The sequence below is a fragment of the Odontesthes bonariensis genome, chromosome 2 (genome assembly GCF_027942865.1).
Source record: "Odontesthes bonariensis isolate fOdoBon6 chromosome 2, fOdoBon6.hap1, whole genome shotgun sequence".
Taxonomy (NCBI): Eukaryota; Metazoa; Chordata; class Actinopteri; order Atheriniformes; family Atherinopsidae; genus Odontesthes; species Odontesthes bonariensis.
In genome coordinates, this window is record NC_134507.1 from 30,942,614 (window position 1) to 31,014,702 (window position 72,089).

At 41.0% G+C, this 72,089-nt stretch overlaps 2 protein-coding genes and 1 pseudogene across 2 annotated transcripts; 1 reads left to right on the forward strand and 2 right to left on the reverse strand.

Annotated features, from left to right (window-relative positions):
• Positions 1-9,297: 9,297 nt before the first annotated feature.
• On the reverse strand, positions 9,298-23,031 carry fgfbp3 (fibroblast growth factor binding protein 3). The gene is made up of 3 exons (XM_075481311.1): positions 22,981-23,031; positions 14,234-14,504; positions 9,298-12,625 (listed from the first exon to the last, which is right to left on the reverse strand). Exons 2-3 carry the CDS (start codon positions 14,497-14,499, stop codon positions 12,181-12,183), a joined length of 711 nt encoding a protein of 236 aa, XP_075337426.1. The 5' UTR covers positions 14,500-14,504; positions 22,981-23,031; the 3' UTR covers positions 9,298-12,180.
• A 1,638-nt stretch (positions 23,032-24,669) lies between these two features.
• On the forward strand, positions 24,670-27,490 carry LOC142400528 (uncharacterized; annotated as a pseudogene).
• A 29,232-nt stretch (positions 27,491-56,722) lies between these two features.
• LOC142387514 (D(1C) dopamine receptor-like) lies at positions 56,723-58,075 on the reverse strand. Its single transcript, XM_075472644.1, has one exon. The coding sequence runs from the start codon at positions 57,911-57,913 to the stop codon at positions 56,723-56,725; it is 1,191 nt and encodes a 396-aa protein (XP_075328759.1). The 5' UTR covers positions 57,914-58,075.
• Positions 58,076-72,089: the final 14,014 nt, after the last annotated feature.

Below are 72,089 nucleotides of genomic sequence, written 5' to 3' on the forward strand. Positions count from 1 at the left end.
GCTGGTTTCTGTGAGGATTTTTTTCAAACTAAGTTGCATAAAAACAAAAAGGTAAAACTGTACTTTAAGAGGTTCATTTAGTTTCTATGCTGAAGATAGTCCGCTGTGGGTGTAAATCGCAGCCTTGCGGTGCGATTACGTAGTCCTACATACCTTTCTTGCTCGCTTTCCCAGACAGACATTTCCTCCACTGCATTTTAATCGCTGTTGTAACTCATAAAATTTGATGCTCTGTTAGTAAGGCGTGAAGCATTTTGACTGGTTGTGACATGAACTGTCACACCACAGCTGATCATGCGAGATGTGATCTCTTGTGACTCAGGAATTCTGTCTTGAGGGAAAGGATTGATCCACACCCAGCTCTCACGTACCTGAGGGCTTGCGGTACTAATTTATTTCCCTAGGAACGCAAACCTGTATGAAAAACACACAGAGTTGGCTGCTCTCAGCTGCTTCGGCTCGGCGGGATGAGAGCGTTTTGTGTGTTTTAAAGTACGAGGAGCCAGATTATTTCAACTCGTTTAGTTCACAGGAGGCAGTGAGAATGAGGCCAGGAAAGTCATCTGCTGCATGTCTCAACCTTTGGATGAAGAAAGCTGGTGGTGACGCAAGCAGCTGTGGGAAATGCCCACTTTGCAGCTTTTAACCAGCATGCAGCTGTCAGGTGGACGGTCAGTTTCAGGGTTTCATCAGTTTAACAGCTGATGAAACCAGAGGAGGAGCCAACTCAACTCACTCCTGAGGATTCGACTGAAATTTACTGAATAAATTAAGAGAAATCAGAATAAAGTCACACCTGAAGGTTTAAGTAAAATTAATTTTCATTCTAGATTAATCATATAAGAACTGACACAAAATCCGTTTTCATATCTCATTTTATTTCCTTTTTCTTATTCTCTTTCTCACTGTCACACATATTTAACAGTGACTGCTGAGTTCTTCTCAAATTGATTGATTTTTTTAAAATTTATTTAGTCATTTATTATTATTATTATTATTATTATTATTATTATTATTATTAGTTAGTAGTAGTATTTTTTATTAGAATTTGTATTATTATTGTTGTTGTTAATATACAATCATTGTAAATATTAATATTTTTTTTTTAGCTACTTGACTTATTTGAATTTTGAATAAGGTATTTTTCTATGTCTATTGTTAGTCACAGCTATCCAACAGCGGCCTCTAGTGGTCAAACATCTATATTGAAAAAGTATTTATTTATTTTGACATGGATCTGGATTCAAATATGCAAAGAAAACTCTGATATTTAGGTTTAAATGTTCTATTTATGCCTTGTTTCAAAGTTATTCAGTGAAAGAAAATGAGAAATGACACATGACTCGTCTCAGATGGACAGAAAGACAGTGGACACGTGTTCTGTGGGCAGACGAGTCCATGTTTCAGCTGCTTCTGGGACAAACTGCTGAGAAAGAGCATCCAGGCTGTTGTCAGAGAAAGGTTTAAAGCCAGCTTCTGTGATGGTGTGGGGCTGCATCAGGGTCCATGGCAGGGAGGGCTTCATCTGTGTGAAGGTGCCACTGATGCAGAGCTGGATGTTGGAGTTCTGGAGAGGCAGATGCTGCCATCCAGGTGACGTCTTTTCCCGGGAGCTCCGTGGTTATTTCAGCAGGACAACACCAGACCTCATTCTGCAGGACTTCCAGCAGCGTGGCTTCATAGAAAATGTGTGTTTTTAAGCTTGAGGTCAATATCCCGTCTCACTGCTGACACAACTTCAACTTAATTTTGTTCCGTTGAAAATAAAATAAGTCATTTTCCCCTGATTCCCCTGATTAATCACGATTAATCGCATTTGTACGCAGAATCCAAAAATGAATCCAAAAGTAGTGTATAGCCTTTAGCATTTAGTTTTATTTTAAATGTGCTGCCATATGAATGAAAGTGCCATAACATTTGTTGTGCAAACACACTTTTAACATCAGCATCTTTCTGTAGTTTTTATGTAGAAGCCTCGCTCCACTGTCTGTTTCCTTGAATGACTTGCTGCTATCAGTTGTGTGTTTTGCCTTTAAGTGATATTTTAGACTGGAACTACTACGCTGAGAAGACAATTCAACTTGGCAGTGTTTACAGATGACTTTGGTTCTGTCGACTCCGCCGTCTGGAAGAACTTTAAAATGAAAATGGCAGAGTAAAAGTTCCGTACCCTTCTCCATGTTTGGTGGATCCGCCGATTACTTTCTTTTCCGGTTCCGCAGCAGACAGCAACAGACTTTTACAAAATAAAATCCTGTGAGCAACAGACTTTTACAATAATAAAAGCCTGTGAGCAACAGACTTTTACAAAATAAAAGCCTGTGAGCAACAGACTTTTACAATAATAAAAAAAATATAATAAAACAGTGGTGGTTTGTGGCGTAGTGGGTTGAGCAGCCGCCCCATGTACAAGAGGCTATAGTCCTCGCTGCAGCTGTCCCCGGTTCCAATTCCGCATTGGACGGCCCTGTGCTGCGTGTCGTTCCCCCTCTCTCTGCCAAAAATTAGTTTTTAAACTTTTTTTTTAATTTAAACTATTTATTTTTTAATAAAAAATGTTTTTGTTAATTTTTAATAATTTTTTTTTCATTTTAAAATATATATATTTTTTAAATTAAAAAATGAATTTAAAATAAATATTAATAATAAAAAAAACGTGTTAATGCACGATAAAATATTTATCGACGTTAAATAATTAACGAGTTAATGAGTTAACACGAGTTAATGTTGTTCCCCCTCTCTCTGCCCCCTGCTTCCTGTCTCTCTGAACTTTTCTATCCATTAAAGGCACAAAAGCCCCAAGAAATTATAAAAAAAACTGCTTTAATGCGCGATAATATATTTATCGGTGTTAAATAACTAACGAGTTAACACGATAACAACGAGTTGACTCGCCCAGCCCTAAATTTAAGGTATTGTATTTTATATTGTACTATTTCATATCTTAATTAGAGTTTAAATATCTTCGATATCATTAAGGTCATAACATGTAAAAATCAAAATGAAGATGTTGTGAGTACTTGTCCTTGAGGCAGGGAGGGGATTTTTTAAAAATAAATTTTTACTCAAGAAAATGAGTAAAAATTATATGAATTAATTATCAATAAAGTGACCACGAGGACGTTTTAAAATGTCTCTATAGGCCTACCTGTGTCTGTTGCTGGTGTAGTCCTATTTGTGGCCTCATTTTCGTGCCTGGCTCTGTAATGCCTCAGCATTGAAGTGGTGCTTTTATTAATGTAGGACAGTTCTGTCCAACAAATGCGACATTTAACCTGCCGAAAATAGAATAATTTAAACTGAGTCACTTTGAAATGGATTTGCATGTTGTTCCCCCTCTTTCTGCCCCCTGCTTCCTGTCTCTCTGGACTTTCCTATGCATTAAAGGCACAAAAGCCCCCCTAAAAAAAATTTGATAAATAAAACCTGCGTTAATGTGCGATAAAATATTTATCAGCGTTAAATAATTAACGAGTTAACATCCCTAGTTATTTTATGATGAGCTCGGAGTCATTTTACGGACCTTGTGCAGTTACAAGTGTTTTCCAGATGAGGGCAGCAGAGACCTGCTGGGTGTAACGCTGCAGCTTCAACCAGGGAGCATCATTTGAACTAAACACAGCAGAATTACATTTAATTCATGAAAACACCTCTGAGACAGAAAGCAGAAAAAGATCAGTGAAGTCAACCGTTAAGATGAGAAAATCAGACTGAATTTACAATTTATTCATAAAATAGTGATAGAATGATAGAAAACACTTCTCTGAGTAGATAATGATCATCTATATATCTCAAAACAGATCAATAAGAAGACAACTACCCTATCTGATATAAAGCTACAGCTCATCAGAGGGGACATGAGTGAACTTTGAACTTGGTCCCACTTCAATGAAAAGACATCAGAGGGGATTTAAAAAGCCATCTTCTCTGTGATTGTTGCTCAGATTGTTTGTGAGTGCTCGGCTTTAACTGGCTGAGTTCACTGAGTCTCTGAGAAAAGGAAAAGTTTGAGCTGAGCTTTGATCAGCTTCACAGAAAGTAAACTTTCAACAGTCTGAATGTTTCAGTGTCACACAACTGTGTGCAAAATGTGTCAAAAACAACAAGCGTTAACATCATTTAATGCAAGTTTGGGAGAATCTGGATAAAGTTTATTACAATGGATCCGCACCAGCTGGAAGCAGAGAGATTAAGTGAAGCGAGCGATACATTTTAAGAAGAAAAATGGAGACTATGCAGGAAACCTTTGCTGAACAAATGCATTAGAAAGCATCATATACTCAACCTCAGCCTGCCTGAGATGCTGTGGTGGGACCTTCAGAGAGCTGTGCAGAAACCAAAGCTGCAAACCTCAATGAGCTGAAGCAGCGCTGGAGAGGAGAGTGGGAACAAGATTCCCCCTAAACCATGAGAGAGACTCAGAACGTCCCACAGGAAACCAATAAAACTGCTTGTTCAGTAGTGTATGTTTCAGTCAAACGCTTCAAACTGTCTTCAGTGCAATACAACAATAACTGGCCTATCCAGGCAGTAAGGCAAGGCATCTTTATTTATACAGCGCATTTCGTACCACAGGCAACTCAATGTGCTTTACATGAAGACATTTAAAAGAACAGCATAAGAACAGACAAAAGGAATACAAATTAAAACACAGAGTTAAAAGCAATCAAAGAAGAGGGGAAAAAAGAAAAATATAAAACAATTAAGAGGATTTCTAGCATTATGCTTTAAAATTATTTAAAGGAAGATAGATAGATAGATAGATAGATAGATAGATAGATAGATAGATAGATAGATAGATAGATAGATAGATAGATAGATAGATAGATAGATAGATAGATACTTTATTGATCCCGAAGGAAATTCAATATCATAATGAAGTTAGTTTATTTTTCTCATTTGAACTGTTTACGTATAATCTATGAGAATATCGTGGGTTGGGGTTGTAGTTTCCGTCATGTGTATATTTTATGTAAAATGTAAATGTACTTTATTTCTACAGCCCTTTACAGACAATCCTTATGGTGTACCAAAGTGCATTACAGCAGGTAATAAATAAAGAGAAGAATAAGTAAAAACAATAAAAGAACAGTGAAAGCAATAAAATACAACAAAATCGATTAAGATAAAATAAGATAAAAGTGCCATCATACTACTGGGTATTAAAAGCCATCCTAAATAAGTAGGTTTTTAGCCTAGATGTGAAGAGGCCCAGGTCAGAAATAAGACGCAGCTGGACGGGGGGCTTATTCCAGAGCCTGGGGGCAGCTTTGGGAAAAGGCTCGCTCACCCCAGGGTTTGTATTCTGACCTGGGCACTTCCAGCAGAAACTGATCTGCTGACCTCAGAGCTCTACCAGGACTGTTAAAAGCTCAGATAAATACGATGGGGCGAGGCCGTTAAGAGCTTTAAAAACAAGCATTAAAAGTTTAAAATCAGTTCTATAAAGGACAGGAAGCCAATGGAGGGAGTTAAGAACAGTTTTATATACAATATATACAATTTTAGGCACCCACTGTGGCTAAATGGGAGAGGAAAATTGAGGATGATCAGAGAAAAGCTGAGGGATAAAAGCTGGGCTGAGCTGAGCCGGAGGGCTGCCAGACCCTCGCTGTGCCTGAGTCCTCACAGGCAGACAGCCAGCGTCCGACATGGGGGGTCTTAGTTTTCCAATCTATGGAGGTTTTGACCCAAGCCGCTCCCTCCTGTGAATATAAGTGGATGTTTGTGTGTGTTGGACAAGGACAATTGGACCACTGCAGAGATGTGAAGTGGGAGAGGTGATTATGATGTGGGTATTCGTGTCCTGAATGTGAAGAGTCTGTAATAATAGGCAGTAACGCTATCCACCTGATTACCTTTCTTCTTCTTCTTCTTCGCACTTTGTTGGCCTTTTTGAATTTTCTCTTTTTAACCCCTTAACGCCTATTGTCGCATATATGCTACAAACAGTTTGACTCAATCAACCAGCTGAGATAGCATCTTTATTCCCCCAATGCCGGTTAGTCCATATTCACTACGGACCTAGGAACCTTTATATATATAAATATGTAAAAAAAAAAAGGGTGAATAAAAAAAAACATTGTTTTTTCACTGTTATATTTCTGTGTTGTTGTTATCTTATTATTGACCACTATGCCTGGTGTTGCAAATAAGCAACATACCAAACATACCAAATTGACTCCAAATTGACCAGGATGCCTGTTGTCGCAAATTTGCAACATAGAAAAATTTTAATTTATTTTTCGTGCAAAAGTGAAATTAATAATCTCAGCATTATTTACCATCTACTTAAAGGCTAAAACACACACAAAACAATTTTTTTTATATACAGCTATATAAATTCAGGCGTTAAGGGGTTAAATAAAAACAAAGTTCTGGAGCTTCCTCAGATGATCGACCGAGTCTGCTGTGATGCTCCAGTTCAAACTAGCTCCAAGAACATGTGTGACAAATGAATAAACAAGGAGAAACAGGAGCCCAGCGAATGCTTTGATTGGTATGCAGATGATGTAAAGTGCATGCTGGCCTTTGCAGCTCTCAGAACAATCGTAGAGAGCGCTGGGACAGCCTTGGACTGTTGGAATTAATGATGCTGCTCTTCACACAGCCTTTCACAACCTCCAGGAATGAAACCCACGCAGCCGCGCTCACGGTCAGTTCTACAGTTTTTTGCATTAAGCATCGTAAAAAAGTTCTCTGTTCACCATTAATTTCCAGTTTAATTTCCTTCATCGCACCAGACGGGGTGGGATGAAGGATATTAATGGTGTGGTTCTGATTTGGGTTCTCTGTGCACACTCACATGAAAGCATGTATGAACTAGAGATGGGACCAAGTCACACATGTGCAAGTCTCAAGTAAGTCCCAAGTAATTTTTTCTTGGTCAAGTCAAGTCACCTTATTATTGCAATTTTACCTGCAGAATCTGATCTTAATAAAGTAAAAAGACAAGATATAAGTAACTGTCAGTAAACATCATTGGCCAATGTGTCCAACCTGTCCACCCCGTATCATATCAAGCTAACGTTAGCTAACTACTGACTAGGCTAACAGGATAATATTAGCTAATTTGACAAACACTTACTGGTCAGAATGGATCTTCAAATGACGAACAAAGTTGGAAGTTGTCGTCTGGCTGTCTGAGATGTTGATGCCGCATGTCTTGCACTGTGCTGTTCGTCTTTTGCCGTCAAAATGGTAATTACGAAACCCTTCCGCTGACATGTTGATGCATATCTGATATGAGTTTATTCTCTCCAATAAACACGTAAGGTATGTATAGAGGGCATGACTGATTGGCAGGGCAGGGATCCAATCATGACGCCATTCTCAGCCTGCGCTCCTACCGGGTAATCCATATTATTTTTTTAATTAATTTATTAATTTTATATTCAAACAGAAAACATGAACTGAATAACACTCAAGTCATTCAAGTCACGTCGAGTCAAGTCAAGTGCCGAGTCTTTATCTTCCAAGTCCGAGTCGAGTCTCGAGTCTTTTATTTTTTGTCAAGTCAAGTCACAAGTCATCAAAACAGCGACTCGAGTTGACTTGAGTCCAAGTCACAGTGACTTGAGTCCCCATCTCTGCTATGAACAGACGGTAAAAAGCAAAAATGTTGCAGAAATTAACCCAAGAGAGCTGCAATAATAAGAAAACTGTGCAAAGCTGTAAGATATTAACTGCCTGTCGTTGTATCTGTATGCATGTATGTAGACTTCCAAGCTAACGCAGTCGCCTGAGTTTCTGGTTAATTTAATCACACCTGATTTCAACTTTCAAGCTTGAAGTGTTGACCATTAGCAGCTGTGTGTGGAAGGAAAACACTGGTTAGTCAGTACTGAGATGAGCTCTGAGTGGTTCTTGCTCTATGAAATGTGTGATGCTCATTGGTCCCTGTTGACCAATGACCAGAGCTGGGTAGTAACGAGTTACATTTACTTGAGTAAGTTTTTGAAAACATTATACTTCTAGGAGTAGTTTTGAATCCCAATACTTTTTACTTTTACTTGAGTAGATTTGTGCAGCAGAAACTGTCCTCTTACTCCGCTACATTAGGCTACAATGAGCTGGTTACTTTTCTTCTTACCTCTTTGGTATTCTACGCCTCATTATTTTTATCCCCCCGCGTACGCCTCATTTTAATGTTTTATTCTGACAGAGAGAGAGAGACTTCCGCCAAAGGCTCTACCACCTGACTGTGTTTCACCAATCAGACGTAGCCGTGCAGTCTGGTCACGTGACCATACTCAATCTCAGCGGCGGGACGGGTTAGCTTTACAGTTTACAGTCGTAGCAAACAAACAAAGAAACAGATGAAAAATGTCAGAATCAACGGTGGGAAATGAAGAAGCAGACGAGGCCTCATACTGAAAGCATGTTTACCTTACAAAGAGTGAGAAACAGCAGCTACATTATGTGTCTTCTGTGTCAACCAAAACAAACGCACATTTCAGCAGAAACTCAACATCTAACTTGAGGAAACATGTAGCGGTAAGTTTCCTAAACTCGTTTTTTCCCCCATGGATAGGTGAATGTTTGTTTTTTAGGTTACATATGGGTTACATATGTTTTACACATTTCCTAAGTCTCTTTTATTTATTTTTTATTGAAGTTCTTGAATTTACCTGGATTATTTTAATTTAAGCTATTTTGTAATTAATTAATTCATTTTAATTTATTTGATCAATTGGATGAACTCTAATTTGCCTAAAGATGATTATTTAGTATTTTTGTCTGTCCGATTGAATGCTTGTGTTAACAAATAAATCAGACGTTACTCAACAGTTACTCAGTACTTGAGTAGTTTTTTCACCAAGTACTTTTTTAGTCTTACTCAAGTAATTATTGGGATGACTACTTTTTACTTTTACTTGAGTCATATTATTCTGAAGTAACGGTACTTTTACTTGATTAGAATTTTTGGCTACTCTACCCACCTCTGCCAATGACCATATTCTAAAAATTACTCGCAATTTGTTTTGTTTTATAATCTTTTAATATTTTAGAAATCTGATTTTAAAGCTCCCATCATCTGTTTGTTAATTTGAATCGTCAGAATTATATCGACTGGATTATAGTAGATGTTAACCGACTCAAATTCTTCGTAAAGATATTACTGCTGAAATCATTGGGACGTTTTCCATCACAAAAAGAATGTATTCGCCATCGCATCGAAGCAAACGTTGTCATCTTGAGATAATGAAATCATTAAAATGTGATCTCAACATGTCTGGGCTTCCATACTTACAAATGCGAGTGTGGGGGCTGGCACATTTAGAATCACACAGGCTGGTAGTTTGAGCATTTTATTGTCGAGTTCCAGGCATTGCTAACATTTCTTTAAGAAAACACGAATCCACAAAGCAACATCTATCGGTAGATTGTTTTTATACAGGAATTACATAAAGGTTTAGTCTCACATCACAGAAATAATGACAGAAAAAGATGTTAATTCATCTAGTGACCACATAGTCATGATTAGTGAAGATCACTGACTGATGGTTGTCACACAAAATTATTTTAATTTATCAGAAAGCTCCAGTGTCACACAGTATGTACACCACAACTCTTACGTTCCATCTGATTTAAACTCTAATACAACTAAACGAGATAAACAAGAACACGTCAAAGCTAAAAACAATCAATTTACAAAATGTGACATCAAATATAATCAGACTGATTGATTTTCCTCTGTAAAGGAAACCAAATGGAGGTTATGACAGCTGTGTGTGACTGGGAGAGAAATTTATACTGGATTAAAGCTGTAATCCAGGGTTTTATATGATAATTTTGCATCATTTAAATTTTCATTCCACTGAGATAAAACCAGTTAGATATAACAACCAGTGCGATATAACCAGTGAGATATAACAACCAGTGAGATATAACCAGTGAGATATAACCAGAGAGTTATAAAAATTGAGCTATAACAACTGAGATGTAACCACTGAGATGTAACCAGTTAGATATAACCAATGAGACAAAACCAGTTAGATATAACTAGTGAGATATAACCAGTGAGATGTAACCACTGAGATTTAACCAGTGAGATATAACCAATGAGACAAAACCAGTGATATATAACTAGTGAGATCTAACCAGTTAGATATAACCAGTTAGATGTAACCAGTTAGATGTAACCAGTTAGATATAACCAGTGAGATGTAACCACTGAGATGGAACCACTGAGATGGAACCACTGAGATGGAACCACTGACATGTAACCAGTTAGATATAACAACTGAGATGTAACCACTGAGATGTAACCAGTTAGATATAACAACTGAGATGTAACCACTGAGATGTAACCAGTTAGATATAACCAGTGAGATGTAACCACTGAGATTTAACCACTGAGATGTAACCAGTTAGATATAACCCGTGAGATGTAACCACTGAGATATAACAACTGAGATGTAACCAGTGAGATGTAACCAGTGAGATGTAACCAGTGAGATATAACCAGTGAGATAAAACCAGTTAAATATATCCAGTGAGATATAACTAGTAAAATATATCCAGTGAGATAAAACCAGTAAAACATTTCCAGTGAGATATAACTAGTGAGATTTAACCAGTGAGATGTAACCAGTGAGATGTAACCAGTGAGATGTATCCAGTGAGATCTAACCAGTGAGATATAACAACTGAGATGTAACCAGTGAGATGTGACCAGTGAGATGTAACCAGTGAGATATAACCAGTGAGATAAAACCAATTAAATATATCCAGTGAGATATAACTAGTAAAATATATCCAGTGAGATAAAACCAGTAAAACATTTCCAGTGAGATTTAACTAGTGAGATTTAACCAGTGAGATGTAACCAGTGAGATGTAACCAGTGAGATGTATCCAGTGAGATGTATCCAGTGAGATCTAACCAGTGAGATATAACAACTGAGATGTAAGCAGTGAGATGTAACCAGTGAGATGTAACCAGTGAGATATAACCAGTAAGATGTAACCACTGAGATATAACCAGTGAGATCTAACCAGTGAGATATAACCACTGAGATGTAACCAGTGAGATGTATCCACTGAGATATAACCAGTGAGATGTAACCAGTGAGATGTAACCACTGAGATATAACCAGTGAGATCTAACCAGTGAGATGTAACCAGTGAGATGTAACCAGTTAGATGTAACCAGTGAGATATAACCAGTGAGATCTAACCACTGAGATGTAACCAGTGAGATGTATCCACTGAGATATAACCAGTGAGATGTAACCAGTGAGATGTAACCACTGAGATATAACCAGTGAGATGAAACCAGTGAGATGTATCCAGTGAGATCTAACCAGTGAGATGTAACCAGTTAGATGTAACCAGTGAGATATAACCAGTAAGATGTAACCACTGAGATATAACCAGTGAGATCTAACCAGTGAGATATAACCACTGAGATGTAACCAGTGAGATCTAACCAGTGAGATATAACCACTGAGATGTAACCAGTGAGATGTATCCACTGAGATATAACCAGTGAGATGTAACCAGTGAGATGTAACCACTGAGATATAACCAGTGAGATGTAACCACTGAGATGTAACCAGTGAGATATAACCAGTGAGATATAACCACTGAGATGTAACCAGTGAGATGCAACCAGTGAGATATAACCAGTGAGATCTAACCAGTGAGATGTAACCAGTGAGATCTAACCAGTGAGATATAACCACTGAGATAAAACCAGTGAGATATAACTAGTGAGATCTAACCAGTTAGATATAACAACTGAGATATAACCAGTGAAATATAACCAGTGAGATATAATCAGTAAAATATAACCAGTGAGATATAACCAGTAAAATATAACCAGTGAGATATAACCAGTAAAATATAACCAGTGAGATATAACCAGTAAAATATAACCAGTAAAATATAACCAGTGAGATATAACCAGTAAAATATAACCAGTGAGATATAACCAGTAAAATATAACCAGTAAAATATAACCAGTTAGATATAACCAGTAAAATGTCAGGGGACGAAACATCCAGCTGATGTTGTTTTGATAAACTTCAACAGAGAATATTTTACACATATTCAAACAAATGAGCTGCCTGGTGCTTCCCTCCAGATTAAAAAATATAATTTTCCTCGATTGTTTTCAGATTATGAATTCATACCAATAAAAATCAAAGACGTCTCCATTTCTCCGACTTTCTTATCAACCCTCGAAAAACCTGACAAAGAAGGCGCAGACGGAGTGCCATCCCTCGCTGCAGTAACTCTGCACAGGCTCCATGTCGTTGAGCAGCAAATCATCGTCAAATTCAGTAATCTCTTCTCTCTTCTTCTTCTCCTCTTCATCCTCCTTTTCCTTCTTCTTCCTCTTCTCCACCTTTCCCCCCTCTGAGTTCTTCCCACCAGCTGCTCCTTTCTTCTTCCCTCCTTCTTTCCCTCCCTTCTTTTCCTCTTCTCCGCTGCGCTCGGCCAGCTTCATGTGGGCCTCGGCGGGCGCCTTCTTACAGGTTTTGGCCTTCAAGACTTTTTCTCCTTCACAGGCGTTCCCCCTTTTCTTCAGTTTTCCCACCAGCTGCTTCCAGTACTGGCTGGACTTCACCCCGTACGCCTGACAGAGGTCTGGTTTACCAGCGTAACGACACCAGTACCTAAAAGGAGAAAGGGAACCAGAACATGAAGAATAACAAAGCTGGATGAGTTGAAAACAAAAAGATGTAAATAAAGCCTCCCATTAGCCTTATTATTTGCTAAACTGGTTTATTTCCCTCCAGTATAGCTAATTGTCTCCCTTTTCCAAAGCATAAAACTAGGGCTGGGCGAGTTAACTCGTTATTATCGCATTAACTCGTTAATTATTTAAAGCCGATAAATATTTTATCGCGCATTAACGCATGTTTTTTTTATTATTATTATTTTATTTTTTTTTTTAAATAATTTGAAATTACAACAAATAAATTAAAAATTAACAAGAAAAAATCAAATTAAAAAAGAGAAATAAATTGTTTACATTTTCATTTTTTTTAAGTTTAAAAAAAAAAATTGGCAGAGAGAGGGGGAGCGACACGCAGCACTGGGCCGTCCGATGCGGAACTATAGCCTCTGTACATCGGGCGCCAGCTCAACCCACTACGCCACGGACCACCCCTGTTTTATTATTTTTTTTATTTTGTAAAAGTCTGCTGCTGTCTGCTGTGGAACCAGAAAAGAAAGTAATCGGCGGATCCACCAAACATGGAGAAGGGTACGGAACTTTTACTCGGCCATTTTCATTTTAAAGTTCTTCCAGACGGCGGAGTCGACAGAACCAAAGTCATCTGTAAACACTGCCAAGTTGAATTGTCTTCTCAGCGTAGTAGTTCCAGTCTAAAATATCACTTAAAGGCAAAACACACAACTGATAGCAGCAAGTCATTCAAGGAAACAGACAGTGGAGCGAGGCTTCTACATAAAAACTACAGAAAGATGCTGATGTTAAAAGTGTGTTTGCACAACAAATGTTATGGCACTTTCATTCATATGGCAGCACATTTCAAATAAAACTAAATGCTAAAAGCTATACACTGCTTTTGGATTCATTTTGGGATTTTGCGTTCAAATGCGATTAATCGTTAGCCTGGCTGACGCGTCCACAATCTCGATGAGATGGTGGTCTGGGAACTAGGTGTGCATTTTCTCGTATTTGAGGCGTGGTTTACGAATGCCTAGAGCCGTTTATTGGGCGCTACGAATGTCTATCAAATGGCGTCTGGTTCTTTCCGTGCTGCTTTGCGCGCAATTCATAGCCAATTGTATTACTCATACCAGACGACGTATGTAGAGCGACAGAAATTCGACGAGGAAGAAGAAGAAAAAAAAGTAAAATAAAAGTAAACTTGCGTTCTAAGCTACTTAAAACACTTTCTAAGGCTGCATCGAACGGTAATGTTTTGTCCGCTGCCATGTTGGATTAACACTCTACAAGCTTTGGTGTCGCGCATAGACGTCGTCATCGTCTTGCTGCCCCCCCCCCCGTTCTGTGACTGGTTCCCTAACAGGCAAAAATAAGGGCGGTGGTTTCCAGGCTGCCTTTGCAGTGAGAATGAAATCGCGCAAAGCAGCATGGGAATTCCCAGGCTGATTAATCGTGATTAATCAGGGAAATCGTGTGATTAATTAGATTAAACATTTTAATCGTTGCCCAGCCCTATATAAACCATATTCGTCACATTTTAATGGACATTTTCACATTGTGTAATTACTACTACGTGTCGCCTCACCTCTCCTGGTCGCCTTTGGTTTTGGTGCTGCAGTTCACCAGCAGGCTCACCAAACCCTCCCCAGACGTCTGCCAGGTGCAGGTGTGCTCCTCCTTCGTGGTCAGCTCTCCAGAGCTGAGCACTGAGCGGTTTCTGGGTCTCTTGGCGGGTTGGGGTGACGGCGGAGGCTGGCGGGGTTTTTCATGTTTTTCCTCGCCAGGTTTTTTGGCCTCAGTCAGGAAGAAGAGGCAGAGGAGGACGAAAACACTGCACAGCACAATGCGCATGGTGGCTGAGGAAGGACATACAGGGAATGTTAACTTCACTGCAATGTTAGAGCAAAACATCTAGAAACATTTCACACTGTGTTTTTACACTGTATCATATGGCAGCAGAGTAAGAAAGTGCTCCCATCGACCTGTTTACGTCTGGATTGTGTGTATTTGAAAGCATTCACAATAATCCTGAGTGGCAGTATGCCCAGGATGCAGCAATAATGATGCTGCTCATAGCTGTCAGTGGGTAACGTCAGTTGTTCGAGCTTTTGGGTAAACATAGAATAGAATAGAATAGAAATAGAAAAATACTGTATTCATCCCCCAATGGGGAAAATTCAAATTAGTCAAGTAGCTATAAAAATTATTAATATTTACAATGATTGTATATTAACAACAACAATAATAATACCAATTCTAGTAAAAATACTACTACTAACTAATAATAATAATAATCATAAATGACAAAATAAAAAAATTAAATTTAAAAAAATAAATCAATCAATTTGAGAAGAACTTGTAAACATGCAGCTGCTGTTAGAATCATACGGCCTTTTTCTAACAAACAAAGCAGGCCTGTTTGTCAGATGACACACAGATATATATTACAATGTCACCAGGAGACCGAGGCCCTGTACAGGCTCTTGGTAAATGCATTGAGGAGATTAATGACTGGATGTGTCACAACTTTCTCCAGCTAAACAAAAACAAAACTGAGGTAATTGTCTTTGGAGCCAAAGAGAAACGATTACAGGTCATCACAGAGCTTCAATTTATACATCTAGAAACTACCAACCAGGCCAGAAATCTGGGTGTAGTGATGGACTCAGACCTAAACTTGGAAAAACACAATGGGCCTCATGCAAGAACATTTTCGTATTTTTATTCTAAATTTCTCTCACTTTTTTTGTACGAAGGTCTCGTACGAACACGCCACGTCAGATTCAACAAACGCTCTTAACCTCAGAAAAAGTGTGTAAAGGACCTGCGTAAACGATGAATCCCAACCGTGCGTATTTAAGGTGCACGTGCACGAGGATAGTAAATTTGCATACTCCACGCCCAGAATAATACCATATAAGGTTATGCTTCCTCGCTTCTGTGCCAGAAGATGTTGAGTCATGAAAACGCCATCAAGGCACATAAAGAACAACTTTAGGGGCTCTGAGATTGAAGTTCTGCTTTCAGAGATCCAAAAAGGAAAATCTGTCATTTTTAGCAGTGTCACCAGTGGAACCTGCTAAACCGAAGAAATGGGAAGCAAGTACGAGTGCTGTTAATTGTCACCTGTGGTTCGTAATGTCACCGAAATAAAAAATTAAATGGTTTGATATGAAAATGGCTTAAAAAAACGTCTCGCCATGGGCAGGCGCTCGATGACTGCAACTAAAGCCGTGCAATCAGTTGTTGCCTCATCATGATGGCACTTTGATGGGGCGGTCCATGAGGGGGGGTCTCCTGGCACCACACCTTCTGGTCTGCTTGGGCTGGTTCAGGGAGTAGGAGACCCTCGTTCATGGCAATATTGTGTAAATCTGGCATGCCTTCTGTGGGCTATAGAGCAGTTTGCCCCCCGCTGTATGGAGACACACCCACCCTGGCCTTCAGCTCAGTGCGCTCCATGACAGGGGCACGGGGGCTTTGATGCGTATATGTGTGCAGTCTAGTGCTCCGATTATGATTGGCAGTCAAGCCACGGGATGAAAGTCCCTCTTAATTTGTACTTGTTGGACAGCGGTGTATGGGAATCTGATGTACCATGGGTGATAAACTGATGAGAGCTTTGATGACCAAGGGGAGCGCACGACTCACAGAGGACTGGGACACCCCCGATCTGTCTCCAATCTCCCTCTGAAAGGTTCTAGTGGCCAAAAATCCAAGGGTGGTGAGGACCTGGACGTGGGGTGGAATTGGGTTTGATCGGCGTGTTTCTCTCTGGAGTTGTGGCTCTAGCAAGCTGCATATTTGCAGCAGCACAGTCTTTGGGAATCTTAAGCGCGATGTCAGCCATTCGTCTGTCTCCGCAAGGATATCTACACGGTCTCTTCCAAGAGCCTGACGCGCTAAGGCATCCAAAAGTAGCAAGTCAGTCTTCCCATTGACCTTGTTATATACAGATTCAAATTAACCTTCAATTAGTACATAATTTAAGTCAAACAGAATAATGTTTATGTTTGCTTCAAAGTAATTAAATATACAATCCATTAGTCAAGCAAACTTGATCTGAATAACAGCGGACTATTTTACGAATCTCCTACGACAGCTCTGGATCACTCGTAAATTCTGTTCGTACCTGAAAGAAAAAGTAAAATACGAAAAGATTGGTGAATGCGCAAATTCTCTTAAATCACTCGTACGCACGGTTTAAGAACAAATCTGTGCGTACGAAAGGTTCTTGCATGAGGCCCATTAAGGCAGTAACAAAGTCAGCCTACTATTACCTTAAGAATATATCGAGGTTAAAAGATCTGATGTGTCAGCAGGACCTGGAAAAACTAGTCCATGCATTCATCTTCAGTCGGCTTGGTTACTGTAACAGCATCTTTACAGGTCTACATAATAAGTCAGTCAGACACCTGCAGCTCATTCAGAACTCTGCTGCTCGAGTCCTCACTGAGACCAAAGAAGTGGACCCCATCAGTCCAGCTCTGAGGTCTTTACAGCGGCTGCCTGTCCATCAGAGGATAGACTTTAAAGTTCTGATGCTGGTCTATGAAGCTCTGAATGGTCCAGGACCAGAATGCATCAGTGATATTCCAGACCCCTCAGCTCATCTGGATCCGGTCTTCTATCAGTTCCCAGAGTCAGAACCAGACACGGAGAAGCTGCATTCAGCTTCTATGCTCCACATGTCTGGAACAAACTCCCAGAAAGCCTCAGATCAGCTGAAACACTCAGGCTGTGTTTGAAACCGCATACTTCTCCTACTTCTCCTACTAACTTTTTGAGTTTGTACAACTAACTGAGGTAGGTCCTTTTCCAGTCCTGTTCCACAGAACAGTTTCCCCACTTTGCCTCAGTCCATTTTAAAGCAATACAATGTAACTTCTCAAAAAGCCCATTATGGAGCTCCCCCTACAAGCTTGGAGGTAATGTACGGTTACACTGTCGTAAATACAACACCCTTTCGCTTTCACGTTTCACGTTTGTTGATGAACCGGTGAGGAGTCAGAAGGTGCAAGCTATGTCGACCGAGAAGGTAAGAGTAATTAAATGTACCTGGGAGCGTGAGAGGGGTCTATTTGTTTTTGCGGTAGGTGTGCCAGAAAGCAAGTCGAAGTACTTCCGCTCACCTCCCGGGCCGGTCCAGCAAAGTTACATAGCGCAGTTTTTCCAACTCAGACCCCAGAAGGGCATGGGAGACAGGCCAATCGTAATATTAAAACTCATTCTAGCCGCACAATTTTTTTCAAACTGTTATTTTAAGGTAGAAATGTTACATAGTATTACTTTAAATGAGCTTTGGTCCAGAGGAGACGGCAGAGTTCCTGGATCGTGGCTTCTTCTCTGCCTGACGGAGCTCTAACCTGCATCTGTGGATGTTACGCTGAGCTGTGTTCAGATGATGATTCCTGGAAGTGTTCCTGAGCCCAGAACAGAACAGAATAAGGTCTGTTTTTAATGCAGAGCTGCCTGAGAGCTGCCTGAGGGCCTGAAGATCACAGACACCCAGGACTGATGTTCAGCTGTGTCCTCTGCATACGGAGACATCTCCAGATTCTCTTAGTCTTTTGATGATATTATGTTCTGTGATGGTGGAATATTTAGAATCTACACAATTTCACCCTGACGAACATTATTCTGAACATTATTCTGAGATTGATCCACAGGTTGCCAATTAACCCATTGAGTTCATGTGCCTCAGGCTGTTTCTTTTTAGCACCAGATAATTTTAGAAATTATGTCTCTGCTTGATCAAACTTCTCAGTATGTTTCAGATTTGTACTCTTTAAGGTTTTAACTAAAAGTGTCCTTTAAGCTAATTGTGATGGAGTGACCATCACTAGGGTTGTGGGTGTGTTCTGATTGTCATGCCACGGAGCCTGGCACTTTGGTGTAGTGGTCAGAGCCCCAGTTTAGTACCCAGAAGGCCAGGGTTCAAGTCCCGGCGGCGCAACTCTACTCCCCTTCGCTACAAATGGTGTCAGAAGTGGGATGGCTACCGTGAGGCCATCGGAAGCATACCCATTGTGTGTAAGCCGTAATTCCATGTGAGGGACCCCCAGGATTGGTGACCCTGGTGCGAGGGACCCCAGTGATGGGTGAAGCATTGATGATGGGGCACACTGGATGGGAGTAGCATGATGGGCCTCTGCGTGAGGGACACCATGAGTGTGTGAAGCGCACCGGTGCGCTTCCCGAAGGGGAAGACAGTGTGATGGAGTGACCATCACTAGGGTTGTGGGTGTGTTCTGATTGTCATGCCAAGGAGCCTGGCTCTTTGGTGTAGTGGTGTAGTTAGTACCCAGAAGGCCAGGGTTCAAGGGCCCTTCGCTACACTAATATTAGCTTGCTCGCTAAAACTAAATATAAATAATGAAGCAGTTTTCCAGGGGATGAGACCTAAGGAGCAGAGAAGAAATTCTTTTTTTTTAGGGCTGGGAAACGATTAAAAGTTTTAATCTAAGTAATCGCATGATTTCCCTGATTAATCACGATTAATCGCATTTGTACGCAAAATCCAAACATGAATCCAAAAGTAGTGTATAGCTTTTAGCATTTAGTTTTATTTTAAATGTGCTTAAATGTGCTTTGTTTGCCGTCTTTTCACCATCAAAACCACCAACATTTTTATGATTTCTCTCATTTTAAAAGCAAATGCCAGGCTGACAAAGACAGGAGACAGACCTGGGAACCTCTGTGAACTGAAGTGGTCAAAAGGCACTCAGGAACCTTCAAACTTACTGGCTTGATTCATGCCGGGATCTGTGGTATCCATCGAGTCTACAGCAAATCCTCAGAGTCTCAATCTGAATGATAGGAGCTTGTCTAGAAGCTGAAGTATCTCAGTTGCCATTTCTGTTTGAACTATTTCTTTGTACATGTGTCCATCACATGCTAATACTACAACATTTCTAAAAGACACAAAACATGTTTTAGACACAAAATAAACTTACTAATAAAGCGAGTTTCTTTAAAAGGTTGTGCTGGACCAAAATAAAAAAATATATAGAAATGTATCAATGTTAATCCAACCACATAATAAAGAGCAAGATCCTGAGAGGAGCCACAAATCTTAGTGATTCCTACAAGGAAACTAATGCCTTTAAACACTAGAATGTGTCATTTAAAATGTGTTTTTTTACTTAAATAATTTCGCTCTAAAGAGTTCAAAGTGGAGGTTTCGTCCTGCCTTCCTCCAGAGGATCAGAGCTGTAAGAAAAGAACGACTTGATGTACGAGTGTTAAATGTGGAAGAAATGAACAATGGGCCCAGTGTGAGGAGGTGGGTCTCCCTCAGCGGCTTATTGAAAATCAGCCATGCGGCAGAAACACTCCCCCGAGTGGAGTCCAGACCGGACACGTTGCCCTCGGCCAACACTGGAGTGGAACTGGGCAGGTGCCATTTAAATCAGCATCGCTTTCATTGATTACATTTTGTGGACAGATTTTTGCTGTTCTGTTAAAGCTTCTCATGTTTGCATCTATTTAAAAAGAATCTGGATTATTTGTTATTATTTATGTGAAACAGTCTGCTTCTCATGCAGTGGTTACCAGTAATCAGCCAAAACAAAAGCTATCAACCATGTCTGGGTTGCAATCAGGTTAGAGAGCATTGTGGAAATTTGGCTCGCGCAGACTTTATCTACACCCGAAACCAAACAGGTGTTAGAGATTTCCAAACTTTTGGCTTGTTCATCCTGCAGCAGATCAACTATGGAAGCAATTTAAAGCATTGGTGAGGACCAGCTGTACTCAGGGTATGATAAAAATGTAACTCTCCATGTGCAACCAAAATGAATGAAGAATTATCCAAATGCATAAAAATGGAGCCATAAAAACTCCGGTAAAATGTTTGGTTCATGCATGAAACATTGTCTGTATGGAATGCTGTGGTGAACAAAAATTTAAAGGTTTAGTTTAAAAACGTCTCTACGCAGAAATTCAACATTATGTTCGCATCAATGTTATACTTAAAGGGATAGTTCGCCTCTTTTGACATGAAGCTGTAGAACTTTAAAATGAAAATGGCAGAGTAAAAGTTCCGTACCCTTCTCCATGTTTGGTGGATCCACCGATTACTTTGTTTTCCGGTTCCGCAGCAGACAGCAACAGAATTTTACAAAATAAAAGCCTGTGAGCAACAGAATTTTACAAAAATAAAATAAATAAAATGAATAAAATAAATAAAATAAATAAAATAAATAAAATAAATAAAATAAATAATAAAACAGGGGTGGTCCGTGGTGTAGTGGGTTGAGCAGGCGCCCCATGTACAAGAGGCTATAGTCCTCGCTGCAGCAGGCCCCGGTTCGAGTCCCGCATCGGACGGCCCTGTGCTGCATGTTTTTCCCCCTCTCTCTGCCCCCTGCTGCCTGTCTCTCTGAACTTTCCTATCCATTAAAGGCACAAAAGCCCCAAAAAATAATAATAAAAAAAACAACTGCTTTAATGCGCGATAAAATATTTATCGGCGTTAAATAATTAGCGAGTTAACTCGTTATTATCGCGTTAACTCGCCCAGCCCTAATTAACAGTAATGCTAATACTGATTCAACAGTACTGTGAAGCATCTGCCTGGAGGAGACAAGACTGCAGCAAAGACTCTGCAACAAGGACCCTGTGTGGTGCTCGTTTTAGACCATCGGATAATGACCCAGGAAAAAAAGCCAACAGGAAGGACTGTGACAATGATGGAAAACGGCTGATTCTACTGTATGATTCACCAGCATCAGGCTGCCTGTACACTGGTGAACAGGACCCAGGGCTGATGGTGATGAAGTAGACAGATAAAGCCCAAATGTGTTCTGTACAAGTCTTCCTTTCTGTCAACTTTGTTGTACATGGTGTATAATACTCCAAAAGTAGACAAATTCCTCTATTGTTGTTACTCTCCGATGTGACCACATATACTTACAAGGGCTGGGCGAGTTAACTCCTTATTATCGCGTTAACTCGTTAATTATTTAACGCCAATAAATATTTTATCGCGCATTAACGCAGGTTTTATCATTGTAAAAGTCTGTTGAATGCATCACATTCACACAGTTACAGCAAACACCACAAAGCATGGTGGAATAAAATAAAAATAAACTAGCAGGTAACATCACCGTCACAGGTGCTCCTCAGTCTCTGTGTGAAGCTCACGGAGCTCACCGGGGCTACTTCCTGTTTTACTTGTTTCAACATAAAAGCACGTATTTCAAAATAAATGTAAAAAAAAACTCCTGCATTTACAGCCAAGTTGAATTGTCTTCTCACCAGCCGCGGCCGCTGTATTTGGGAAGGATGGGCAGAGCCCTGCCTTCCACACCCCAAACTTTCTTTTATAGATAAAATATAGAAAATTATAAATTATAGATAAAATATTTATTTCAACTTCAATCACAGTGGGAATCGTGTTACACCATATTGTGGCTTGTGACGGACTTTGCGAGTGGAATCTGTTTTTATTTTCGCTGAAATATAGCCTACCTCCAGTGTGGCTGCTTAACGCTAGATCTATGGCCACTGGCCAGGGCAGATGCCTGGTCTGCCCTCAGCCAAGCCCGGCCCCGCCGAACTCTCGAGCACATTCTACCAATCAGAATCACTGTAGGCCCCTACGTAGCATAATATCATGTAACATTTAGCGCGCCTGTATAGATGCTATTGGGGCAGGTGTATGATCTGCCCTGGACATGGAAAGGACTCAAAGGGTTAAAGAAATATTACTCTGCCCATCTAGCCAGTGGGAACTTCAGTGCCGCCAAATTCCCCTACAAACTTGTTGGATAAAACGGATAACTATGTCGGATTTGATGAAGGATATTGGCTGTTTAATCCGGATTCACGTTTGTGGTAGGTAAAGATTTTACTTTATAGTTGCTATCTTACAAAGTTTAAGTGATTGTGAACGAAGTCTTTGCAAAATGGGAAACTGGGAGTGATTTAATGAAATATCTTAGCTTGATGAGCAAAGCAATGTTGAGATAGTACACAATGTGTTGACAGCTTCGTACATGTACAGTATTCATGTCAAAAGAGGCGAACTATCCCTTTAATATGGCACAAAGTTGGACGGAAAAAGAACTTTAGTAATAAATTCCCCTTCCAGCAGAGCATCTTCACCAGAGTTTCTGGAAGATGAAAGACAAAGACGCGGCACGAAAACAAAAATAATCCTCCGGCTAAGCACCCGCACCCTCATCAATAAGTCAGGAGTAAAGACAATGTTTCCATTTCTGTCTGTAATGCTTGAGCGTTCGATTTGACCTTTTTCTCAAAGACGTGGAAAAGCAGCGGAGATGCTGGAGAGGCTTGTTGTTCGTGTGAGAGGCCGGGTGTTCTTACCATGTGACGCTCCTCGGTTCTGAGTCGCTGTGAGAATGCGGGGGCCACAAGCACTCAGATAAAGAGGGCCGAAGACGAGGATAAAGGAGGAGGAAGAGGTGGGAGGTTTGGGGGGAAACTATACCAAGAACTGCCCACTGAAATGCAAGGATCCCTCCCACATTCACCCCACCCCCACCCCCCATATACATGTGTGACAACAGGACAATGGACACACTTGCCAAGATTTTTCTCTTTGTGCGACTGACAGTTTGTGAATTTGTATCCTTCAGTGTCACTCAGAGTCTGAACAAAACACATCTTTGTTCGTTGGTGGAAACTTTTCTGTGCTGCGTAAATACAACTAATAAAAAAAAAAACTATTTGAAGTTTTATTTCAACTCTGCAGCTGTCGGAAAATAAACAAATTGAGGAGCACAAACTTTTCTGCAGTGAAACTACACTTTTTCCTTGGGAGGAATTAGTAGCAGAAGCATATGAAAGGAAAAAGCTTAGATATGTGGAGTTGGGGGCAGAAGCAGAGCAGCAAGGATGGAACGTTAGAATCTGTCCAGTGGAAGTAGGATGTAGAGGATTTGTTGCAAAGTCTGTTGTCTCATCAGCACAACTTGTCTCAAGTGGACAGAGTGTGAGGAAAATAGTGAAGGAAGTGTCAGATGAGGCAGTAAAGTCCAGTCAGTGGATTTGGATTAGAAGAAGCAATAGCAGCTGGGGGCCCAGCAGGGGAAGCACTTAGGGTAAACAGACTTTTGGGAGAAGCAAGGAAGAAGTTCAAGATATTTAAGTGGAGGGTGTGGCCCATGTGAGCCTTATGAAACCAGGCAGCCATTTTAGGTGAGTTGTATGGCTTTGTTTTTGCTGGCATTTTAAGTGACTGTTGGACTGTTTAGGTGAGTTTGTCTGCTGAATCTGCTAGTGTGTCTTGTCCTGCCTCCACCACTGGCACCCTCTATATTTTCATTACCCCCTACCTGAACCAGGATTTGAATTCCATTCCTACTTATCTTTACCTCTTCTATTTCTACCCACTACCCAACCAGGGTTTGAATCCCCACCCCGCTGTGACTGGTGTGCAGTTGGTGAGAGGCTGGGGTAGCTGGTGGTTGTAAAAAAAAGATGGTTGTTGTGGTGTGAGGAGCAGTGATGGCTGGCATTAGGGGGGTGACTCTGGGACGCCAGTGGTCACTCTCTAGCCTCCTGGAGGTGTCGTGGGCCCAACTAGACGAAACACCAAGGAAAGGAGGTTCCCACCTGATGACCCAAATGACATGTTGGCCAGCACTGCTCACTGATCTATATTATAGGGATTATAGGGAACTAGAAAATTTCTGAAGAAATTTTGATGGGTGGCAATCTACTGCCCGCCCTATAAAAAAAACTGTTTAGTTTAGTTACCAAAAATGCCAAAACATGACAAAAAAATGCCCTGTTTTGGAGGCCTCATAACTCAGCCATACGACATCACGGAGACCTCGTTCAAAGTTTATATGTGACAGGAGACTCTCAACTTCAACCAAACTAAACAGTTTTTTTATCGGGCGAGCAGTAGATTGGCACCCATCAAAATTTCTTCAGAAATTTTCTAGTTATTCACTGAGTCTGGTCCATTTTCTCTTTAGCACAAGTTTCTTGTGTTTACCTTAAATAAATTTAGCTATATAATTACATAATATATATATATATCTTGTCTCTCACTTCCCTGATGATGGCTCCGGCCTCACCCTTCTCGGTGATTTCAACATCCAGACAGAGAAGCTTCACCCTCTTGTTTCTCTTCTCTCCTCCTTCGACCTAGCTCTCTCCCCATCTCCTCCTACCCAAAAGGCTGGCAACACACTGGACCTTATCTTCACCAGACACTGTTCTAGCGCCAACCTCTCTGTCACTCCTCTTCATCTCTCTGACCACTACTTCATGTCCTACACCCTCTCCCTCTCCTCTCCTCCCTCCCGACCTCCCCCCGCCCACTTGGTATCTTCTCGTCCCAATCTCCGCTCTCTCTCCCCCACTGACTTCTCCTCTTCTGTTCTCTCTGCTCTGCCTGCCCCTGAATCTTTTTCTCTTCTTTCCCCTGACACTTCTACTGATATTCTTCTCTCCACCCTGTCCTCCTCTCTGGACAAACTCTGTCCCCTCACCTCCAGGCCTGCACGCTCAGCTCCACCTGCCCCATGGCTGTCAGTGCGTACTGAGAGGCGGAGCGTGAGGGCGGCCGAGCGCAAATGGAGGAAAAGTAAACTTCCTGAAGACCTTCTTGCCTTCCAGTCCTTGCTTTCCACTTTTTCCTCCTCTCTCTCTGCTGCAAAAACTGCCTTCTTCTGTAACAAAATTCAAACTTCTGCTTCCAACCCCAAAAAACTCTTCCAAACTTTCTCATCCCTCCTCCAACCCCCATCCCCTCTCCCCTCCTCCTCCCTCCTCCCTGACGATTTCGCCGACTTCTTTGACAAGAAGGTTAACGATATCTGATCTTCCTTCCCTCACCTCCCAGCTGTCCACACCACCCACACCTGTCGCCCTCCCACTCCTCCCTCTCTACCACCTTCTCCCTCACCTCCCTCTCTGTCCCACTTCTCTCCCCTCTCTGCAAATGAGGTCCTCCACCTTGTAACATCCAGCCGCCCCACCACATGTTCCCTTGACCCAGTCCCTTCTCCTCTCCTTCATTCTGCTGCCCCTGATCTTCTTCCTTACCTGACCCACCTCATTAACACATCTTTGACATCAGGCTCTTTTCCTTCTGCTTTCAGGACTGCCAGAGTCACTCCTCTTCTAAAGAAACCAGCTCTTGACCCTTCAGTGATCAAGAACTACAGACCGGTATCCCTTCTACCCTTTCTGTCCAAAACTCTTGAACGTTCTGTCTTTAAACAACTGTCCTCTTACCTCCACCAGAACAACCTCTTGGATCCCTACCAGTCCGGGTTCAAGGTGGGCCCCTCACCTGAGACGGCCCTCCTAGCAGTAACTGAGTCACTCCAAACTGCTCGAGCTAACTCTCTCTCCTCTGTCCTGATTCTCCTGGACCTGTCTGCAGCATTTGACACAGTGAACCACGACATCCTTCTCTTTACCCTGGAGGGAATGGGTGTTTCTGGCTCTGCACTCTCCATGTTCTCATCCTACCTGACAGATCGATTCTACCAGGTCACACTGAGAGGGTCTGTGTCGAAGCCACGTAGGCTCACCACCGGGGTTCCCCAAGGTTCGGTCCTGGGTCCTCTTCTTTTCTCCCTCTACACATCATCTCTTGGTTCTGTCATCCACTCCCATAACTTTTCCTACCACTGCTATGCAGACGACACCCAGCTGATTCTGTCTTTTCCCCCTTCTGACACCCAAGTGGAAGCACGCATTGCTACACATCTCGGGGTGGATGTCGATGCACCACCTTAAGCTCAACCTGGACAAGACTGAGCTGGTGTTTCTCCCGGGGAAGGCCTGCCCATTCAGAGACCTGGCCATCACCATGGATGACTCTGTGGTGACATCAACCCGGACCGCGAGGAATCTGGGTGTGACCCTGGACGACGAACTGTCGTTCTCGCCAAACATCGCATCAGTGACCCGTTCCTGCCGATTCCTCCTCTACAACATCCGGAGGATTCGCCCCTTCCTCACCGACAAGGCAGCACAGGTGCTCATCCAGGCTCTTGTCATCTCCCGCCTGGACTACTGTAACTCGCTCCTTGCTGGCGCCCTGGCTTCTGCCATCAGACCTCTGGAGCTGGTTCAGAAAGCTGCAGCTCGTCTGGTGTTCAACCTCCCCAAGTTCTCCCACACCACTCCCCTTCTCCGCTCTCTACACTGGCTCCCTGTAGCTGCTCGCATCCAGTTTAAGACTCTGGTGCTAGCCTACAGGGCAGTAGAAGGAACAGCTCCTTCATACCTCCAGGCTATGGTCAAGCCCTACACCCCCGCCCAACCACTTCGCTCTGCGGCCACCAGGCGCCTGGCTGCCCCGTCACTCAGGGGTCCCTGCACACGATCGACACGGTCACGGCTTTTCTCTGTTCTGGCACCCCGATGGTGGAACGATCTCCCGACTGATATCAGGACAGCTGTGTCGCTGCCCATCTTTCGCCGTAGGCTGAAAACCCACCTCTTCAAGAAAAACTACCCTGATCCGCCCTCTTAGGACAGCACCTGCGCCGTCCTAGTTCCTTACGCACTTATTGTTTCCTCCACCACTGGCACCCTCTATATTTTCATTACCCCCTACCCGAACCAGGGTTTGAATCCCAGTCCTGCTTTTCTTACCTCTTTTATTTCTTCCCCTACCCGAACCAGGGTTTGCATCCCCACCCCGCTGTGACTGGTGTGCAGTTGGTGAGAGGCTGGTTGGTTATCGCACTTACTCTAGCACTAGTTTTGCTCTTAGCTGTTTGGTATTGGAAGGAAATGCACTTATGATTTCTTGTGACCTGAAGTTCTTTTGCCTACCGATGTTGAACGCACTTATTGTAAGTCGCTTTGGTTAAAAGCGTCTGCAAAATGACCGTAATGTAATGTAATATGACTGTCAGTTACAGCTGCCTTCTGCCAAAGGCTCTACCACCTGACTGTGTTTCACCAATCAGACGTAGCCGTGCAGTCTGGTCACGTGACCATACTCAATCTCAGCGGCGGGACGGGTTAGCTTTACAGTTTACAGTCGTAGCAAACAAACAAAGAAACAGATGAAAAATGTCAGAATCAACGGTGGGAAATGAAGACACAGACGAGGCCTCATACTGAAAGCATGTTTACCTTACAAAGAGTGAGAAACAGCAGCTACATTATGTGTCTTCTGTGTCAACCAAAACAAACGCACATTTCAGCAGAAACTCAACATCTAACTTGAGGAATCATGTAGCGATAAGTTTCCTAAACTCGTTTTTTTCCCCATGGATAGATGAATGTTTGTTTTTTAGGTTACATATGGGTTACATATGTTTTACACATTTCCTGAGTCTCTTTTATTTTTTATTGAAGAACTTGAATTTACCTGGATGATTTTAATGTAAGCTATTTTGTAATTAATTAAGTAATTTGAATTTATTTCATCACTTGGATGAACTCTAATTTGCCTAAAGATGATTATTTAGTATTTTTTTCTGTCTGATTGAATGCTTGTGTTAACAAATAAATCAGACCTTACTCAACAGTTACTCAGTACTTGAGTAGTTTTTTCACCAAGCACTTTTTTACTCTTACTCAAGTAATTATTTGGATGACTACTTTTTACTTTTACTTGAGTCATATTATTCTGAAGTAACAGTACTTTTACTTGAGTACAAATTTTCTTTTTTCTTTAAATTTTTTTTTTCTCCCAGCGTGGAGCCAAACTGATGTGTAGGAATAACTTAGAAATCTATTATCAGACATGTTTTCTGACAAATGAGCATCGGCTAATCGGGATTAGAGCGTGTTCTCAGGCATAACGTAGGTTAAAGGCTAAAAGCAGTAAAGGACACTTGATCCAGAAAGCTTTCTGTGCAGCATCATGACAAATGTGAGTGTACAGCGAGCCCTTTGTCTGGCAGAGCCGAGCTCCCAAACCGAGATGAAAAGCAGTTAACTGAACCAGTTGCCAAAAAAGATGGATGGAAATGGTTCAGTATTCCAAGAGGATTAAAACCCTTTAAATAGCGGGAGACTGTGGATCCCGACTGGGGTCCCAAAGGGAACAAAGTCTCTGCAGCGCCCACTTTATCCCTAAAAAGAGACGAAAGCTCCCGTATTAATAAGACTTTTTATCTTTAACCCTAATCCCTGATAGAGGGTGTACTTCACTTTATTAAGATCAGATTCTGCAGGTAAAATTGCAATAATAAGGTGACTTTGACTTGACTTGACTTGCCCAAGAAAAAATGACTTTGGACTTACTTGAGACTTGCACATGTGTGACTTGGTCCCATCTCTATCAGAGACACATGTTGAGTAAATGGCTTTTACTAAATAACACTGCAGTGATTTTACAGAAGAGTACAGAGTGAAGACACATGTCTAATTAGATGGTTATGTGCACGTATTTCTGGAATAATTGATGAAGCCTGATCTGCTGCATGAACTAAACTAAAAGTCATTTTCTTCTCCTCCAGCTGGCCCGGGCGTTCCTCTCTCCGTTCGTCACCGTATTCAGTACCTCGGCACTCAGAGAAACGAATGAGGGGAATCTCCTCTCCCCTTCAGGACAAAGACTTGTGCAGGAATCTGGGTCACGGCTTAACCCCCTGCTGACACCCTGTCTTCAGTGCCCGGCTCCTTCTCATTCAGATCAGGAGTCCGTTGTGCTCCCAAACTTTTTCTCCAGTTGATTGCTGCCAAGAATCTGCTCAGCGAGGGGAGGATGCTTTGAAAAAAACAAGCGAACCACAAAAAAACCCGTCGTTCCAGCCAGTCTGGACCGATCAGAAACAAATGTTCTCTCTTTATCTGTAGCTGAGCAATATCATTTATAAAGATTTGGTCCAAAGCAGATCAGTTGTGGCAGGTGTTGAACTAGCTAAGTGATGAATGAATAGTATAAATAGAATAGTTACTTTCATCTTTAAGTTATTCAATTTTAAATATATATATCTCAACAAGAGGAAAATAACCTTCTACCTGGATCATCAGTGTTCAATTTAACTAAATAAAATTCCTCTTTTGAACATTAATACATCAAATGTGGTGGATTCAAAGTATTTCTTACCATTTTGTGCTATTTTCAAAAAATAAACCCTTTAGATGCCAATTTGAACTTTTTAGCCCAAATTTTAAGCCTTTAGGTGTCAGTATTTTCAAAATATGGAATGCAAAGTGGAATTATTGAGTAGGGATAATTATGGTCTGGGATATGTCAATGATCAGCAACAACATTGATTTTTAGGGATTTTTAATTTTTTTTGTTATGCCTGATTTTAAAAAAAAGCTCCTTAATTTCTGAAAAGGGACATTTTTGCCCCCTTCTAAAATGATCCTCAAAATACCATTATGTTAATATTTTTTCCACTTTTTTTTCAAAAGTCTTTTCTTCCACTTCAGTTCTGATCATAACCACCAAGTTTTCAATTATTTAAAAAAAAAAATAACTAGTTAAATACCAGTGTATATCAGGTAAACACCAATTTCTGTTAAACACAAACAAAAACTGCTGTATTTTCAATGTGTGCAATGCAAAGTGAAGTATTCTATGGGGGATTATTAGGTCTGGGACATGTCATTGATGACCAACAACATCAGTTTTTACAGTTTTTTAGTTTTTCTGCAATGGCAGATTACAGAAACGGCTCCCATAGACATCCATTATAATAAATAAAGCATTGTTTTTAAGTTGTTTTAAAAGGGGACAAAAATGTCCCCATTCAGAAATTAAGTTGTATTTTAAATCAGGTATGAGGGTTAAACTTCACAGAAAACATGATGTTAAACATTAGTACATCAAACGTGATGGATTCAAAGTATTTCTTAACATTTAGTGCTTTCTCAGTCTCTTATGTGAATAAATGAGTAGTTTTTATTCCCCAGCACAGCATGGAAAAAGCTATTTTAAAGCTCACTGAAGACTTAATGTCCACTGCAGACCAGTATCACAGTTTTTGTGCTACCGGACATGAAAATAGCAACGAGAAACACATTGTCACAGGATTTTTTTAAAGCCCAAAAACAAATGTTGCATCAAATTAAAGAGGTTCCCTGGATGGAGCTGCGCACCTCTGTTTTGTTGCTGTTTTGGAAAGAATCTCCACGTGTTTATCAGAATAAATACAAGCTGCTATCATCAGTAAGTATGAAAAACACTGAAAATCATAACTTTTGGGATGATAATGTCGTGAAAAAAGAAAAGCCAACGGTTCAGCCGACGTTGTCTGGTGGTGTCACCGCCACCTGGGGACTGAAACTCATCCTGGGAGGGAAAATCAAAATAAAAAAATAATTTTTTAATTATCTATTTATTATTGTAATATATTTTTGTTATATTTATATGTTTATATATATTTATGATTTATATTATTATTTATTTATTATCATTTATTATCATATATTTATATATGTTGATATATAGTTATGATATTTTATCTATTTGTTCATTAGTTTATTTATTTTATTGTATTTTTAGATATTAATATATGTTTATATACATATATTTATTATTATTTAATAATATTTTAATATTTATATATTCATTTATTATTATTATTTACTTTTTTATTGCTGACTTTGATGTGTTTCTCATATTTATTTATTTATGTATTGATTTATAGTTATTATCATTGTTATTGTTCTAATATACAATCATTGTAAATGTATATATTTTTTAAAAGAACAAATTTTGACGGTGCCTTTTAGGTATCTAAATTCTCCATGATTTGACTTCAGCATTTTTTCCGGTCATCTCAGATTTTTTTACCAGATTCAGCTTCTGACAAGTTACCAGGAATCACATCTGGTCCCAGTTATTATTCTATAATTCTTTGGTTTAATTTATACAACAGTAATATTCCAACGCTCTGAATAAGAAGCCTGAAATATCGCCACAGTAAAAGATATAAAGGAGAGTTGACCACCTGGCATGTGCGTCCACTCTTGTTTAGATCTTGTCTTTGTGCCCACCCGCCTGTCTTCTAGCAGGTTTTACAGGCCCGGTCTTCCTGTGGTTCCCATCTCAACAGGTCGCTTTGAGTTGGCTGGAAAGCTGTGGGGGGGCAGTGAAGGTGAAGCCAAAGGTTGTACTTAGCACAGACAACTGACATTCACTGTGAATCTCTATAAAAATGAGAGGAACGGTGGATTCAGGTGCTAGCTTTCTCTTTTATTACATTTTAATGCAACCTGGTAGCAAATAAAACATTCCAACACAAGACAAAATTCTAAAGCACACCGATTGGACGTCTGTGTGACTGTGTTTGCATGTTGATCGCATGCAGCTCCCATCGTTTCTGCAGACAGAAAGGATGTGGCTGGGACTCTGGGTCCCTCTAGTTGTTGTTTTTGGAAACTACCAATCACCAGATTTGATTACAGGAGGAAGCTGTTGTGTGAAGGACGGAAACGAGGCGCTTCGTGGGCATCAGGAAGCCTAAATGTGTGCTGAAATGTGGAAAGGAGGCACAGAAATAAGGGCAATAAGGGGAAGAAGGCACAGAAATAAGGGCAATAAGGGGAAGAATGCAAAGAAATAAGGGGCAATAAGGGGAAGGAGAAGATGCAACGGAAAGAAATAAATGGGTATAAAAAAAAAAGATTTTAATGCATTGTAAATGAGAATAAAATATAAAATGGTTCTGCAAAAATATATATATAGAGAAAAAGCAGATTAGAAATAACTGATAAGTAAATGTGGGTACAGCTGAACATTAAAGCAGAAACATCAATTCAGTGTATGTTGCAATTTACAAATGATATTGTTGTTTTAAGCATTTATTTTTTTATTCCATTCAGTTATTCTTATATTTTTATCAGCATTTATTATAATATTTAGTCATTTATTATTATTATTATTATCATTATTATTATTATCATCAAATCAAATTTATTTGTAGCACATTTCATGTACAAAATAGTTCAAAGTGCTTTACATAAAATAAAAGCATTGCAGCAGGGAGTGGAAGAAGCATTAAAAATACATAAAAGAATACATGAAAAGGAATATATATATGTGTCTACTCGAATCATATTAAATGATTAACTTAAATTACACGATATTGATTTCAACAACACTACAAGTTTTACATTGCCATCACACTTGTCCACTGTTCGCAGTGCATAGGTGCGAAAAACCCACCGGCTGCTACTTTCGTAACTCATGTTCTTATCTTGGGAAAATTCACCTACGGCCCCCCCCACTGGCGACCGACCACTTTACCAAGGTCGCACTCCGAACAGTTGACTGACACAATTGGCAATGGACATATCAGTGATCAGTTTTGATTGATAATACACATAGACTGAATACACCACCTTCAAATCAGTTAATCACCGTTTTGTATCAAGTACAATACATAAAATTATGGATTATCACACAACAATAGTAATAAAATGCAATGTAATGCAGCTCCTCCAGTCCCGTCCCATCTCCTGTGCTCTGGTGCCGTCTGCTTCTGGCCGAACATCCGTCCGGCTGGGTCTGGAACTGCTAAGCTAACTCTGGGAGGAGAGGTCGCCAGTACGTCACTCCCAATCAAAGAGATCTTCAGCATCTCTTCTCCCTGTCAGGCTATACTTGGTTCCACCCTCGAAGAAAGAAACTTGTGAACCGCCCGTTGATAACCTTCATTCGTTGACCCGCTCTTCCCATGCGTTGGTCCTCAGACCTGGTCTCGCATGGTCATCTGCCTCCTGATTCCTTCCGCTGTTTGTTTGAACATCACTTGCAGCAAACACCTTCTCAGAATGGGTATAATGCAACACACCAATAGGGAAACCATCCTCACTATCAACAATATTGCTATTCCCGCCTTAACTGCCATCGCTCCCCCTTCTCCCAAAATCCCAAACAGACCAGTCCACCACCGTTCACCTCCACCAGCATCACACGTCAGCTTCTCTCTCCGTTCTCTGAACTCCTTCACGGCCGTTGTAAACGTTCCATCAGCTGCAGTGTTCCCGGGTGTAAATGTACAACATTTTCCCAACCATCTGGCAAACACCATTTTCCCTTCTAATATCCATTCTAAAACTTGTCTGTTCTACCAAGCCATCATACTCGTCTCATGTCGTTGTTCTCCAAAGCCTGCAAACCCTTCACTCGTGTAGCTACGAATTCCCTGTCGGTTGTATTATATGTAATTAGTCCATTCCCCATTTTGTTAAATATGATTCCCTGCAAACCAGCCTCAAATCCAGCTGCAATCTCCCTGCGTGCTTTGAGATCAAAAGGAATCCCTTTCGGCTGTAATATAGCATCCAAGTAAACGTGCTTATCCCTGATGTAGCCATCACCAGATCTTTTAACTCTCCCTTTTTCCACAACCAAACCTCGCATCTCGTTCACCTTGTCATACACTAACACAACTGATGTGTTCCTACTCACCAGTGCCCAAAGACCTATCCACCTGTTGGGTAACACATTTAACAAAACATCATCTCCACACATCCAGTAACTCTCAGCTACCGGGTGTGTCTGATCCCCGAAAAGATATAGAGTTAAAATGATCATTTCTATATTTTCACATTTTTGATCCAAATAAATAAATCCCAATAAATCTTATTTTCATTTAACATTAGTACTACCTACGCGAGTTCCAAAAGCATCCAAACTCACCATCGTAATCTACTCTATAATCAGTGGGAGGCCCATCCTGTGATGTACCCAGATTAAATTCCGCACAAGAAGACTCAAATTTGTGGCCCTCCCTTATTTTGAAAATAACTATGTAATTTATTTGGCCCGAACATCAATCTGCACTTAATACCACACATAGGAAACAATAACCGTTTATCCTCCTCCGATGTGAACCTACCTTCTCTGCATTCCCGTTGCTGGACCACCGCACAGTCCCTGAAGGTGTGTGGCTCTGGAACACAACAGGCAATGCTCCTGGAGCGTCTGCGCATATGAGACACTCCGTCGCCGTTAGTTCTCTTGTAGTGTACCATGCCCATCTATACCACGTATCCTGTGCTGCCTTAACCCATTTTCCACAGTTACACTGTTTTCCCGACTCCACCTGTGCATGTACACTCCGTCTGTTCTTGGATTAACATGATTATTCTGTCCTGTAGTGCTAATGGTATCAAATCCCCCTAGATTTTCCCGTGAAATCTTTTTGTTCTTACCACCATAGTGAACAACTCCTTCTGACCCGATCTGACATGATCTTACCAGATTGCCCCTTTTTCGTGGCGTCCAGAGGCGGTGATTTGGTCGTCTCCTCCACCGGACCCATGATCCACACTTCCTCAAATCGTTTCTTCCATGAACTTAAATTCAAGCTTAGCAGATACCTCTTCACGACTAGCTCTAGTGTGTATTGCTGGCAAAGTTCGTGGCGTGGCATGGTCTGAGTGGGTGTGTATTGTTGCATCATACTCATCTGACCCAGGCTGGCTACTTCCCTGCGGGGTGGCTTCATCACGGGACCCTTCCAGCCTCTCCTGTCCGCGGGATCCCGTCCCACATCTCCAGGCTTCGTTCTCCTGAGCCCATGCTGTCGGCCAACACCCACACCTGGATGCTCACAGTGTCAGAAATCTTAACCTCTTCCTTTTGTTAATCCTTTCCCTCGGACTCAACTCCGTCTGTTTCTTTAGTCCGAACCTTAGTGCAGTGATTCAAATGGTACCATGTGTTGCTACCTTCCACTTGAACTGCTGTTGATGTTGCTCGCACCATTGTGTACGGTCCTTTCCGTCTTGGCTCAAGCCACTTCCTCCGGAACACTTTGATGTGCACCTGGTCGCCCGGCACCACTGGCCTCTCAACCAGCTGTTTGAGACTCAAGTCTCTGAACTCCTCCTGTAGATAGATTGTTCTGTGGACTGCAGTTAGTTGCTTCATGTAAGCTGTCCACTCTGTTTGCACCTGCTCAAGTGGGAACTGAGGTGGCGGCCTGGGTCGACCCGTTAGCATTTTATGCGGTGTTAGTGCGTGACTCTATGAGTCTGCATACGAAAGCTCATTAGTGCAAGCGGCAAAGCATCTAGTTAGTTTAGTTGAAGCACAGATTCAATTCAATTTCACTTTCCAGGTTCCATTGATCCTCTCAACCATCCCTTGACTCTGTGGATGATACACGGCCCCACAGCGCTGCTTGATTCGCAGCTGCTGCAGAATGCCTCTTGCACCTTTATAAACAAACACTTAACCATTATTTGAGCTAATCTCTGATGGAAAGACAAACAGATGAATCTATTCCCTTACCAAAAAAATTTACTACTATTTATCCAATATGTATAACCAATATCCTTGTGATGGCGCGACCTCTGGCTCCAGTACCACCATTGGTGCCAAAACAGCAAGCTGGCACTTTGATGCTACTTTCGCTGCTTCATCAGCCGCGATATTACCTTTATCAACCATTTTGTGACCTCTATGATTATTTGACATTGTATCACTGCCAATTTTCAATTTTCATGACCGCAATCCGCTCCTTCATTTGGACCTCCTGTCGCGCTGGACTTCCGTCTGACCTCCTGAACCCTCTCTGCTTCACAACTGCTCCAAATGAAGAGAAAATATCATGAGCATATGCAGAAACTGTGTACACATTCGTAACCTTACCTTTCACCAGTCAACATGCTTCCGTTAGTGCCTTCAGTTCAGCCAACTGTGCCGAACATGGCCGTTCACACTTCTCAGCTTTCACCGTCACAAAGTTCTCCACCTTCCTGTTTCACAACTGCAAAACCTCATGATTACCCAAATGATCTCACAACATGAACCATGCACAACATAAGTGACATCAGCCTGCACAAGTGGAGTTGCTCCTAAGTCAGGTCTCAGTTTAATGTATCTCACAGCTTCTGACACACGCCCATGTGGTTCTCCTTCAAACTCACGTGGAATGACATCTGCAGGACCCGATGTAGTACACTTCTGTATTCTCACATCTGGACGTGTCAAAAGATGCACAACCTGCAAACATCCTGTCCGAGTCACAACATACCTACTCTGATCTATTAGTTCTGAAATCTTATGTTTTTATTGGAGACATATAAGAAAAATGGCTACTCGTAGACTCGTGTTGGCCGTTTTGGATGACTCCTGCTAATTCTGTTTCAAATTTCCAAAGGCTAACTTAGCCTCGTTTGTCCTCTCCCGTTGTGCTTTCAACCTTTGATCTTTGGATTTTTCATGATTCCTTTCAGAGGAAGCTAATTTTATTGCACAACCTTCCCAAAAGAAGATCATACTTGTTTTATTTTAATTTCACTTATTTATTCATTAGTTATTTATTCATTTATTTTGGACATGGCGCTTTTCTTACTCCCTCCAAGTGGGATGGAGAGATATCAGTAATTCCCTATGGGCTAAATAGATACTCTAATTCAGGCTATCAATGCTATTTAAATTTAAATTAGAAACTTTGTTCCGTTCAAATTTTAGAACTTCGTAATAGTGGCACATTTAAATTTTAAATTCAGAAACTTTGTTTTGTCCTAGTAACAGTGACCTATTTACATTTAAGTTTTAGAAACTTAGTAGTCGTGATACATTTAACTTAAAAACTTTGTTTTGTTTTGTAATACTGACACACCTGAGGGCGGTTTTTAAACCCTTTTGAGTACGTCTGATGTAAGTGTACTTCTTACCTCTATATGTCAATGTAAACCAATACTGGGATTCCTCTGCCAGAGGAACGCCTTGGACCTGCCGGGCCACTTGCTCCGCCCCCCAGGGACTGGCCACGGTCCTGCCGAACACTCGGGTTTCTCGGTGCTCTCGGACAGCTGTAAACAAAGTGTCCCCTCTCGCCACAGGCCCAACATGCCCCCGAGGACCTTCGTCCTCCAGGTGCACCTCTTCTTGACCTTTGACAGGGTCGACGATGGACTTGCCCCTGTGATGGCTGTTCAGCGGCCCCCGCTGTCATGGCCTCATTTCGTACCTCTTGCTTCGCTTGCAGTTCTTCTAACTGCAACCGTGCAAGTTCCCTTTGCATATCCTTCTCCTGATCCTTCCGTTTCAGTTCTTTTCTGTATTTGTTTACTGCATGCACCACGTGGTCTCGGAATTGTCCATGTGACATTGAATTCAGCCCCACCACATCCTCCAGCCTCCCCTGAACTGGGGCAGGCCGAGCCTCTTTGATGGAAACTCTGAACAATGTCACCCAAGCTGGGCTCTTCTCGATTTCTCCCTCAGACTCTTGTCTCCATTTCTTCAATTGTTGTGCAATGTACACAGCCGGACTCTCTGTTCCTGACAGTGGTTCCCCCTTTAATGCTTCGAGGTCCACTCCCACAGGAAACTCAGCTCGTAGCGCTCTCCAGAGTGCAGCTCGATATGCATTAAAATCAGTTCCATCAGCTCGGTGGCTCAACATCCAGTCATTCTCACTGTGTCTCAAAATGCCCTCCATGGTAGAAGTTCCAAAACACAGTGCCCACACTGCCTTAATGTGTCCCACAGACAACAGTTTATGCACAGTCTCTTGTTCAAACGCTCTTATCCATCTACTTGCACCTGTGTGAATGTCCGGCAATCGAGCAACCAGCCCCCCTAGGTCGAGCGTCTGCCACGGCACATACTGTCCCTGCGTCATTTCTATCAAACTCGGTGCTGACGCTGTTGGACTCTTATGTTCTTCAGAAGATTCCTTTTGAACTGGAGATGCCAGTTCGGGTGATTTTTGGTATTGTGGGAGCTGTCCCCTTGCCTGATCTGAATTACAGATGGCGTCTAGCTCAGGAGCTCCATGACTGCTTGATGTAGCTATTTGTAGTTCTGGACGTTCATGAGATATTTTATGATCTTTTATTTCGGAATCTCCTTGTATGTTTGCTGCTCCCGGCAGTGTTGGAAATAGCTCTGCATTTTCAAAGAAATGTAAAACTTTTAATTCAAGCTCTCTCTTTTCCTGTCTCTTTTTGCTTTTGTCCTTTGGTTTGTAAGCTTTAATCCTTTGTTCCATAATCTTACAGGTAGTTACATTGAAAGTGCCCCCTTTTGGCCAGGGTGAAACATTATTTTTTGTTCGTTTTTCCCATTTTAGAGATATCTTTTTAACATCTTTGGAATGTTCAGGATGTTTGGCGCTGATGATTATTGTTGGTGTTACATCCATTGTTTCACCTAGTTAGTTCCCTTCTATTGTCTTTTGACTTTTTCTTTTTATTTACTTATCTATTTTCTAAATTTCCCTTATTTATTATTCGTATTCCCCCTTTTTTTTTTTTTTTTTTTTTTTTTTTTTTGAAAGTCAATTTAAATGCACTAATTATTTAACTCTAATCAATGCTAATTTAATGCTCGGCTAAATTTAGCTTAGATGCAGCTAATTACTGGATTGGATGTTGTCAATGCTAATGTTAAGGTTAGCCTACGTTAGCTTTAAAAGCTTATGCTCTAGGTTGTTTTTTTTTTTTTTTTTTTTTTTTTTTAATTAAACCAATGTTCTAACAAATGCTACTAATGCTAACCAATGCTAACTATTGCTAATCAATGCTAGCTGTATTTCTGATCAATGCTAATTATGGCTAATGAAATGCTAACAAATGCTACTAATGCTAACCAATGCTAACTATTGCTAATCAATGCTAGCTTCCTTGTTGACCAATGCTAATTGAATGCTAATTATGCTATTCAACGCTAGTGATTGCTAATCAATACTAATTATTGCTAATCAATACTTGCTGTATTGCTAATACTACCCAATGTTAATTTATTACTAATCAAAAGCTCAGTTAATGCTTACTCTGTATGAAGTGACTCAGGCTAAAGGCGTTGCCCCAACTTTTGCTCACATCCGGATGCTTCCGATCCAATCCACACACAATGTCCTCCACCAATCCAGATGATCCAATGTACGTCGCAGCTACGTCAATTCTGACCAATGAAATAAAAATATTTTTTGACCAATGAAATCTGAACACACCTCTAAATCTAACTCCAGTGAAACACGTCTGAGACACGTAACTTCTAACCAATAAAATATGAACACACCTCTAAGCCCGCCTCCAATGCACCACGTGAATTTCTAACAAATCAAATATGAACACACGATTACCTCTACTTCCTAGACTGTTATTAGCTCCTCCCAAGCATAACCATTGAACCAGACATAACAATTGAACCACACCCCAACTCAAAATGGCGTTTGTCACACTTTGTAACAAGTTGAGAAAAAGGAGGAAATACAAACTTTCAGCTGGACAGAGAAGAAATATAATTTAACACAGAAATAACAGTTGCACTATTCTTCACCTCAAAATGGCGTTTGTTAGGGAAGAGAAAGAAATACAATTTAACACGCTGTGGACAGGGAAACTACAAATCAAAAGATACAGAAACAATGCATAAGCGAAAAACTTACTTTATCAGGAATGTCACATTCAACCTGACTAGAGACAGCAACCTCTCCCTTAGGAATTGCGAAACCCTCATTACTCGACTGATAACAACTCCGCAACTAGCACATTACCTAAAGAAAACTAATAATTATTACAGTTCAACCATAAAGTGCCCCTGGAAGACACAAGGAAAGAAAATGTGATCACACACGAACATTTGCAGCAGCAGAGAACTGTCAAGGCCAGAGCACGCACCCACACACTAGCCGCGGGAGCGCGCAGCACCCTCTGTCCCCCTGAGAGCCAGAACACATTCACTCGCCTGTTAAGAATAGAACTTTAGAAACTTAACACCAATCACAGCAGTATTCAATAATAACAAGATGCACTCAACGAAAATATAGAGTCTTAAAGAAAGAAACCCACAGCGTTTAAAAATAACAGCACATTTCGGCACAACACCTTATTTCCCCAAGTTATTAATGCGGCAACTATCACAATTAAGCAGATTATACCAATGAAGCAAATTATGACCATAAAGCCAGTTATAATAATGAAGCAAATCTGAGTGTAAATTAAAATACTACGAATACTCAAAAGTCAAGGGATGAGATGAGTTAGGTTAGAACCTTGATTTATCACACAAAATAATTTTCCTTTTTCTTTTTTTTTTTTAGATTCACATAAAACATCAGATTTCACACCCATTTGACAGACACAGACAGAGACCGGTCCCACACACTCATACCAAGTCAGTCGATCACCAAATCGGTCGATCAAAGTTTTGTGTCAGTCACCGTTCAAATCTTCACATTTTTAAATTATCAATTTCTTTCATTTAGACTTTTAATTTTTCAGGAGATGTGTGTGTCGGCAATATATGGAATACAAAATGTGTTTTCCCTACAAGCCTTGTGATATGGTCTCTGACCAAAGCAACAGATGCTGACGTGTACTTTACCAGCTTCGCTGTGACCTCTCAATAATAATCTCCTGTGGCCAATTTCATAAACGAATTTGAATTTTCTTCTCAAAATGTCTTTATACTGAGGTCTCGGATACTCCAAAGAGTTCTAAGCAGATATATAAAATGATATAAACATATATACTTAAAATGTGCTCCTCATAGAACTGGATTTTTTCATTTCAGAGTTTTTTTTTTGAAAGCCTGATTGATTCAACCGTTGAACTTTAATGTTCGCCCGTCAATCAATTATCAGTATTCGTTTTACTCCTTGACTAGTGAAAATAATTTTCACGTATATTTAATGAGTCTAGTGTACCCCGTACTCCCGTCAGTGTTCCTCCCCCCCATGCATAGAAGGATGGCTGATAGAATGCAAGAGCTACTATTGGCGATTGCTCAACAACCTGCCCGCCACTTTACAGCTATTAATTAATCCAGTTTGAATTCATCCGATTCACAATTGGCCGGAGCGCAGCGACTAGCCCTTCTTAATTACCACAAAAATACAACGACACCATAGCCCGACCAACTGCTCACAGCTGTCTGCTTTACAACTCACATAAGCTGCTGTTCACCCAATTTTATCTCAATTAAAACACTTGGCTCCCCTTGGCCCACAATTTCAACAATTTCAGCAGCCCCTCTGCGCAGAAGTAAACAATGGAAGGGCTTACCGTGTGCAGGATCCGTCTCTCTCCTGTGTTCTTTTAAATTTGGGGAAGCCGGAAGAAGCCGTCAGCTGTGCTCCACTAACCGAGATCAACTGCGTAATGGTAGGAACAAAATCCCACCTGCCGGCTTGTAACAGCCGATGTCGGCTGTCGGGGCACAGCGAACACGCTCCGCCGGGATCCAGATGCAAACTCTCACGCATTCGGGGTCACCATTATGTTGTGGAGAAATTAGAGTCGAATCCCGCGTTGGTCAGCCGTCCATTGGGGAGTTTATTGAACAAACCGTCACAGCGAATATGCATACAGAATGTACAAAATGTCCGACGAGCTCATCTAGTGACACCCTTTTATACCGTTTTATCATAACAAGTGTACGTGGCCCTCTCCGGAGGCGCCTAGCTTTCGCAGTTTATCATAAACACGCTCCTTCTAACTATCAACAATATTCTGAACCAGTCAACAAGGCCCAGGATGTAACTAGGCCAGAAGTCATGAACATGTCATGACATCCTTCTCCCACAAAATTAAGTTGTATTTTAAATCAGGTATGAGGGTTAAACTTCACAGAAAACATGATGTTAAACATTAGTACATCAAACGTGATGGATTCAAAGTATTTCTTAACATTTAGTGCTTTCTCAGTCTCTTATGTGAATAAATGAGTAGTTTTTATTCCCCAGCACAGCATGGAAAAAGCTATTTTAAAGCTCACTGAAGACTTAATGTCCACTGCAGACCAGTATCACAGTTTTTGTGCTACCGGACATGAAAATAGCAACGAGAAACACATTGTCACAGGATTTTTTTAAAGCCCAAAAACAAATGTTGCATCAAATTAAAGAGGTTCCCTGGATGGAGCTGCGCACCTCTGTTTTGTTGCTGTTTTGGAAAGAATCTCCACGTGTTTATCAGAATAAATACAAGCTGCTATCATCAGTAAGTATGAAAAACACTGAAAATCATAACTTTTGGGATGATAATGTCGTGAAAAAAGAAAAGCCAACGGTTCAGCCGACGTTGTCTGGTGGTGTCACCGCCACCTGGGGACTGAAACTCATCCTGGGAGGGAAAATCAAAATAAAAAAATAATTTTTTAATTATCTATTTATTATTGTAATATATTTTTGTTATATTTATATGTTTATATATATTTATGATTTATATTATTATTTATTTATTATCATTTATTATCATATATTTATATATGTTGATATATAGTTATGATATTTTATCTATTTGTTCATTAGTTTATTTATTTTATTGTATTTTTAGATATTAATATATGTTTATATACATATATTTATTATTATTTAATAATATTTTAATATTTATATATTCATTTATTATTATTATTTACTTTTTTATTGCTGACTTTGATGTGTTTCTCATATTTATTTATTTATGTATTGATTTATAGTTATTATCATTGTTATTGTTCTAATATACAATCATTGTAAATGTATATATTTTTTAAAAGAACAAATTTTGACGGTGCCTTTTAGGTATCTAAATTCTCCATGATTTGACTTCAGCATTTTTTCCGGTCATCTCAGATTTTTTTACCAGATTCAGCTTCTGACAAGTTACCAGGAATCACATCTGGTCCCAGTTATTATTCTATAATTCTTTGGTTTAATTTATACAACAGTAATATTCCAACGCTCTGAATAAGAAGCCTGAAATATCGCCACAGTAAAAGATATAAAGGAGAGTTGACCACCTGGCATGTGCGTCCACTCTTGTTTAGATCTTGTCTTTGTGCCCACCCGCCTGTCTTCTAGCAGGTTTTACAGGCCCGGTCTTCCTGTGGTTCCCATCTCAACAGGTCGCTTTGAGTTGGCTGGAAAGCTGTGGGGGGGCAGTGAAGGTGAAGCCAAAGGTTGTACTTAGCACAGACAACTGACATTCACTGTGAATCTCTATAAAAATGAGAGGAACGGTGGATTCAGGTGCTAGCTTTCTCTTTTATTACATTTTAATGCAACCTGGTAGCAAATAAAACATTCCAACACAAGACAAAATTCTAAAGCACACCGATTGGACGTCTGTGTGACTGTGTTTGCATGTTGATCGCATGCAGCTCCCATCGTTTCTGCAGACAGAAAGGATGTGGCTGGGACTCTGGGTCCCTCTAGTTGTTGTTTTTGGAAACTACCAATCACCAGATTTGATTACAGGAGGAAGCTGTTGTGTGAAGGACGGAAACGAGGCGCTTCGTGGGCATCAGGAAGCCTAAATGTGTGCTGAAATGTGGAAAGGAGGCACAGAAATAAGGGCAATAAGGGGAAGAAGGCACAGAAATAAGGGCAATAAGGGGAAGAATGCAAAGAAATAAGGGGCAATAAGGGGAAGGAGAAGATGCAACGGAAAGAAATAAATGGGTATAAAAAAAAAAGATTTTAATGCATTGTAAATGAGAATAAAATATAAAATGGTTCTGCAAAAATATATATATAGAGAAAAAGCAGATTAGAAATAACTGATAAGTAAATGTGGGTACAGCTGAACATTAAAGCAGAAACATCAATTCAGTGTATGTTGCAATTTACAAATGATATTGTTGTTTTAAGCATTTATTTTTTTATTCCATTCAGTTATTCTTATATTTTTATCAGCATTTATTATAATATTTAGTCATTTATTATTATTATTATTATCATTATTATTATTATCATCAAATCAAATTTATTTGTAGCACATTTCATGTACAAAATAGTTCAAAGTGCTTTACATAAAATAAAAGCATTGCAGCAGGGAGTGGAAGAAGCATTAAAAATACATAAAAGAATATAAAGAGAAACAAATAAAATAATTTAAATGAATTTAAAAACAAGCAACAGTCCAGATAAGTTCAAAGATATCGTGCAGATTTCATGCATAGACACATGAGAAAAGAAATGTTTTTAACCTGGATTTAAGAATGTCTCCATTTGGTGAAAGTTTAATCTCCACTGGCAGTTTGTTCCACTTGTTTGCAGCATAACAGCTAAATGCTGCTTCTCCATGTTTAGTCTGGACTCTGGACTGGACCAGCTGACCTGAGTCCTTGGATCTAAGAGCTCTGCTGGCTTTATATTCTCTGAACATATCACAGATGTATTTTGGGCCTAAACCGTTCTGGGATTTGTAAACCATCAGCAGGCTTTTAAAATCTATTCTGTGACTGACTGGAAGCCAGAGTAAAGATTTTAAAGCTGCTGTGATGTGTTCAGATCTCTTAGTCCGGGTTAAAACTCCAGCAGCAGCGTTCTGGATGAGCTGCAGATGTTTAATGCTCTTTTTGGGAAGTCCAGTTAAAAGAGCATTACATTGATGGAGTCTACTGGAGATGAATGCATGGATGAGTTTCTCCTTGTCTTTTTGGGAGAGGAAACCTTTAATTCTGTTGATGTTTCTGAGATGGTAAAAAGCTGCCTTGGTGACAGCTTTGATGTGGCTGCTGAAAGTCAGATCTGAGTCTATCAACACTCCAAGGTAACGAACTTTGTCAGTGATTGTAAGGTCCCGAGTCTCAAGATATTTACCAACGCTGACCCTCTTCTCTTTGGTCCCAAACAGAATGATCTCAGTTTTGTCTTCATTTAATTGTAGAAAATTCTCTCTCATCCAGGTGTTTACTTCCTCCAGGCACTGACACAGTACGTCTGCTGGGCTGCAGTCGTCCGGTGACAGAGACACATAAAGTTGTGTATCGTCTGCATAACTGTGATAATTGATGTTAAAGTTCTGCAATATCTGACCCAAAGGGAGCATATACAAGTTAAACAGAAGAGGTCCAAGAATTGACCCCTGGGGGACTCCACAAGTCATGGCCACTCGCTCAGATTCATAGCTGCCAATTGTAACAAAATAACTCCGGCCTTCTAGGCAGGACCTGAACCAGTTAAGGACAACTCCAGAAAGTCCAACCCAGTTTTCCAGCCTGTGCAACAGGATTCTGTGATCTACAGGATCAAACGCAGCGCTGAGGTCCAACAGAACCAGGACTGAAACATTACCAGAATCAGTATTCAACCTGATGTCGTTTAACACTTTGACCAGAGCTGTTTCAGTGCTGTGATGACGTCTGAAGCCTGATTGAAAGTTATCAAGACTTCCCCTTTCATTCAGAAAGTCGTTGAGCTGGTTAAATACAACTTTCTCAATAATCTTAGATATAAAAGAGAGGTTAGAGACAGGTCTGTAGTTGTTCATCATAGAGGCGTCTAGAGTTCTCTTCTTTAGGAGTGGCTTAATGGCAGCTGTCTTTAGTGACTTGGGAAAAATGCCTGATGCCAGTGAGCTGTTAACTATTCGTAGGAGATCACTTTCTACTCTAACTATTAGTTAGTAGTAGTATTTTTTATTATAATTGGTATTATTATTGTTGTTGTTAATATACAATCATTGTAAATATTAATAATTTTTTTGAGCTACTTGACTAATTTGAATTTCCCCCATTGGGGGATGAATAAAGTATTTTCCTATTCCTAAAATAATCAGCACGATCAGCACGATCACCTGATAGAAGAAACCCTCAGATGGCTGAAAGCTAAATGGACCCCAGATAGTTTCTGATAGTCTGAAATGCAACCTCTCCCTGTTTTAAGGTGGACAGTCTGAAACGCAACTTCTCCCTGTTTTAAGGTGGACAGTCTGAAATGCAACCTCTCCCTGTTTTAAGGTGGACAGTCTGAAATGCAACCTCTCCCTGTTTTAAGGTGGACAGTCTGAAATGCAACCTCTCCCTGTTTTAAGGTGGTGTTATAAATTGGCTTTATTCTTAGACTTTATGTATTCATATTCTGTAGTTCTCTAGATAATCTATGTCCCTAGTTTGTACGCTACACTCTGCTCATACAACGCAAATGTATGTCCAAGACTTTAAGATGACGTAGCGGGATAAAATAACTGGGTCAGATAAAGCGTCTCTTAGGACAGATAGGTCTGGTACAGTAGATGCACGCCTGAAACAACACTCACACACACACATCGCTTATCACATCCAAAGAACATGACAAAGACGGTGGATGGCCTGCTCACAGCATGAGTAAGTATTCAATGATGCGTCGTCAAATGTAGGTACAACCTCTGTGAGATAAAGGTGGACATAAATATGAAATGTGTCCAGATATCGGGGCTCTCTCTGATGGAGGCCCTGCGAGGGCTCTGTCTCTCCGAGTTCAGCACGGCTAAACTTCACATGTGACCACGAATAAATACTTTGTTTAACTTAAGATTCCTCCAGCTTGTTCTTGGGCTTCCAATATAAAGAATCGGGTCTAACAGTGGACAGTCTGAAATGCAACCTCTCCCTGTTTTAAGGTGGACAGTCTGAAATGCAACCTCTCCCTGTTTTAAGGTGTTTTATCTCCCTCCTGGATCTAAAACACCTTAAAACAGGGAGAAGAACATGCAGCTCTGAGGCTGCTGCAGACTCACTGTAACGCTGGGTTCACTGCATTGTAAGATGCCTTCCACACATCTGCAGGCTCACTTTCCGTGCTCCTTCTCCTCAAACACCGTGTGTGTTGTTGTCTGAGATGAACTGCTGATGACTCTCGAGCCCTCGACAGTGAACAGAGGCGTCCACTTTCTACCACTTTCAGAGGCGGCTGCAATCAGCGTGCCGCCGTCAGCTCCTCTGCTGTGATTACTGCTGTGATTATGGCACCAAAGTGTGTGGGGGGGGTGGAAGAGGAGAGACACTCGGACAACAGACAGATTGGATGAGACTGTTGACTGCTGGCTTGTTTAAAATGCTCATGACGTGAAGGTTGAGACGTGCTTCAGCTGCTGAGCTGCATCGATTTATTCTCCTTTTCTGCTATTGGCATGTGAACACATCATGAATTAAGGATGTATTAAAACTAGGGCTGGGCAACGATTAATATGTTTAATCTAATTAATCACATGATTTCCCTGATTAATCACGATTAATCGCATTTGTACGCAAAATCCAAAAATTAATCCAAAAGTAGTGTATAGCTTTTAGCATTTAGTTTTATTTTAAATGTGCTGCCATATGAATGAAAGTGCCATAACATTTGTTGTGCAAACACACTTTTAACATCAGCATCTTTCTGTAGTTTTTATGTAGAAGCCTCGCTCCACTGTCTGTTTCCTTGAATGACTTGCTGCTATCAGTTGTGTGTTTTGCCTTTAAGTGATATTTTAGACTGGAACTACTACGCTGAGAAGACAATTCAACTTGGCTGTGTTTACAGATGACTTTGGTTCTGTCGACTCCGCCGTCTGGAAGAACTTTGAAATGAAAATGGCCGATTAAAAGTTCCGTACCTTTCTCCATGTTTGGTGGATCCGCCGATTACTTTATTTTCCGGTCCGCAGCAGACAGCAGCAGACTTTTACAAAATAAAAGCCTGTGAGCGACAGACTTTTACAAAATAAAATTAAATAAAAAATTTAAATAAGAAAATAAATTTTAAAAAACTACTGCGTTAATACGCGATAAAATATTTATCGGCGTTGAATAATTAACGAGTTAACGTGATAATAACGAGTTAACTCGCCCAGCCCTAATTAAAATGGACCTAACCTGTCAATGAAAGCGAGCATTTATTCTAACACAACCTCAGATATTTAACTGCAGCGGGTGGATTTACTTTGCCTTTGGGCGCAGCTGCATCAGAATCAGATGTGATTAAAGTCGATCCATCAGCTGAAGGAGATGGGGATAAAATGTGGAGAGACCCTGAAAACAGGAGCTTCTCTCTGCTTGGCTCATTCACATCATTCAGTCAGTGTTTTTCTGAGACTTCACCTTTCTAATGTGCAGCAGATTACACACAAGCGTCATGGTCAGTTCATGGAGTTTTAAAGGGATAGTTTGCCTTTTTTGACATGAAGCTGTATGACATCCCATATCAGCAACATCATTTATGAACATTTTCTTACCCCCTGCTGCGTCCTGTGAACCGAGTTCCAGCCTCGTTTTGGTGTTGATGAAGGTAGTCCGGCTAGTTGGCTGGGGTTTAAAAAATAAAGCGTTTTGCTTCTCAAAACAATATGCGTTCAGAAGAGTAATACATTTGCATCACAAAATCGTGACATAGGCCTGTCACAGGAATCTTTATCTGCTTCACCTATAATTTTAACTGAAATTGGATTTAGAAAATTATCAGCAGCAGTTTGGCAGAATTTAGAACTATACAGGTCTTTATAAAAATTTGAGCAAAAGTCTGCAATTTCATGATAGTCTTCCGTAACAGCACCCTTAATACTTAACTTACTAATGTTATTATTAGTGAAGTGATGTTTTTCAAGGTTAAAGAAGTAATGTGTATTTTGTTCCCCTTCTTCTAACCACTTAGAACGAGACCTGATAAAAGCACCCTTTGCTTTTTTGCGATATAATTCGTCAAGTCTAGATTGTGAGAATGCTAGCTCTTCTTTTTCTACCTCTGTTAAGGAGTCAGGGTCTTTGCTAGATAAGTTAGTTATACTTAAGACAGTTTTTAATTCTTCTGCTTTCCTGGCTTTGACAGCTTCAGCACCACTCTTTCTTAAAAATAGTCCTATCTCATATTTAAGGAGTTCCCAGTTAGTTCCAAAAGTGTTTTCCTTAATTGCTTTGGACCAATAAAATGAGATTAAATCCCTTATCTTTTTTTTATTTACAATGTAATTTGTAGTATAGAGCAGTTGAGTTTCCAGTAACTAGAATGAGTGACAGGAGTTGAACCATTGGAGAAATTAAAAGAAATGTATATAGCTTTATGGTCAGTCAACGGCGTTGGGCAGATGCGAACATCTATATTATTTTTGTCCAAACTGTCAGATATAAGCCAATAGTCCAAACAAGACTGTCTAGAGCCAGATTTATTACTCCAGGTGTATATTCTACTATTAGGGTTCTTCTGTCTCCATATATCAACTAGATTGAACCTTTCTATGAAGTCAGTTAGCTTAGAATCTGCTCTAGTTTGTTGAGAAGGTGGCATTTTGTCTAAAGAGTCATCCAAAATATTATTGAAATCCCCACCTAGTATTAAAAATGCATTTGGGAATCTAATCAGCCAACTTGCAAGAATATGATCTAACGCTTGCATTAGAGTTTCATTTTCTTTTTTTGTGTTGTAACCATAAATATTGGAAATAATATAGAAATTATAGAAAAAGGCACTTATTCAAACCTAGGCATCTTAAATTTGATATATCAAGGGAGAATTTCTGACCTATTTATGTAGCCTTTACCTCTTACAAAGTAGGCTGTTTTCCCTTCATCCCGAGCTTTCTTTATAGAGGGCCACAACTTTTGTCTGTTCTCTCTGTCCTCTTGAGTTAAGTCCTCTGCGAAGCGTAGGCCCTTATTCTGGAGAAAGGAGCTGCTTTTTGCCGCTTTCCAGACTGCATCCCTAAATCTTCGGGAGATGAATCTCATGATAACCCCTCGTGGTTTCATGTTATCCTGTCGAGGTTTTCCCACTCGGTGCGCAACATCTACAGCGTCAGCAAGCTTCACCTTTTCCTCCGGTAGAACCGCCTGGCATACGCTGATCACTCGTGCCCGTACATCCTCCTCCCTGGTTTCTGGCAAGCCATGTGGCCGCAGATTCCACCGCCGACTGTAGCGTTCCAATTCGGACACCCGGTTGGAAGTTTTTTGAGCATCGTTTTCTGTTCTTTCTACTCTTCTTTCGATGTGTATCACCTTTTCATCCAGTGCTTTAATTTCTCCGCGGACAGACGCCATCATTTTTTCGAGGGTGTCGCTTCTGCTATTGATGAGTTCAGCCAGGGATTGAACAGCATCATCAGACCCGAGCGCATATTCTTTATGCGGCTGGATTAGGGTGGGTTTCTTCGAAAGTGGGGGCTTACTTGGAGTGACCGGTAAGAGTGGGAATTCGTCCTCACAGAGTGTCTGTAGGTTGCACTCCATACTGTTTTCATAGTCATGGTCACTAGCTTCGAAGCTAGCCTTAGCCTCCTTGCTGGATGTGCTATGTCGCTTTTGTCCGATTTTTTTTGACATTCTGATTGGGTTAGCCTTAGTTTTGCACTACACTTGGCTTGATAGGCCACTGGTGGATTGTGCCAGCTATTTTAACAGAAGATAGACGGTCAAAATATAACTTTGTATAAGTTTGGTGCTGAGAGCTCGATAACTTGGTACCGCTTACGCCGCCATCTTACCGGAACCCTTCCAGATCCAGAAGTTCTGTCAGGTCTTTGTTCATTGGTGCGCCCCCCAGTGGGACGCTCAGGTAACAGCACGGCACATGAGCAAGTAACAGTTTCACAAACAGTACAGCCAGCTGCCTCAAATGAAGGTGCATTCTCTGGTTGAGTCTGATTTTACAGATATTCCCTGTTTTTATTTACCTGCTTCTTTCATCAGTTCTGTCTCTTTTTTACTTTTCAGCCTCCGGTAGTCCTTCTGAAAGGTTTCTATTGAGGTTTCTAAGGAAAAACGTCCACTTCAGAATGCGTTTAGCTGGGAAGTGACAGAAATAAAGCAAAGTTAGAAGCACAGGTTTGATTCACGGCTCAGATCTGAGCTTCAGCACAATGCTGCTGTGCTGATGCACTCTGAGCTGGCTGTGGACGACACCTGTGAGGTTCAGAGGTCGGTGGCCCCGCGTGGCCCCTGGGTACCTCAGCTCCGTTTCAACTTTCAACGATGAAAGGAGCAAGCAGAGGCATGGTGTAAAAAAGCACGGAAATGAAACAAAGACGAGCGCAACGGGAGGAAAAAACACAATCCTTCCATCTGTCTGTCTTCCCCACCTTAAAACTGAAGACTTTTTATTCCATTTATTCTATCCAAAACATTCATGAGAATTTACGGATGGGCGGTTATTTTCAAACAAAATGTAAAAAAGCATCAAAGGATCGCTTACTTAAATCAGCTACATCAACTAAATGTAAAAGTATAAATATAGAGCTTAAGCTCAAAGGCAGTTTTTATCCTTTATGAGCAGATTTCAGCCATTTCCATCTGTTTTTTTTCTGCTGTTCATTTAAACAAGATGTCATTGTGACCACCATATTGTTCAGGGGGAAGCCTCATACACACACATATATATATAAATAATTAGGGCTGGGCAACGATTAAAATGTTTAATCTAATTGATCACGATTAATTGCATTTGTACGCAAAATCCAAAAAATTAATCCAAAAGTAGTGTATAGCTTTTAGCATTTAGTTTTATTTTAAATGTGCTGCCATATGAATGAAAGTGCCATAACATTTGTTGTGCAAACACACTTTTAACATCAGCATCTTTCTGTAGTTTTTATGTAGAAGCCTCGCTCCACTGTCTGTTTCCTTGAATGACTTGCTGCTATCAGTTGTGTGTTTTGCCTTTAAGTGATATTTTAGACTGGAACTACTACGCTGAGAAGACAATTCAACTTGGCAGTGTTTACAGATGACTTTGGTTCTGTCGACTCCGCCGTCTGGAAGAACTTTAAAATGAAAATGGCCGAGTAAAAGTTCCGTACCCTTCTCCATGTTTGGTGGATCCGCCGATTACTTTCTTTTCCGGTTCCACAGGAGACAGCAACAGACTTTTACAAAATAAAAGCCTGTGAGCAACAGACTTTTACAATAATAAAATAAATAATAAAACAAGGGTGGTCGGTGGTGTAGTGGGTTGAGCAGGCCCCATGTAAAGAGGCTATAGTCCTCGCTGCAGCTGGCCCCGGTATATATATTTATATATACATATATATAAATAATCATTTTCCTTCAAGAATCCTGGAGAACTATTCCTGAAGACTACTTAAAGAAATGAAGAGTTAATCATTCAAATCCTCCCTGTCTTCCACAAAGATGAACAGATCTATTCCTCCTCTGTCCATCACCAACCAGCCCCCTGTTTCCATCATGCAGCAGCTTTAACTTTCATTCAGCATCCACACACGATTTTCTGCCCATTACAAGGAACAAAAGGCGTTCTTTTCCAAACTATGCTCAGCAGTCAATATTTTATTACTCATCAGAGAGTTTTAATTATAAATACAGAAAAATGCCATTTTAATCTTCTTTCATCAAAGCAATCTGATCAGATGTTGGAGAGCTGGCTGCAGATGCTTCTGCAGAAATCAGCATAAAGTGTCTGCAGGGGGCGAAAGGTTCGTCAGATCGGCTGATTACCTGATCAGACTCTGAGCACCAACCTTTCTCTTTCAGAACAATCTTTAATGAAGGAAAACAGCTTCCGTTTGCTCTCACCTCCTTTTATTTAAAGAATTTACAGCATGAAACTGACATTGAACTGACATTTAACCACTTTATTATGTAGAACGGGAAGGTGCTTAAATAGATTTCTTACTCTCTGGTTTCATAGTCGGTGTCGGTGGTGGGATGAGAATAAGAATGATCTTACCCTCAACATAGACGAGACAAAGGAGACGATGGTGGACCTGAGGAAGGCGAGGAGACCTCATTGGCCACATTTGATCCAAGAACTTCAGGTGGAGAGGGTGAGCAGCCACAACTACCTGGACAGTAAACATCCCACAGCTGGTCAGGAGGGCTCAGCAGTGGCTGTACATCCTGAGGAGGCTGAAGAAGTTTGGTCTGTCCACTAAAATGTTCACTTTTACAGTTCTGAAAGTATCTGAAAGTGATATTCTTAAGAAAGAGGAAAAAATCCAGCAAAGACCTGACACAGGAGCTGAGAGATGCATCTGGACCTTCAGCTGATCCATCTGCTGTTGGCCCAAGCCTCATCAGAAATGGGCTCCATGGAAGGGTGGCTGTCAAGAAGCCGTTCTTAAGGAAGGGAAACAGGGAGAAAAGGCTGAGCTGTGCCAAAGGACACAAGAAGTGGACTGAAAATCAGTGGCAGCAGGTCTGATGGAGGGATGAATCCTCCCCAGAGCCCGGAGCTCAACATTACTGAAGCAGTGTGGGATCATGTTGGCAGAGAACGGAACAAAAGGCAGCCAACATCCAAAGAAGAGCTTTGGGGTGTCCTTATCGAGAAGCCTGGAGAACTATTCCTGAAGACTCCTTAAAGAAAGGACAGAAAGCTCGTCTGAGAGGGTTCAGGCTGTGTTGGAGGAGAAAGGAGCTCAGAGCAGATATTCACTTTGTTGGAATGAACAACAACTCTTTATCTTGATACATTTTATAATCACATAAACATCGTTGTTTTTAATGCATCACTAGATAAGTTGGACATTTCGTCTCTTTGGCTCCCCCTACAGTTGGGGGATGTAACACCACCGTTGTGAATAATCTCTGTTTGAACCCTGCGTCTGTACAGATCTGATGTGAATTTGTTGCCTGACAAAAGGCGCCTCCAGAAGCCACCAAATATGTCAAGAGGTATAGACAAGTTGGGGTAGTATTACAGGATCAAAGAAGAATAAGACATGAGAACAAACCTGCTCAAAGAGACAAAAACAAGATACAAATTTTTATTTTCGAAAGATTTGAAAATGGCATGTGAAATCAACCCATGTGCACATCGTATATATTCCAATGCCTTTTGAAAGGCTGCAAAAATGGACCAAATATCTTTATCTCTGATGAATAACATAACAGGTATGATGGCACTGCTGTTGTAATGCTGTGTACTTCCTGTTAGCTATGAATCAACTTAAGCTTCCATCTCCCCTGCAGAGTTAGATTCATAGCTTCATTACCTTGAGCTCTTGAGTAAGATCCAACCTGAAGTTTATGCTTGTCCCGTGTGTCTCGACCCACAGGGTTATCTTGGGTCTCTTTGCTCCATCTTCCACATCTTGTTTCCACTTTTTTGGTGAAAGTGTGCTGTTAGCTAGTTGCTGATGCTACATACTACCGTCGAGCTAATTTGTGTCTAGGGCAGCATAGCTTCAAGTCCTGGTGCCCTTTGCTGCATGTCTTCCCAACACTCTCCAGCCTACCTGCTGTCGAATACAAACCACTGGTGCCCAAAAAACAAAAAAATAAATAAATGATGGCAGGAAACCAAATTTGTGAACTCCAGGTGCTTCAGGGTAGTTTCAAGCCTGGAAATGTGCATAATGACAGATGGTGTACCTAAAAATGAGTTTACAGGTTCTCACACTTATCAAGTGCTTATCTAATACTGCATCTCAGCTCTGGGAGACGTTTCATTGGGGATCGCCCAATGCTTGTTGGGGAGGCGATTTGTCTAATGTGGCAGTCAAAGAGGAAAACAATGAAAAATAGGGCTGAGTGAGTTAACTCGTTATTATCGCGTTAACTTGTTAATTATTTAACGCCAATAAATATTTTATCGCGCATTAACGCAATTATTATTTATTTTATTATTGTAAAAGTTTGTTGCTCACAGGCTTTTATTTTGTAAAAGTCTGTTGCTCACAGGCTTTTATTCTGTAAAAGTCTGTTGCTGTCTGATGTGGAACCGGAAAAGAAAGTAATCGGCGGATCCACCAAACATGGAGAAGGGTACGGAACTTTTACTCGGCCATTTTCATTTTAAAGTTGGACATCACCGTTACAGGTGCTCCTCGGTCTCTGTAGCTGTGTTCGAAACCACATACTACATACTACATACTTCCATACTGCATACTCATTGATCAGACGTATGCAGAGCGTTTACCCACAATGCATTTCGCTCCTGCCCGAGCCGAAATCAGCCGGCCTAAAGCTGATTTCGCTTAAGCTCTAAACTCTGTAAACTTTAGCAACATTTGAAACATTTTCAGGTGAGAAAGTAGTCGTTTAGATCCCCAACGTGTTGAAAACCTGACAAAATACCGGCTATTTACAATTTTGTTCCCACGAATTTGGCGCTATTAAAGCTAACCGCAGTGAGCAACGCACTTCCGGTTATTTTCACAAAATAAAATACCCGTTGCCTTTTATCATAGGGAAAGCCATTACGATACAATTGGTGCTTTTGTTTTGAAAACAGGAAGTGAACCTACCCTCATTGTAGCTAGCTTGAAACTGCCGTTTTGACAGGAAATGATGATCGGTGACGTCACATTATGTTGCATCTTGGGTAGTTTGAGTATGAGTAGTAACCTCATGATGCATACCCAACATTTCGGAGAATCTAGTATGTATCCGGGAACTTCTCGCTTACTCAAACTCGCATACTAACTCAGAAAGTTAGTAGGAGTAGTAGGAGAAGTATGCGGTTTCGAAAACAGCCTGTGTGAAGCTCACGGAGCTAACCGGCATTACTTCCTGTTTTACTTGTTTCAACATAAAAGCATGTATTTCAAAATAAATTTAAAAAAAACTTCTGCATTTACAGCCAAGTTGAATTATCTTCTCACCGTAGTAGTTCCAGTCTAAAATATCACTAAAGGCAAAACACACAACTGATAGCAGCAAGTCATTCAAGGAAACAGACAGTGGAGCGAGGCTTCTACATAAAAACTACAGAAAGATGCTGATGATAAAAGTGTTTTTGTGTAATGGAGTTAAGGTGTAGTGTGATTCCACTTGCCATAAAAAAAACTCTTCACACAACACACAAAATAAGTCCTATGGTACTTAAATGCAGCACCCCTGGAGATTAAGGTTGTGCACCTCGGGGGTAAACAGCAGTCGGACCTTGCTGTCTCCCTGGTGGGTGCACGAGTTATGAGCTAAACTATTGTTTTATATTAATTACTTTCATTTTATTACTAAGGTGTGGTTTAAGTAGTATTTTATAAACCTATAGCTCCAAAACGGTTGAGCACGTTCTTTTTCATAAATGTTGACGGTATTTTTGTCTTTTTTGTTTATAAAATGGCTGGTGCTGCACGTCGTTAGCTAACCTGGACTTTCATTTCACATTTTTCAGATGTGTGTACTGTGTGTGGAGTTTTTTTTTTTTATGGCAAGTGGAAGCACACTACACCTTAAATCCGTTACATTTGCACAACAAATGTTATGGCACTTTCATTCATATGGCAGCACATTTAAAATAAAACTAAATGCTCAAAGCTATACACTACTTTTGGATTCATTTTTGGATTTTGCGTACAAATGCGATTAATCAGGGAAATCATGTGATGAATTAGATTAAAGATTTTAATCGTTGCCCAGCCCTAATAAAAAACAATGGAAAAGTAAAGGAAGCATAAAATCAATAGAACTGTGAATCTAAATGATGTAAACGATAATTATGAGGTGAAACTTCACAATCCTAACGGTGCTCATCCCATCTCTTCTCAGATTAGCTTTTACTCGTTGGTTAGCTAAAGTCATCTTTGTGATTCATCCCATGTCTGAGGAGCACACAGACTGACTTCTGTTCTATCCGTTCCGGTCGACTTGTCCTGGAATCAGAGCATCGCTCTCCAGCGCCGCTGCTGAGGTGATCGGCGTGATAGTTTCCAACGAAATCTCTGCGTCGTCCTCCAGCTGGACGGTGGCGGGCAGCAGCGGGAGTCTGTTGTGGCTCGGAGAACCGTTCGAGATGACCGACTCCTCGTCGAACCGCGTGCTCGCGTCCTCCAGGTGGTCGGACCCCACGTTGAGGGCGCGGGGGCGCTGCTGCGGCTGAGCGGGAACCAGCGCCTCCTTGTGGAACGTCGTGTCGTGGTGGTACGACACCAGCTCGTTGCTGAGGTTCACAGCTTCCACCGCGTTGCTCGAGCAGATGCGGTTGCAGCCCAAGATGGTGGCGAAGGCCCGGCGGAAGTCCGCGTTGAACGCGTAGATGACCGGATTGAGCGAGGAGTTGGCCCAGCCGAACCAGACGAAAACTGCGAACGTGGTGTCGCTGACGCACGGCGGGTCGCAGAAGGGCACGGTGCAGTTGAGCACGAAGAACGGCAGCCAGCAGAACACGAACACCCCCATGATGATGGAGAGCGTCTTCAGGACTTTGGTTTCCTTCTTAAAGGAGGATTTCAGGCTGGGTTCGTCGGTGGGCCGGTGCTGCTGGTTTCGGCTCACGCCGTGACCCTGGTTCTGGGCCTGCTCCGCCGCCCGCTCCAACGATGCAATCCGGCGGATCTGGGTCTGAGCGATGCGGTAGATCCGGGTGTAGGTGGCGATCATGATCACCACGGGGATGTAGAAGCTGATGAGGGAGGAGGAGATGGCGTAGGTTTTGTTCAGGTTGGCCACGCAGCTCATGGCCACGGCGGTGCTGGTGCTGAGGTTGTTGGGGGCGGTTAAGTTGTCTGTTTCTGCTCCCGCCTCCCCCATCACCTCCTCCTGCTGCTCTTCCGCCGCCCGGTGCCAGTTCAGCTGCACTGGGATGAAGGAGATGAGGATGGACAGCGTCCACGCCACGCCGATCATGACAAACGCCACCCGGTGGGTCATCTTCCGCTCGTACTTGAAGGGACTGGCGATGGCCCAGTAGCGGTCCACGCTGATGATGCACAGGTTCAGGATGGAGGCTGTGGAGCACATGATGTCGAACATGATCCAGACATCGCAGAAGCGGCCGAACAGCCAGGCGTCGGTCACCTGGGTGACGGCCTCCCAGGGCATCACCAGCACGGCCACGAACAGGTCCGACACGGCCAGCGAGATGACGAAGAAGTTGGTGACTTTGGAGCGCAGGTGGCGGAACTTGATCACCGCGGCGCACACCAGCGTGTTCCCGAGCAGCGTGGACACGATGAGCAGGAAGAGCACGCAGCCGACGAGCACGCGCAACCCGCGCCTTCCTCCGCCGCCCTCCTCCTCTTCCTCACCGTCCAGCTCCGACAGAACTTCAGTGGAATTACTCCGCGCCGTGTAGTTCTCCATGTTTCCCCCCCACAGAAAGGTGATTTCTGTTTAAAATCCACAGGAAAAGACGTCCTTCCGCCAAACAGCTGATTCTGACGCGCAAACCATCCTCTGAGCTCTGAATGAAGAGGAAAAACACGAAGAGAAAAGGCGATTTGGTTTCTGTCGCGTGTCAGACCCCAAACCAGAGCCACAGATTTATTTATTATCCATCCGCAGAAAGTGAAACCCACGATAAACCAGCAGCACCGTCACTGAGGAATCCTCCAGAGTGAGAACAGGCTTGCTTTTCTGTCCGTGTCTCACCTCTCCTCTGCGTGCGTGACGCGCGCGGACTCTCCGTCCTGCAGGGGGGAGTCACCGCGGGGCTCGTTACCTCACACCAAAGAAACCGGACCATTAACATAAAAAAATATGAGGAATCAAGAGAAATAAAGATGTTTTAATATCATCTAACTGTTTACAGGCACGGCGCGCGCGTTAAGGACGCGCGGTGGTTTTAGTGTGAGGAAAAACAAAGGCCAGTTTATCTGTGCAGCACAATCCAACAACAAGGTGATTCAAAGTGCTTTACAGAGACATTAAAACAGTAGAAATAAAAAGCATGATTTACATTTTAAACAAAAAAAAGAAAGAAATAAGAACAACAGATAAAATCAGGAGTTAAAATGTGATTAAGTTTTGAAACTCGAGCTTCAGATTTGGAGCTTTATTCAAATGCAGCTGAAAATAGGTGTATCTTCAACCTGGCCTTAAACACACTGAGTGTTTCAGCTGATCTGAGGCTTTGTGGGAGTTTGTTCCAGACATGTGGAGCATAGAAGCTGAATGCAGCTCCTCCATGTCTGGTTCTGACTCTGGGAACTGATAGAAGACCGGATCCAGATGAGCTGAGGGGTCTGGAAGGTTCATACTGGGTCAGGAGGTCACTGATGCATTCTGGTCCTGGACCATTCAGAGCTTTATAGAGCAGCATCAGAACTTTAAAGTCTATCCTCTGATGGACAGGCAGCCAGTGTAAAGAGCCAGTAATAAATAAAAAAAGATGCTCTGTGGAGGCGGTCCTTTGATTTATGTAGTTTTTCATAAAGTAAATGTAAGATGTTAAAGAATGAAACTTTCTGTTAAGCCGTGAATAAACAGGCTGATAACCATCATTCTGTTTGTGTATTCTGTCCTCGGCTTCATTTTTAGTCCATAACAAGAATAAACTATGGCAAGATGAACTTTTATCCATGTTATATTATATTCTATTTCTACACTGTAAACCCGAATAAGTTACCAGAACTCAAAAAAATTGAGGCAATCGATTGCCACAAATTTTTTAAGTTGATTAACTTAAGTCAATATTTCCAGAACTTAAAAGATTGGATGACTTGCTGCTTGTATCTTTTGATAACAGTTAAATTAAAATGCTCATTTAGCTCAACTCAATTATTTTCCGTTATTATGACTTCTAATTTCCAGTTTTCAAACCCATGGAATAAGTTCACAGAACTTAAAAAAATAAGTACAAAACCACAACATTTCATGTTATCCAAACTCAATGTTTATTAGTTTGAGTTGACATTTTTTTAAGTACACATTAGGCAAACATATTGAGTTTGTTTACTTAAAGCGGTGTAACTTGAAACTTAAAATTTTTGAGGCAACTGATTGCCTCAATTACATTAAGTTCAACTAACTCAACGTCTGCACACATTTTTTTTCTTGCCCTCCTCTTTTAGCACACAAGCAATGTAAATAGAAAATAAATAATAAAATAATGAAATTCTCTTTTGAGGCTATAAAATAAAATACACTGTGCTTGTGGCTTCCTATAATTACTAAGGCAACAGGGCACCATTTTCAAATTACAAAAACTTCTCTGGACTGTTTAAGAACCGTAACAGTCGTGCAGTAACTTAGAGGCAATCGAGACATAAGGAGGGAATTAGCCTTCTTTCTTTTTACATCAATTCATTCTTTAGGGTCTGTAACCTGGGTGACAGTTTACTCTCTAGACCAAGTAAAATATTTTGTGTGAATTCGAAAGTTTTGGTCAGTGCTTTGGGGTAGCTGAGGTGAAGTGCGTACATTAGCCCAAACACTACCAGGAAGGCATCGCCATGTCTTGGGAGGCTGACCACGACATCACTTTCAATGACAACAGAGATTCTTACAGGGTGGTAGTGGACGGGACTTATGTTAGCTTCCTCATTGACAGTAAGGAGGCCCACTGCAACACCATCAAGCGCTGGCTCAGACTCGTCCTGAATGAATGAAAAAGAGATACTAATCACAAACTAACACATGGAACAGAACAAATGACAAATAATGTATCTTTCTTTAACCGAGTCCCACTGAAAACCAATACCTCTTTTACAAGGGAGACCTGGGTCTCATTGTAAGAGGTGAAAAACATAAGATCCATGTTCTGCACACACGAATCAGCCAAATTACCAGAGAATCTAAGTGGTGTGACAAACCAAGCTAAAGGACATTTACAGGAAAATGTTTTACTAGACATCTTATCAATTGCCATACAGTTCCTTTGTAGTGAGGAGAAAGAAAGCAGACCATACACAAAAACAGTATGTGTAGACTAAACAAAGGTAAGTCCTAAAAGATATTAGTATTTTGATTAACGGTTTACATAATACACATTAGAATCTGTAAGTGACTTAAGGAGACTCACTGTGCAGGTTCTGAAAAATTCAGAACTGTCCTCGTGCAGATACAGTGGAAGGGCATGGAGAACAGTGGTGCGCTTCGTGTGGATGTCATGGATTTCCTATTCAGATGAAAACAGAATTGTACATACTGAAGAGTTTACTGAATAAAGCTGATTTTAAACAGTCCAATCAGAACATATGTCCACAAAAACCTGTTCACATCTTTATTGAAAGGGCAAAAGTGGACTCCTTGCATAATACACAAAGCTCATTTGAGTCATTGAACCTGTTGAAAGTTTCACTGGTTAAGCCTATGAAGTGTGTTATCTATTTACCTGTTCATCGTGGATTTTTAAGATTTCAGCCAGAGCATCTGCTGTCTTTCCAGTTTTTGATGCCTTCCGTCTGAATAAGGTCATCAGTCGAGGAAGATGGCGGTCAAGCTCAGCATAGAATGTGTTGGGCAGGTTTTGATTCGTAATCCTCTGGAACTCTGCATACAACTACATTGAAATAACAGCAGGGGGAGAATAGAGCAACAACACTTAAAAAAAAAAATTCAATTTGAAGATTCTAGCAAACATGTAAAAAGCAGAAAATAGCAGCCAAATGAGCAAGAATCTCAATTGTCACTTAAAAAGAAAAAGCTGATCCATATTACCTCAGACTCTATTTTGAGGGCAGGCCAGAGGTACATGAGCTCGTTCACTGGTGGGCAGGATATCACTATGGTCTGTCGGCGTAGGGGAAATGTGGTCTCCATCATCTTTCGAATGAGGGGCAGGTTCTTCTCAGTCTTCCCGACTTCTTCAACAATTGTCTGCCTCAACTGCTCAAGGCTTGAAGGATCCTTTCCTTGGGGAAAGTTTGGTAGGAAATTGACTTCTGCTCGCTTGGGTCTTTTAATGTTGGAATGTGAAGGTTCATTTTCAGGATTGCTTCTACTTCTTTTCCCAGCATTAACAGTGACCTCCTGACATCCAGCCCGTCTCATCTTGTTCCTGTAATCTTAAACTTGATGCTGTTTTTCCATCCATTCCAGCCAGTCTCAGATCCTGCTTCCTTCAGGCAGGGATGTTTGGCTACAAGAGCCTCAGCAGCCTTTGCGATCTCTTTATCACTTGGGTAAGCCTTGAAACCATATATAGTAGATGCAAGCCTATCTAAAATGTCGTGCTTTAGGTCTCTTGTCAACTTAAGGTGTGTGTTGTTCTTCTCATATTCCGCATTTCCATCTCTTAGTTTCAGTTCTACATCAAATGCAAATGTGGGAACAGGAAAAGGACCTGGAGGCCACCGGCTCAGACGCTCTGGAGATGACACATCGGAGAGTAGAGCAGTAGATGCAATAGAGCTGGAGTCTTGTGAAAGTGGCAGTGAGATGTGCACAACTGCTTTTTGTGGCAATTCCTCAATATCTGCAAGGGAAGTAAGTTTCCCTTCAAAGTCTGGATCTTCGTAAAGCAAATCGAAGTAAAAGTCGATTTCCAGCTGTTCTTTTATAATGTTGATCAGTGCATCAACAGAGGCTGGTCGTGAGCTGAGTTTTAATTTTCTAGCCTGGTCTGGCTCAACAACACGAAGAATCATTGGTTGTGGGGATGCAGCTGCCATTGTGCAACTGAAAAGACAAAATCATGCTTGTTAAAGAGTACCGCTTATAGTATACAGCTTATGAATTGCTTAATTCCACAGAGAGACAATAAAGACACAATAAATGATAAATAAAGGAACCTTTTATTATTACCTGAACTCAGTTCTGTCTCACTTGAATGAACCGCTTGGGGGTCAGCAGTAGCAAGCCGTCTATCTTGTATGCTGAGAGAGGGACTGTATCATTCAGACCAGACTGCAGGTGGATCGACAGGCTTGTGTCTGCAGTTGACAGCTCAAAGGACCGTAGATGTTCTACATACCAGGAGTCATAATCACAACACAGAAAAGATATGTTGGCATTCACAAGGAAGATCTGTTCTATTTTGCTAAATTTTGACAGTCCACCGCTAACTCCTACAGACAGAAACATTCCACAGACATAGTCTGTGCCATCAATGGTCACATTTGAGGTCTTGTAGATTGTGTCACTAGTTGTTTGTTCTCTAATGTGTACTTGAGCAACCTCTGGTAGAGCTGAAACCAGAACAGAGTCAACCCTGGATGCCTGAGTTTTTGGCTTGAAAAATGATGGTGCAGCAAGATGATATGCCATCATGTATTGGTGCCTGATTGCCATTGTCTTCAAAATATTTTTGAAGTTTTGAGCGTCATGCACCACTCTTTTGAAGAAACGGTGCTTGGCCTCAAACCGCATGGTCCAAACGTGCAGCAGGGGCCCAAAGCACTTGATTAGAGCGGGATAATGCTCCACATAATGATGTTTAGGACGGAGCCTAACCTCAGGGAAAACCTCTAGCAATGCCTGTCTATGATCACTGATTTTGCACACAAAATAGTCTAAGGTTTCATCAGTAAATGATGGGCACAATGCTAGCTCTACCACCTCTTTCAACTCCATCAAAACTGCCCATGCATCACTACCCTCTGGTACTACACTGCCAACAAGCAATGGAAGAAGTCGGAGCAGAGTGGCATTTTCATGTCCATTACCTCCAATTGTCCCTCGAGAAAGAAACGTTTTTGGAAGTGGCTGAGGTCTATCTACTTTATCAGTGTGTTGATATGGGAACGATGTAATCTTATTGTTCAAATACTCCAAAGTGAAGTACTTCAGCCGGATCATCTCTTTAACACAAAGTGAAAGCTCCATGGGAACGATACCTTCCAGGAGATCATGGAGTATATCAGGAGGAAACCCTGTGATTGTATGGAAGTAATTCAGGGACTCACGCAAGACACAGCCACCTTTAACACCAAAGTGGCTTCTCAAAGTGTCACTTTCTTGAACAGTTTGCACATGTAGGTCATGGCTGGCTTTGGTTCTCAGAGGAAACTTTCTCTCTCTGACTTCAGTTACTTGAAACTGTTCAACTGAGCCCATACAGAATCTGCACACATGGCCTGCTCTAAATGACTCTACAAAGCCACCTAATCCATGAGCAGCCAAATTGTCAGCAGAAACACAAAAGACAGTGCCTCTGACATTCTGACCAACTCTTTCTATGAAGACACCGTCTTTTTCCAGAGTATGGAGATCACGCAGCAATGGAGCAAGTACAGCGGCATATCCATACTTTCGGAGGTCAGTCACTTTTACCAGTATTGCTAGCTGTATAGCATGTAATGCTGATCTGTATTTTGGTGGCACATTGGCGAGGACCCAATATACAGCACAAAATTTGTGAATTTTGCGTGATGTGCCTAGCGGATTGCAAATTTCAAGATCATCAGTATATAGCTGAAGTGGTAGGACGAGATCCCCTGTTGACAGTAACTCATTTTCAAGGAAATGAGAGCCATTGGAGCATGACACATATTGACCAAATGCAGTATTTGTTTCAGTAATCTTGTTAAGAATGTCTGTGCTTTTAAACAACTCTTGAATCATTGAAAGGATAGGAACATACATGCTGGTATGTCCAGGTTGCTCCAAGTGATACTCCACTGGCATTACATAAGGATAGTTCTGCTCAATAAAGGTTTTTCTGCGCTTGGATGAACTCAACACGGCACCTTTAGAGGTTGAGGTAGAAAGAATATTGCAGTCCATGACAGCGGCAGCAACTTCGCTCAGTATAGGTTCTGCTATATTGTGACCATTTCGTTGCAGTATGTCATTAACTGCCTCTTTGATCAACGGCTCAGATAAGGAGAAAATCTGATTCAAGTGGTCTACTATTTCCTGAGTAGCTGTGTTTGAGACATGGAGGATAGCCTGCATCTTTAGGAATAAGGAAGATAAGGTTTTTTTAAGTTGATTTCTTAGACTGCCAGTGTCACACTGATCACCATTCCCCACTTCTCTGCCTTGTCCTGGGCATTCTTGCAAATACAAATCACTTTCCTCAGAAATACTGTCTTGAAGATTATGAGGATCCTCACAGACAATATCAGTTTGAAAGTCAGATGCAAGACCTGCTTGGTGTTCTCTACTTTTATGAGAATTGAACGAGGAGTATACATTAGTGCTATAGCTACAATGCTTATATGGGCACATCACCGTTTCATGATTTTTCAAATGTTTTCTAAGATGACTGAAAACGGCTAAATTAGAAAAGGGTTGCTGAAATGTGCATAAAGGGCATTTAAATAACACAGGCCCCTGAGTCTGCTCTGTACAACTGCTGGGTTGTGCTGTATGATATCTTGACAAATGAGTACTCAGTGCATTAAGTGTCTGAAATGTACAAATGCAATCAGTGTAGAGGCATGGAAGAGGGCTGATTCTGGAATAATGGCTGTGTTGCAGCCTACAGTGTCTAAATAACTGTGTTCTGGAGGTGAAAGAAGCTGCGCACAACTTACACTTCCAGATCATTTTGGAACCAGCTACCTATAAGGCAAAGAAAGAAATGATAAAGTTTAGACCACCATCTAAAACTTTAAAAACAGAATTGCTTAAACTTACTACTTAATATAACAACAAGTTAATTACTATTAGCTTACCAAAACTTGATCATGGACTACAGCTGCTTTCAAATTATCCGTTTTCCTCAAAACTATTTGTTTTATAACGTCTGTAGATGGAAAATAGCATAAGTAAACTTTTGATTTGTTTTTAAGACAAATCTTGAATGAAATTCTGTCATTTTATGTGGGAGTTCGTATGATTTAGGGTTACCACACTAAAACTTTGTCTGAGAGAAATACAATCAAAAATAGAGGGGGGAGGGGAGTGGTGGTTGATAGAAGAATTTGCATTCATTGGATTACCTGGTATCTTTATCACATCCAGTTATCTTCCTTAACTGTGTTTTAACTTCTTTACACTGGAACAGAAAGATATCAACTGAACAATTCAGACAGAACAACTGAACAATTAAAAGCATGTAAAGAGAGTCAAATTATAAATACTTGCATTTATAAATTTCCCTGTTAATGATCTTTTCATTTGATCCTTAAAGCGTAAAACCACTAAAGCCATCAAACAAAATTAACATTAGCCTACTGTAAAGAAAAGCAGCAGCACTTGAACTTCACTGCATGGTTAATCAAGAATAATGTCATTTCTTAAAAAAAAAAAAAAAAAAAAAAAAAAAAACACGCAGCATGAGTGGGCCTAGTGTTCAACTGCAATCTCCATGTCTCAGTGTTGCTCACTGCTCAGACTAAAAAACGAGCGTCCCTACCAGCAACAGAGAACGTGGACTTGCAGTGTAGGAACTCAGTTTGAGCTTAAATAGGCTCTTTTAAGCTTGTTCGTGCTCTTTTAATGTAACCTTTAAAAAGGCTACGGTCGCAAATGGCCCCTGCGTTCGATGCACTACTAAAAAAAAAAAAAGTAGCACCAAGCACATACTTCAACGTAACACTAAGTTATAACTTAACATTTACACTTCCCCAGTAATAGGTGCAAGTTCGATTAATACATTGCCCAATACAAAATACAGCCATCATTAGTACACTGAGACTATGGCAAATACAATTTAGCATGTATCATGAAGGGAAAGTCCCTCAAAACACGCCATGCCGCTAGCGGAATGGGGGGCGAGGGGTGGGGTGTTGCACTAGCAACAAATTATTTGAATGTTTTAAACACCAATACTTAAACACATTATAATGCTGTACACCATTGCTTGCAAACTTAAGTCGCCAGGATTCATTCAAGACCACTCATGAAGAATATGGTTGCTCACAGCCAGTGAGTCTAGTGACTGGCGTGTGTAACGTGAAGTTAACCGCTAACCGCTTAACTGTTAACCGATAGTGTCTAGTTAGCCCCTTAAGGGCGGATTATACTTCTGCGTCTATCGTCTTGACGTGTTGCTTTGCTCTGGTCGCGCGAACCACTTTTCATGTTATGGTTCTGCAACCTCGGTCTGGAATTTCTCGGGACGCACAGCAGTTTCCCCTCGCGAGAATTTCGGTGGGCGGTGACGAGAACTTCGGCGGCGCTGGCGGAAGTGTTTGTTTTTACAAAAAAGAAAAAGTGTATGCAAGATATGGATTTGGAGTTGCTCGACATCGAAGAAGAACAGCTTTTTTTTTGGAGTTGGCGAAAATGCAAAGGTGGAAGCCACACAGACAACCGGAAAGGCACACCGAGGACCAATCACAGCCGCTTTTGTCTGCGCACTTCCGTTGGTGGTCTGCGTCCGTCCGACGTGTAGTCAGGATTTTTCTGAGGTGCACGACGACGCGCGCAGAGCCTCTGCGTGGGGGAGTGGTCAAGATTTTGACGCTCGCAGAGGCTCTGCGTCCGAGCGTCAGAGGCTTTGCGCCTGAAGCATAAATCAGGCTTAAAGCAGCTAACCTAGCTAGCTGAATCTGACTTAATGGCACCAAGTTTCCAAAACCCTACAAGACTCCAGTGAGACTCCCTCTGACAAACACATCAATACATGTCTAAAATAAGTAAAAGTGAATAAATATTAACATTCAAAACTTACAGTAAGTCGAGTGATGCTGACTACTGACGGGTAGTAACTTTCTGCTTCTGTTGCTTCCCGCCACCTTCAACCGTGTTCAAACTTTTCTGGGCTTTTTCAGAGCTAGGGAATCAGTTGAGCATGCGCATTAACAATCGTTCCGATCTGAAAGACAGCATGGAAGCTGCCCTCAGATCATGGTCCCTGTCTCTATCCAATCAGAGAGCGGGGCGGGGTGAAAAGAAGTTGCTCTTTTTAAGTTATGCTTACTTATACACAAAATAGTTCAATTTAATCAAAAAAGATTAGTTAAAATTACTCAAAAAGGTAGAACATGTCACACCAACTTGACATAATTGAGTTGGCAGAACGTTTTCTAAAACTTTGAGTATCCACTACTTAATCTATTTAATTACTTTGGACGGTCAGGTTTACAGTGTATGGTTGATCTGATTATCATGAGTTTGACCTGCAAAATTAACCTCAAACTTCCATGAACCCGTCATGATTTTTCTTTTTGTTGTGCACACTGATTTTCCCAAAATATCCTGTTTGAGATCCTGTCATTCTAAATATAATATCTCATATCCTTAGATATACCTTAGATGAATAAATACGGCCCTTTTTTATGTGAGATTGAGGTTTTTTAAGTCAGTTTTCTGTAAAAGAAGAGAAAAAACTAGGAGCCTTTTCAGAATCCGAACAGATATCCCTCTGATTCCCTCGTCTCCATCCTTTATAAGTTAGTCCAAGTTTATAAGTTTATACTTTATAAGTTAGTCCCTCCCACTTCCAGTGAGACGTGAGGACCGATGAGACGGAAATACACTCAGACATCTTTTCCTCAGTGGTCCTTCTGAACCAACATCAGTTAAATATGAAGAGCAACAGAATGTCTGCTGCTCTGGTTTGTTATTTCTTATAGATGACAAATAACTCAAATTTCCCAGTGTGGCAGGAATGCGTCACGCTTCCATGGAACATCACAGATGCTGAAAGAAAGACTGAAAATGCAGAAGAAGACTCATAGATCCTCACTCAGCTCCCTCCCTTCTGATTCCATGTTAAACTTTCACCAGAACCACATGCAAAGGGGAAAATATCTGTTACCCAAACTCCTCAAATCTGAGTTCACACACGTGCACACGTGCATGTTGTTGCTGTTCAACACCACAGACAGTTTAATGTTTAATAAAAATCTGACATTAAAGGGACCACAGTGTAATCTCCTGTTAGGAGTGGACATCAAATTGATCAGAATTTTACCAGATCATGTCTCTGAAATGCCTCGTTTCTTCGGTATGGAACCATGACTGAACACCATTTTCAATGATTTAAAAGGAGTTTGATGCCTCTGTGAGGCCCTCTGCTGGTTGGAATGCTCACCGGTTCGTTTTACAGCTCCACACTCGCTCTGCAGTGACTATTTGTCAGAGATGGGACCAAGTCACACATGTGCAAGTCTCAAGTACTTTTTTCTTGGGCAAGTCAAGTCAAGTCAAAGTCAAGTCACCTTACTATTGCAATTTTACCTGCAGAATCTGATCTTAATAAAGTAAAAAGACAAGATATAAGTAACTGTCAGTAAACATCATTGGCCAATGTGTCCAACCTGTCCACCCCGTATCATATCAAGCTAACGTTAGCTAACTACTGACTAGGCTAACAGGATAATATTAGCTAATTTGACAAGCACTTACTGGTCAGAATGGATCTTCAAATGACGAACAAAGTTGGAAGTTGTCGTCTGGCTGTCTGAGATGTTGATGCCGCATGTCTTGCACTGTGCTGTTCGTCTTTTGCCGTCAAAATGGTAATTACGAAAGCCGAAGACAACGACTCTCGGTCCCCCTCCCGCTGACATGTTGATGCATATCTGATATGAGTTTATTCTCTCCAATAAACACTTAAGGTATGTAGAGAGGGCATGACTGATTGACAGGGTAGGGATCCAATCATGATGCCATTCTCAGCCTGCGCTCCTACCGGGTAATCCATATTATTTTTTAAATAAATTTATTAATTTTATGTTCAAACTGAAAACATGAACTGAATAACACTCAAGTCATTCAAGTCATTGTGTCTCAAGTCAAGTCAAGTGCCGAGTCTTTAACTTCCAAGTCCGAGTCGAGTCTCAGGTCTTTTATTTTTTGTCAATTCAAGTCACAAGTCATCAAAACAGCAACTCGAGTCAACTCGAGTCCAAGTCACAGTGACTCGAGTCCCCATCTCTGATATTTGTCTATGAAAATAATAGAAAAACTTTGGACTTAAAGGTGACCAAACTAAAAATAAACATAACTCAAATAGGCACTTGACGCACTCTGTTTTACGCAGTACAAAAAGGTCCAAAACGTCAAAAAATGCAGTTCATCATGGATTTATTCCAAGTTTGCAGGTAAAACCAAACATGGCGAACTTCCCACGATCCCTTCCTGCTCTGATTCCCACTCTTTCTGCCTGATTGCCTCACCTGTTCACCCACTGATTGACTGACGACTGGTAAAAAACACCATGTGACCACCCAAGTGCGTCCAGAGCTCCCTGAAACGATGTATTTATGTGTGAAACGCCCATTAATTAAATTAATTACTAACCAATTAATCCTAAACAACTAAAATTAAACAAAAATACTAATTATCAACCAAAAAAATAAGCAAATAATATAAAATAAATCTAAATTCTAATTCCTACACACTCGTGCAGTTCATCTTTAATCACCAACTTTAATTCAAACTGCAGATTTAAAAGGGTTAAAGTTCTGTAACTAACTTCTATCTGTCAGTAACAGACATTGTTCTCTGTGGTGTTATGATATCTGAATGTAGTCGTTCACTGCAGAAAAGTGGTACAAACTTTACCAAATCATGTTTTCTCTATTTCGTCACAAGCAAAGACCGTAGAGGCTCATTAAAAGTTGGGGCCTCGCACCTCAACAATATGTGGCCCACAAAGAAGAATCTGAAGAAGGGGAAACATTTTCAAACATCAGGGATGAAGTTTAATGATCCTAATTAAAGGTTTCCTCTCGCAAAAAGACCAGGAGAAACTCATCCATGCATTCATCTCCAGTAGACTCGATTACTGTAACGCTCTTTTAACTGGACTTCCCAAAAAGAGCATTAAACATCTGCAGCTCATCCAGAACGCTGCCGCTGGAGTTTGAACCCGGACTAAGAGATCTGAACACATCACAGCAGCTTTAAAATCTTTACTCTGGCTTCCAGTCAGTCACAGAATAGATTTTAAAAGCCTGCTGATGGTTTACATCTGTGATCTGTTCAGAGAATATAAAGCCAGCAGAGCTCTTAGATCCAAGGACTCAGGTCAGCTGGTCCAGTCCAGAGTCCAGACTAAACATGGAGAAGCAGCATTTAGCTGTTATGCTGCAAACAAGTGGAACAAACTGCCAGTGGAGATTAAACTTTCACCAAATGGAGACATTTTTAAGTCCAGGTTAAAAATATTTCTTTTCTCGTGTGTCTATGCATGAAATCTGCACGATATATTTGAATTTTTCTGGACTGTTTATTTGTTTCTCTTTATGTTCTTTTATGTATTTTTAATGCTTCTTGCACTCCCTGCTGCAATGCTTTTATTTTATGTAAAGCACTTTGAATTGTTTTGTACATGAAATGTGCTATATAAATAAATTTGATTTGATTTGATTTAATAATAAGGCCGTAAGGTTCACAGATTACCTGAGCCAACATAAACTGCCTCAAACACAAAGTCTGAAGAAAAGAAATCTGTGAAATTTAAATGGTTTTCATTTTGCAGCCTCTTTTAAGTTTAGAAACCTGAAATGACTGTCATCTTTTAGGCCATATAACATCCACCCAGCTCAGTCCAGTTCGGTGTCCTGGGTCGGGCTGGAGCCCACCACAGCTGCCACTGGGCAACAGGTGGGCTACAGCCTGGACGCGTGGCTCAGTAATAAACCTTTTTCACAACAGATATGTTTGGGTTGCAGGCACAGAAGAAGCCACAAGATGGCGCCACCTGCCCGTTTCACAAAGTCAAAACGTCACCAAATATCAGATAAATAAACTGTAACAGAGGCAAGTTTTAATGTTCAGTGTTTCCTTGTAGATTTCAAACAAACCAGTGTCTGTGATGAGGCTCACCATCGCTGCCTGTGCTGCTTTTTGGCCCGTTTCTGGGTGCATTCGGTTCACCGTACAGTCGCTGCTCAGAATCTGTCACAAAAAGCTGCTTTCACTGAACAGTTTGCTGTTGGGTTCAGATAAACCGACATTAAGCAGTTACAGAGCTTTACCGTACCTCTGCTGATCCGGTGCACACGAGCAGCTCTCCGGTGGGACGATATCTGCAGCTTTATAAGGTGACACGTCAGGACTGTGTTTAGATTCACTTTCCATCAGAAAAAAGAATAAGGAAGCCGGGGAAGGTCATGCAATTTGTTTTGTTTGTTTTATTCAGTCCCACAGTAAACAACAAATGTGTTCAGTACAATCACAGCATTTTTTAAGTGACTGAAAAGGCCTACAGGCTGAAGCGTAATGCTTATATTTAAGCCTTTCCTGTTGAACAAAATTAAGCCACCCATCAAACCTATATTTGTACAAATACTAAAGTAAGAAGAAAAATAATAGTAAAAACAGAAAAGACAAAAATCAGAATTGCATCCAATAAAGTAAAAAAAATGGAAGAATAATGAAGCTAAATCATAAATAAACACAAAATCCTTCACAAACTATAAATACTTGTAGCCCTCAAAAATTGCTTTAGAAACCATCCTTTTGAAAACCAAAAATGTACTACAATTTCTTA

What these genes read in the sequence shown, in the direction of transcription:
- fgfbp3 (XM_075481311.1), bottom strand. Translation starts at nt 14,499, where the DNA reads ATGCGCATTGTGCTGTGCAGTGTTTTCGTCCTCCTCTGCCTCTTCTTC. An exon ending in ACCAAAGGCGACCAGGAGAG is followed by an intron (nt 12,626 to 14,233) that starts GTGAGGCGACAC and finishes TTCTCCTTTTAG; the next exon opens with GTACTGGTGTCGTTACGCTG.
- LOC142387514 (XM_075472644.1), bottom strand. Translation starts at nt 57,913, where the DNA reads ATGCCCTGGGAGGCCGTCACCCAGGTGACCGACGCCTGGCTGTTCGGC.